This window comes from Populus nigra, chromosome 7 (genome assembly GCF_951802175.1).
Source record: "Populus nigra chromosome 7, ddPopNigr1.1, whole genome shotgun sequence".
NCBI classification, from domain to species: Eukaryota; Viridiplantae; Streptophyta; class Magnoliopsida; order Malpighiales; family Salicaceae; genus Populus; species Populus nigra.
In genome coordinates this window covers 1,347,961-1,408,908 of record NC_084858.1, presented here as the reverse complement: position 1 = coordinate 1,408,908, position 60,948 = coordinate 1,347,961, and the positions used below count along the sequence as shown (strand labels likewise).

General features: G+C 30.5%; 4 protein-coding genes across 6 annotated transcripts; 1 reads left to right on the top strand and 3 right to left on the bottom strand.

Moving 5' to 3' along the window:
• Positions 1-433: 433 nt before the first annotated feature.
• On the top strand, positions 434-7,592 carry LOC133699812 (uncharacterized protein At4g06598-like). Its single transcript, XM_062123287.1, has 5 exons — positions 434-650; positions 1,808-2,537; positions 3,971-4,050; positions 4,170-4,292; positions 6,919-7,592. Exons 2-5 carry the CDS (start codon positions 1,828-1,830, stop codon positions 7,107-7,109), a joined length of 1,104 nt encoding a protein of 367 aa, XP_061979271.1. The 5' UTR covers positions 434-650; positions 1,808-1,827; the 3' UTR covers positions 7,110-7,592.
• A 3,293-nt stretch (positions 7,593-10,885) lies between these two features.
• Positions 10,886-14,013, bottom strand: LOC133698436 (COBRA-like protein 6). Of its 3 annotated transcripts, XM_062121349.1 has the most exons (6): positions 13,950-14,013; positions 13,706-13,785; positions 12,161-12,611; positions 11,915-12,068; positions 11,494-11,759; positions 10,886-11,201 (listed from the first exon to the last, which is right to left on the bottom strand). In XM_062121349.1, exons 1-6 carry the CDS (start codon positions 14,011-14,013, stop codon positions 10,921-10,923), a joined length of 1,296 nt encoding a protein of 431 aa, XP_061977333.1. In that variant the 3' UTR covers positions 10,886-10,920. The 3 variants fall into 3 exon arrangements, with proteins under 3 accessions (XP_061977333.1, XP_061977334.1, XP_061977336.1); XM_062121350.1 differs by lacking the exons at positions 13,706-13,785; positions 13,950-14,013 and having other exon boundaries at positions 11,494-11,777; positions 11,900-12,068; XM_062121352.1 differs by lacking the exons at positions 13,706-13,785; positions 13,950-14,013 and having other exon boundaries at positions 11,494-11,789.
• A 5,508-nt stretch (positions 14,014-19,521) lies between these two features.
• Positions 19,522-26,549, bottom strand: LOC133699825 (ubiquitin-like domain-containing CTD phosphatase). The gene is made up of 7 exons (XM_062123305.1): positions 26,216-26,549; positions 24,016-24,160; positions 22,356-22,470; positions 22,227-22,290; positions 21,592-21,757; positions 21,167-21,465; positions 19,522-19,904 (listed from the first exon to the last, which is right to left on the bottom strand). Exons 1-6 carry the CDS (start codon positions 26,482-26,484, stop codon positions 21,220-21,222), a joined length of 1,005 nt encoding a protein of 334 aa, XP_061979289.1. The 5' UTR covers positions 26,485-26,549; the 3' UTR covers positions 19,522-19,904; positions 21,167-21,219.
• An 11,398-nt stretch (positions 26,550-37,947) lies between these two features.
• On the bottom strand, positions 37,948-38,823 carry LOC133698225 (uncharacterized). Its single transcript, XM_062121078.1, has one exon. The coding sequence runs from the start codon at positions 38,805-38,807 to the stop codon at positions 38,355-38,357; it is 453 nt and encodes a 150-aa protein (XP_061977062.1). The 5' UTR covers positions 38,808-38,823; the 3' UTR covers positions 37,948-38,354.
• Between the last annotated feature and the right edge of the window lie 22,125 nt (positions 38,824-60,948).

Below are 60,948 nucleotides of genomic sequence, written 5' to 3'. Positions count from 1 at the left end.
ACTAAGCTTTGTATTTGGCCTCCATAGATCCAGTTCATAGTCATGGCTTTTTGAATTTAACCCTTAAAACCAATATTTACAAGGTTTTTTTTTCAGACCAATACGAGGAATGCATTCTTAAATCTTAAGATCTTTTAAAATAAAACTTAATCTTAATTAATACTTAAGTTAACTCCGTAAAATCTCCTGTTAAAAATTGATTTAATACCATTAGAAAAAAAATGATCTAATAATTTAACAACTCATCTAGTTTATTGTTATTTAGTAAAAAAAAACCCTTCAATAGAAACAATAATCACTCCAATTATAATGAAGAAAACAATTCTAGACCTTGTAAGAATTTAGAAGAGAATATATATATATATCTTCACACACACATGTGTGTGAAAATGGGATCGTATAATACTCATATCATCAAGTGAAATATAAAGAGAATATTGCTCCACTTGTATAGAATTTCAATCCAGCCCATTTGAACAAGAAGAGAGAGACTAGAGAGAGAGAGAGGTCCCCTTCTCTCCATTAAGTGAAAAAAAAAAATAGAAAGAAAAAAAACCCTAAGACAGAAAGACACAGTCCAGCTGATTTGATTCTAATCTCCTTGTTTTGAATTGCATTTAGAGATCTCAATTTCTTCAATCCACCGAAAGGTACAAACTTTATCTCTTTTTTTAATTTGTGTTTTTGCTTCCAAAGGAATCTGTTTTGGTTTTTGATTTCAAGAAATAAAAGTTTAGATTTTGATTCATTTTTTAGCTCTTTTTTTATCACACATTGCAACAATTTGTTAAAATATGTCAATAATTTGGTTTCTTGTTTTGTTTCAGATATTGCATGCCTCTCATTTTAGAGTTTTTCTTGTTTGATTGCTGAGAAAATGTTGGAATCAAAAGAAATTGCTAATTTTAAATCGTGGGTTTCTTTTCTTTTTGGTCTGGGAGCTGGAAAAACGTAAACTTTACATTTAGATTAACGAAAATCAGAAAGTTTGTTTAATTTAAAGTGAAACACTGAAATTTCTTTTCTTTTCATGGAAACCAAACAGAGGGCTATGATGTTTTTTTTTTTTTCTGTTGAGTGGCTGCAATAAAATGTTATTTATTTTGTTCTTCTTAGTTTGTTTTTGGATTGGTAAACTTGGTTGTTTTTTCTCTGTTACATGTAGTTGTAAATTATGTTTTGCAAGTCTGCATACTGGTCTGGCACCAATTTGACCTAAAAGGGTCACCGAAGTTGAGATTGATCTAATGGGGTCACGTCTTTTCTGGAGTTTTAGTCGAGTAACCATGAGATGAACCGTGGAGCTACCATGAAGTAGATTAAATGGGTGGAAATTTGGAAGAAAGCACATGAGTTGCTTTCAAGGTCTGATTTGGTCTTTCAAACCTAGTTTTATTAAGAGGGCCAGCCTAAATCTTTGATCATCAAAATATAATGGATGGTAACTGGTGATTACTAAAGTTTCATATCATGCCTGAATTTGGGAATCGGATTTTTTTATTTGTTTTCCCTGCTTTTGTTCTGGCATGCTATTATAAATATTTCTGCTTTGAATGTATTGAGAAATGTAGATAACTAATTTTGGTGGATAGATGTTGCCCCCTTTCTTGTTCATTTGTGGTTTCTTATGTTAGAGAATATGGGTCTTTCGAATCTCTTTTGTGAGTTTATCTATCTGCATTGCTCTTTGAGGCCTCTGTGAGGGATGCGTTTGAGAGACTGGAAAACATTCGAAAAAATAATTTTTTGATCCCCCATATTGCCATTAAGTACCCTGATTTGTTTTCTATATAAAACTCTTTGACAGGTACTGCTATTGCTTTGTCTATGGCAAACTCCAAGGGGTCAGCAAACATAAGAAATTTCATGTACTCTGGAAAACATGCATTACTTCCTCCAAAAAGTCCTTTTCCTATTGTTTCTCCATCATATGTTGATTATGTTCCCAGCAGCAGTATTGGATCAAAAACTGTTCAAAAGCCTAGAGAGGGAAACACACACCATCAGCGAACTTCCTCTGAGATGCTCTTCATAGAGGATCAGCCTTCATGGCTTGATGATCTTCTTAATGAGCCAGAGACACCTGTCCGTAGAGGAGGTCATAGGCGTTCATCAAGTGACTCTTTTGCGTACATAGATGCAGCTAATGCTTCTAACATGGATTATGCAGCACAGGATGGGTGCAGATATAAAAATGTGATATCTATACCTTCTTGGGGATCTCAAGACTTTGATTATTACAAAGATGTTAGGCGAACTCCTCTCTATGCTGAAATGAACATGTCGAAACAGAAGAGTAGGGCTTGGGATTCATCTTTAAATGCCCAAACGTACCCAAGCAGTCTTTCCTCTCCCAGGGAGAATGCTGGTCTGCAGAGTTCAGGATCATCATGTGTTCCCCGAGAAGCAGATAGTGTTTCAGAGAGTGAAAAGCAAGATCCACTCGATGGTTCACATGATTCAAAAATCTCATCCGAGAAGGACAGCTCAAATTCCAAGTCTTCTGCATCAGAGACTGATACAAAACGTGCTAAACAGTATGTCCTGTATTATTTTTCTTCATTATCAATACCTCATGCATGCTTTGATAAATTACTTAGACATAGAGCATGGCTCAAGTCGAATCATTAGTGTCATCATTTAATCTATTTAGTGTTCCCTTTTCTTTCTTTGATCGAAGCATGTTTTGTTGATATACTGGATGATCAAGCCCCATTATTGGTATCCTAATGCTTATCATTTTAAGGATGCATAATCAAGGGCTACTAGATTAGCACATGTTTTCTAGGAGTTGCAACATCTTGGAAGTGGAAAATCCAACCACCACACCTAGGGTACTTAGACATACCTTAAGAAAGATTGCATGACGCAACCATAAAGCTTAATTGCTAAAGAACTCATTCATAAACTCTGATTCTTAATATGAAGCATGACAAGTATAGATATTTACAGACTCAACACACTCCTGATTAGGTAGTTAAATCCTACTAAAATGGAAACACCAGATAATCTGTACAGTACTAAGCTCCAAAAAGGACAAGAATTTACAAAATAATAATAGAATAATACAAATGGAACCTCAATGCCCCATTTTCATGGCTGCATTACTCTGATTTCTGTCTTTATTAATATAGTACATAAAGGCAGATGTTGAAAAAACATCCAGACAGGCACTGAGGTGTTTATTTAGCCTTGTTAACATTCCACCAGCCCGAATTTAGTGGATGCAAAATAATGACATGTTTGAACGCCCTAAAAGGAAAGGGGGATGGTCAAGCTGCAAAGGCGGACATTATCAGACACTTTAAAGGTCTTAGGTTGATGTTGAAGTGATTTTTGTGATTTTATTTTGTGTGGAATTAATAGCTTTTATATTTGGAGCCTCCCTCTCCTTGTGATGATAAATGATAATGCTTCTACCATGTGGAAGGAAAGGGGAGAAAAAGAACTGATATGTCAAGATTTTTTCCATCGAAAATGATGGGTATCCTTGTATTTTTTCTTTGTCTTTCCATTCTACTCTTGAGATGAAAGAATCATTTTCAAATAGGAAAGGAGCTAGCAATCCATGTGTAACTCAGGGATGCATGCATACCTCTTTAACATGATTTATCATCTGTTGAGGAGGATGTGTTTCTTCCTTCTGCATTTTCTACTTGGCTTTCTTGATAATCATATCTGTTGACAACATGTGGCTTTATTTATGAGAGTTGAATATCTGAATACATAGTGGCTTATGCTATTTCTACATTTCTGATCTGTTAATAAACAATCTAAAATTTGGTATGATGACTATGACTCATGCTTTTGGCTGCTGTTGTTTGGTAGTTATTTTTGGATACTTGTTTGTAGGAGCTAGAATAGCTACTTATAATATGAAGGATATGCAAAGGTGATAAAACTCAGATACTCTGCAATGAGTTGAAGAGAAATACTTTTGTTAATAAGATTAAAATTATATCCACTGCAGGCAATTTGCTCAGCGCTCCAGAGTCCGAAAACTTCAGTACATAGCTGAGCTGGAAAGAAATGTACAAGCTTTGCAGGCAAGTATCTAAGTTTCTGCAGAAGCTGAAGTGAGGAGTAATTTTCTATTTAATTTTTAAAGGTGTTGAATGAATTGCTAAAATTGTCTGATGTCATAACTATTTTTTGTACTCCACAGGCAGAAGGATCTGAAGTATCAGCTGAGCTTGAATTTGTCAATCAGCAAAATCTTATTCTAAGCATGGAGAACAAAGCTCTTAAGCAACGGTTTGAAAATTTGGCCCATGAGCAGCTTATCAAATGCTGTAAGCTCTAATTCCTGACTTCTTGACAGTTAAGGTGTTTGAAAAGAGTTGAAATTTTTGAACCATTTAGTTTGTCATGATGCTAACATATAAAAATTTAAAGAGTCAATGATTGCTTTCCTCCATTCCATACTGCTGAACTTCCCAAGAAAGCGGGCAAGACACATCACTGAAATGCACAACCTTGTTTATTTGTGCCATTTGAACAGAAAAAAGGATATTGAAGAAAAATGTTATCCAACACTTTTAGGGGACTTGTTTTATGGATTTAGTGTGGAATAAACAAATAGTTGGCTTGGCAGAAGGTTCGTAAAATTCATGAAATATTCATGTTTGGGGATGGAAAGCATCAACATGTCCTTAAAGTTTCTAGATGTTAGTGAATATAATAAAACCACATTCTAAGGCCTTACCTAACAACTTGAGCTTTCTCTTTAGATTGCGTGGTTCTTGACATGGTATAAGATCTCATCGACCAAGTGGTTAAGAGTTCGAATCTTAACAACCTTATTTTTTTTTCTAATTAAAATTAAAATTTCAGCTTTAGGTAGTGTGAGTGAATATAATAAAACCATACGCTAGTGCCCTCACACAACAACCTAAGGAGGTTGAGTGGTTCTTTGAAACTAGAAGAACTAAAGGCAGGGTTGTAGGATTTACTTTTAACAATCAAGTCAGCAACATGGTTTTTCCATGTAACAAAATAATTAGGAATACCTTTTTCGTGAATTTCTTGTATAATGTCTTATAGAGAATTTGATCTTTTGGATAGTGTTGATTCTTTTGTATGGTTTTTACTACGTGAGATGGATATTCTTATAGCTTTGCCTCTTAAAAGCTATTTTTGCTGCTATTACCAGTCAATAATATTGCTGTTAGGTTCCCTCAAGTAGCCAAGGCCAGATGGTGCTAAAGTAGGCCGTAGACTTAAAATTTCATATCTTGCCAAATCAAGGATATGTAGAAATTGGATCCATGTAACTTCAACTAGTTTTGGATTGAGTCATGATGTTTGCTTGAATTTACCTTTACTAACCATGAAAGTTGTGACCAAATAACATTCCCCAGCTTTCCTAAAAGAAAAAAAAAATTATCCAGCTCCACTTCAGCAAACTCTGGCTTTCTCCTCTTGAGCTTGTTGTTTATAACAGAAGATTGTTAACAATCTTAGTTTAACTCCTGTTTCGTTAATTTTTTGTTGGGTTGATTAGCAGCTGTGCCTACCTGCGATGGCTTGAAAGCATAATATTTTCTTTATGCTTCAACTTTTCTTGAGCTTGTTGATGTGTCTTGCTATGGTTGCTTCAGGTCACTGTAATTATAGTGCCTTCAAGGTTACAAAATAATAAGATCGTGTTTATGATGTAATAAGTGTAAATACTAATTAGTTTCTAATTATTCACAAATGTTTTCATTACAACTAAACAGTATTTTTTTCTTCTCTAAGGTGACAATAAACATTTTTTTTATTGAAATTGTACTTAATTGTTTGTAATTATCACCAATCACAAAGCAATTAACTAAATTACAAAATGATAAGATGATTTTTAACACTTCATTTAGTGAATCTATGTAATAGTCCATAATCACTTGTTAAGAAGTGAATAGTATTTATTTTACTTTTGAAAGTAACAATGTGCTATATGAGTCTTAATTGCATATTAGAAACCAGTATTATGATGGGATAATTAGTTAAACTACTAAGTGGTAAGATAAGTTATTATGATACAATTTTTTTTTTTTAATAGTTTGTAACTTGAAGGCATTATAATTGTAGTGCCTTAAAGCAACCAAGCGAGCCCCCTTGTTAATGCTTTTGCACTTATAGAAACTACACAGGTATATCTATATTTGTTTGTATGTGATGTATTTGCAGAAACATGTACATGTATGTATTTCCTTATCTTGCTTGCCACCATGTTCTACACCCTTTAGAAGATTAGTGAGAACGAGTTGGGGTGGGCTGCTCACAAACACCTTTTGCTTCACATGAATTGGCCTTTTGTTGGGTAAAAATCGACTGGAAACTGTCATGTGTGGATCTGTCAAAGATAATTAAGTTGATGGTAGAAAACAGAATACAATATCAACTGTTCCTATCTATTAAAGTGAACATGAGCTTTTAACTGTCTCATGATGGACATGCGGTCGCCATTTGTGGCTTAAGAACATGTCACTGAAATGCATGTTTATGGCTAGGGATTTAGTCACAACAGATTGCATAGTATGCAACTAAAAGATTTTCCAATGAATATGGCAAGAGTTTAGAATGAACAATTTTAGTAGATGCTTTGGTTCTGTTATCTGTTACTTGAGAGAGGGGTTTGAGACTGCAGGGGTGGAGAATGTGCATGGCAGAAGCATGATTTGCTGCTTCTTGAAAGCACAGCTCTCTTTTTGGACAGTCCTTTGATTCTGAAAACTTTAGGGCATAGAAGTGACATAGGAAGGTGACCGAGATAAAAACGATAATGCATTGAGAATGAGATTATTGATCTTCCTCAGTATGAATGGAAATGCTTTTATTTATTTATTAGTTTTCATGCTCTTACTGCTGCTGAACTTTTTGAGGGTGTTTTGATAATGATGCTCTTACTGCTACTGAACTTTTTGAGGGTGTTTTCAGTGGAGCATGAAGTTCTGGAGAGGGAGATTGGAAGGCTACGAGCCTTATATCAGCAGCAGCAACAGCAACCTGCTTCAAATCATCGCCGTAGTAAAAGCAAGGACTTGGATTCCCAATTTGCAAACCTCTCTTTGAAACATAAGGATGCCAATTCTAGCCGAGACCCTGTGACTGGTTCACTCCGCATTTAGACATGTTGTAGCCAAGAGATTTGTTGTGCCACTACTTCGCCCATGTCTGGCTTGCCAGGTCTAGCCGTGACCACTTGACCATAATTGTTGTTGCCATTGAGTGGGATAAAGCTGGGTTCTAGCTTTCATCCCATTCTCCACCTGATTCAAACATTTTGTTTTTCTGTTCTTTCTTTCCCTATCTTAATTTGATAATTAATCTTCATGTGCACCTGGTGGTCATCGAGCAGGCAGATGACTCACCGGTGGTGATAACTAAGAAAGAGGTTTCTATTTTGGCCTCTCCTGCATGTTCAAGTTATCAGAACTCAGGGAATTTGTATCCATTTCTGATCCATTTAGAATGTACACTTTGGAATCTAATGTAGCTGTGAAGGATCCTGAGGCCTTGTTGAATGTGCATTGTCCGAAATTTGTTATTCTTAGGAAACTCTTGTAAAATCTGTTCAATGAAATCCATGCTTGCTTCCTGCACTGTTTAAATGATGAGAATTATTTTGAGCAGGGAACGTTTGGCTGGTTGGAAATAATGCTCTTTTGCCTGCTATAGCTTCAAATTTATAGAATCGCTTTTTCCCAAGTTGGGGAAAGGATTACTTGATGCCTTGCTTAGGATTACTTGATGCCTTGCTTAGGATTACTTGTAACACTATTGAATAAAATTCACAGTACACTTCAGAGGTAAACCCTTCTGAGAAAAGCGGAGCTTAACTTTCAGGAAATGATTAGGACGGGGACGAGGCGTTCATTTGATCGATGGTGATGTTGCTTATGCTTTGAGAACACTTGTTTTCTTATCAAATGATGGAGGTAAATATCAAGGATGAGCAGAATAATCAATAAAATTAAACTAGAAAATCTTATAAAAAAATTTGGCTAGATATCGGTGGGTTTCAGATAAAAGGCTTAACCGAACTAAACCATGAAGTGGGTTTCAGATAATAGAAACTGAAAAAACTAAACCGAATTAAACCATGAAAAAACTTAGTACATAATAAATTGAGGTATAAATACTAACCCTAAATACATGCCCTGCCTCTCTTTCTCATTTTCTTACTAAACGTGTTCACGATATAATTATAAGTTTCAAGATATAATTATAAGTTAACAGTTACAAGACATGAACAAACCTAATAGTTAGAAGTTCATCGTTCGGGTTAGATCCTGGTAATGGAGGGGGGCTTATGGGAAGCATGTGGAGGACTCTCAATGTCATAATGCCCTGGCTGGTCATGAGGGCTACACTTTGTAGGTCTTGGGAATCACTCTAAAGTTGTGTAATCATCTCATCTCTTTCAACTAGCTCTTCACATAGGTTTGGCGAGAAAGGCTCATAAATCCACTAGGATATATTGAGTTGTACGAGGAGGTTGCATAAGATGTGCCCAAAGGATAACTAGCTAGATAGGTCCTCTAAACGAGGTTGCTCGTAAAAAAAATCACTCTTCCAAAAAGGACAATGATCCTAAGAGGGGTTAGAAGAAACCAATAAGGGAACGTTTAAGCTATTCCAAAATGTGTACCTCTCCATTAAACACCACCCTCATCGAAGTCCTTGCAATCATCCAAGGCAATGAGTTTGTTCGATATCCTTCACCCCTGAAGCCTTCTCCCAATACCCTCACATCGAAGACATATTGTCTTTTTCATAAAGACAGAGGATATGACACCAAAGATTGTTATGTCTTGAAAAAAGAAATTGAAATGTTGATAGCTAATGGTTATTTTGGTTAGTTTCTAAAGAAGGATTCTCACCCAAAACAGAATAGAGAAAAGCCTGGTTAATGTGCAATGATTTTTCCTGAGATCAATGTGAATTTAAGGGTAGGCAGGAGGTGACTTTAACAATATAAAGAGAAAGCATGTAAAGCAAGTCCTCACAGCTGCTAAACTGTTGGATCAATGGCACAAGCCAATACTCTTAAAGATAAGGAAGGTCTGACTTTTCCATATAAGAATGCCTTTGGCATGACCACTATTATCTCTAACCACAAAGTACATCAAGTGTTAGTGGATGATGGCAGCATAGTGAACATCCTTTCTATAGAACCATGTCCCAAATTAGAATCCCTTATTTAAAACTGATACAAGTGAAGAGTCCCCTCAACGGGATAAAAGATTTAGGTGTTCCAGTAAAAGGAGTTTTAGAACTACCTGTTATGATTGATATTCCCCCAAGATGTACCTCACTCCAGCAACACTTCATTATGATTGATATGACATTGGCTTATAATGTCATCTTAGGAAGACCCTTACTACACCAAATCAATGTTGTAATCAATACTAGGTACTTGGCGTTAAAGTTCCCAACTCAACATGGAGTTGCCATGTTGCGAGGGGATTAGGTAGCCTCCAAGCAATGTGCCACCACTTATTTAAAAGGTAAGAAAGTGCTGATATTGGACCATCAAGGAATTGAAAGATATTTTTCGAGGGGGGGGATGAACAAGCCATCACAAAAATAGGATACACCTTGACACCAACGCAATAACAATAATTGACAGAGCTCTTACAAGTTCAAAAGTTGAATTTTACAATAGATGCATCAGGCATGCCAGGCATCAGTCCTAAAATAGCTACTCACCAGTTAAAGGAATAACCAGTTGCCCTCCAGTTCGTCAGAATAAAAGAAACTTTGAAAGGGAAAGACTGAAAGCTATAACAAAAACAAAACAAGATAAACTTTAGGCCATTGCTTTCATCAGGGGAGTGTTATACCCTGTCTAGTTGTCAAATATGGTTATAGTCAAGAAGAATAATGAAAAGTGATGAATGTGTGTAGATTTCACTGATTTGAACAAAGTTTGTCTAAAATATAGTTATTCGCTCCCAAAAATGATCGTTTGTAGATGCCACTGTAGGTCTCAAATTCTTGAGCTCCTTGGATACCAACTCAGGTTATCATCAAATCTTCATGCACCTCAAAGACGAGGAGAAAACGAATTTCATAACTATAGAAAGTACTTATTGCTACAGAGCAATGCCATTCATGTTAAAGAATACAGAGGTAACATATCAATAAATGGTTAATCAGATATTCAAAAATCAATTAAGAAAAATTATGAAGGGATATGTTGATGACATGTTACTAAAGAGCATGACTTTTGAACATCTTCTGGACCTTAATGTAAGTAATAGATGTCATTGTTAAATTGCAACATTTACCGATGAACTATGTCATCGCTATACCTCTCGATACATACCGACAGAAATAGTCCATAGATGTACATTGAGAGAATTGCAGTAAGAAAAGAAAGAATAAAATAAATAAATAAATAAATAATATGTCATTTTATAGAAGGTATTACCGACAAAATAATCCTTTAGTAACATGTCATCAAGAATTTATTTATTTCTTTATAACATGTCATATTAGCAACAACTTTATTTCGTCGGTAATACCTTCTATAAAATGACATGTTATTTATTTATTTTTATTTTTTTTTCTTATTGCAATTCTTTCAGTTTACATCAATGGATTTTTTCTGTTAATATGTACCGAAGGGTATAATGATGGCATAGTTCATCGGTAAATATTGCAATTTAACAATGGAGTTATTTTTATAAGTATTTTTATTTATATTTGTTAATTTTCTGGTAATAAATCTAATTTTAACAACCAAAATATAATTTGACATTTGTGCGCTGCAACTCTATATCATGAGTGCGTTTCACCACGTATTTTTTTTTTCCGACGGATTTGTGTATAGCGAACCATAGTAACCTAGTAAAACACAATCAAAATTATTTCTTTTGAACAATGGCAGTGAGCTTATCTAGCAAAAAAACAAATACTAATGTGGAGACAATTTTAAAGCATAAATGCGAGAAACAAAGAGAACAGAATTATGAAAGGTGTGGTAGCAGAGGCACTCTGCCCCTTGTTGGGCAGCGATGGATATTCATCCGGTGGAGGCATGACACATTCATCACCATTAAATTGAATCTTTCGAGGGAAGCCCCAACCTTCTCTGAAAGTAAAAATCCCTGGATCTTTGCGTAGTAAAATTTCAGTCTGTAAATTCCCATCCTTTCCTTCTTGTAGTAAAATGTCATTGTAAAATGGAAGCCCCCAAAACATCCCAGTATCATCTGCATAGTAATTTAATGTCAAGACACAATTAATGATATAATGAAAATTGCTGAATGCAGGTTAAGTTTGCATCTCGTTAGCGTCTTTAAAGAAAGAAGAGTAGAGACAGAAATGAAAAAAACATATTTGATTATAAAAACAGATACGCAGATATAAAAATAAATATGTTTATGGGATAATTTTACAGTTAATTTATATTCTTTCAAAATAAAAAGTATATGGATGTTCTCTTTTCGCTAGATCACTAAACAATAATAATATGATAGAAGCTAGCTTTGTGCAACAACTTACTGATATATCCGTATCGATTGAGGGGTGCGTAGTTGAAGCTGAAAACCTGTGTCAGACTTTGCAGGTTGGGATGTAGCACCACCAAGTTCCATTCTGAATAATTTTTCATGATGTGGAAATTTGTAACTGTCATTTTAGCCCTCCAATATTGTTTGTAACTTTCTTTCAGATGCCAATGCACCCTTATTGGGCACATATGCTCGGAGCACCTTACTACAGGTGTTGGATCTTGATTTTGTTTCAGCAATGGTGGGGTCTCACCATACCTGCCAGTTTTCACAGAGCTTAATTCCCTTCTAAACAAATAATGATCAGTTGATCTGCTAATTCAAGACACTAAAATCTTTTTGAAGTGTGTTACCAAGCAAGCCCTACCCTACACATGATGAAAAAAATGTTAAAAAACGTCGGGGAGATATACTTTACACATTTTGTTCCAGGTTGTCCTTGGCAGCCGCAGCTGCATCTGGGGCACGAAACAATAGTTTGATTGTAGAATGCAGACAAGGAAACACAACATCTTGGTGTAGGTGATGCTAAACTCTGGGAGTACATGCAGGTCACATTCCATGTCGCTTCAAGAAAACAGAACAGGGAAATTTACAAAAAAGATGAAAGGATTAAACTATTGTCATGGAAAAAGTAGTGAAGTTCTGAAAGTGATTACCAAGAGCCTGTGTCCATCGCCGGCCTCCATCTGTTGTGTACCTGCTGGGTTCTACCTTAACTGCACCCCCACAACTATAGCCTGGAACTCCAAGTGTGAAATTATCCGGCATTATAAATTGGGAATTGGTGCCAGAACCTCCGACAGCCATCTGAAAAGTAGCAACATACTTGGAAGGATCTTGCTTCATGGATGACAGTACACCTCCCTTGCAACAATTTTGGGTTTGGGCATTATAATTGGTTCCGGGAAGAAGGTCTACAATGAATGGCTCCTTCTCACAACAATGAGGAAGGGTTGATTCCTTGAATTCAGTGCAGTTTCCTTGCTCAGTAGCCTCAGCTCCCTGCATTGACCATATCACCTCTTTGCCTTTCCATGCCCAATTCAATTTCCAGCCTGGTGGTTCCACATGGCGATATTGTTGGAAGTTGTAAATTGATACCATCACCTTAAAGAGTAGAAAACAAATGTCAAAGACCGATTTGCATATAATTAATAAAAATTTATAGTGATTAATATTGTGCTTGATATATAGTAATAACAAAAGTTACAGTAATCCCAAATTTATAGTTATTATTGTTATGGTTGTAAATTGTAATGGCAGATAAGTGATTATAATAATATAATAGTTGTAAAAATAATTATAAATATTAAATAGAAATACAATGATAATGACAGCTAACCAAGATAATAATGATGATAGTATTATGACAGACATGATCATGATAATGATAATGATAGTTAGAAAATATAATGATCATAATGATATAATGATATTATATTTTTAAATAAAAAAATAAAAATAAAAAATTATCTTTTATTGTTTTTAGAAAATATTAATATTTAAAATTATTTTCTTTTTAAAATTAAACATTTTTCTACTATGATACCAAACAATATATTATATTTTTTATTATTTGAGGCTCCTTGGTGGGATCTTTGATGGGATATGAACACTCCTTTCTCCCAAGACAGAACTGGCCTGTTGAGTGATGTCATGGTGACCAATGGGTGGACAGAATTAAACAACGAAGACTAAGATTTTTGTCGAGCCCACAAGCACCAGACCATGTTAGAAGCAGACAAACTGTACTTGGCTCAGCAGTTCTCTCTCAGGTTTCAGATTATCACACGTACATCATGCACTTTGTTCTTCTTTATTGCTAGTCGAGAAACAAGAAAAATAGTGCTAGGATTTCCTGCTTTTTCTACAAATCAGTTTTTTTCTTACAAGAAAATCGCAAGGATGATGGAACAACAATAGTTTTTCTTGGTGGTTTAAGATTCAATGAACATCACACAAGTAATTGAAAACTTTTGGAAAAAAATTAAAATATATTTTCTCCTTTTCCCTTCTAGGATTCCAAATTATCCAAAAATGAAAAAAAAAATAGAAAAATCTTATACAGTGGAAAACCAGAATGCCTCCAATCCAACACCATCACAAAGGGAATAACATGTTAAGAAAAGGGAACAAAAATAAAATCAAAATATTTGGAAAAAAATATTTTAGAAAATAATGAAAACATATCCACAGCTTACATTATTTGTACCGGAATTCGATAGAAGAAGATCCCATTTGATGGTTATGTTGCCATAAGGATCAAGTGGGTCAAACCCATCTGCACAAATTCCATTGAAATTCACCAAGTCTCAGTTCATTGAAACATTCATGGCTCTTAATTGGCAAAACTCAACAACATCATAAAATTCTATTAAAAAAGAAAGAAAGAAAGAAATAATGAGATTTGAAACTATGTTGGAAAATTTAAAAGAGGGTACTTACAAGAAGGTGATATAGAGCTAATGAGAGAGAAGAAGAAGAAGATCAAAATCAAGACCATGCCCATTAATCCTCACTCAAACAAAAATAAACAAAAGAGGTTTAAAAACCTTCAAGAAAATCAACTCCTCTTTATATATATCTCCTATGAACAAAGAAACAGATCTTTTCTCTCTTTTTTCCACAAGAATACACAGGGAGTGGCTAATTTGTTCACAGTCTGTATGGTTTGAGAGAAATGAACGAAAATGGAGCAGTCTAGTCAGTCTGTTTTGTGTCTCAAAAATAGATTGTTTGGCTTAACTCTCTAAAAGACAAATAAGTAAAGGAAAGAAATAAAATTATAATTAATGCTGAGTGAGAGAAGGACTTGGAAATGGCTAAATTTAGGGAGTGCTGGGCTGTGCATGCACTGTGATTTGTGAAGAGAGATGGATAGATACATTCAAAGTTCACGCGTTATATTCTGGGGCACTTGGCTGCCGCTTGGGTCTCAGGGAAATGCACTTGCTTTTAAGAATTTTGCACTATATATTTTTATTGTTAAAAAATGAAAAAAATAAAAAATAAAAGAAAAGAAAGGAATCTGCAATATTTTGTTATTTCCTCCTTTTTTCCAAAATAATTTAATTGCTTAATTATTTTTTATTATATATATATAGTTTAATAAATTGCAATATTGAAATTTGTAAATATTTTTGGATTTAGTTGTTTAATGAATTTTGATATATATGTTAATAAATTTCAGTACTGATATTTGTAAATATTTATTGTCTTTTACTTCGTAACATTTTAGGATTGTGATAGTTCAAGCAAAGTGCCAATGTAGCAATATTATATACATAAGAGATGATTTAGGAACCCGTTTTATGTTCTTTGGAGTTTCATTAATTTATAATAAAATTATCATTGTCTTAGTTTTTGTGATTTTTTTTTAAAGCTAGAAATTTTATAATAAAATATATAATTGACAAGGATAAAAACACAAATAAAAAGATAATTAGTCAAAAATACAGAATTGAAGTTGAAAAGAGTTATCACATAAAACTCTAATTCATAATTTTATTACCTTGTAATACTCTTCAAGTAGTTTAGTTTGTCTCTTTAAAAGATTTACAAATCCTTAAATAAACTCCAAAACAATCCTAAGCAAACTAGGAAACCTGAAAATAAAGAAAAATAATAAAAGTTTTAAACAAACTAAGAAAAATAAAATTATTAAGTATAATATTTAATTTCCTAAACTAATTAGAAAAAAAATAACTTTTTTTCAAAAATCTCATCCTGCATCAGTTTCTCCAAGTTGAAAAGATCTTATCCTCGAGTTCAAATTATTCTTGTCTCAATCTCTTGGATGATTAAGCAAGAGTTTCCAACCCTTTAAATGCTCGGTCTTTCCGTTACAAATATCATATATATCAATAACATGCATAGCCTCTATAACAATGAAACCACTATCAACGTTAGGAGGAGATTTGAAAATTTGTTTCACAATTTTTATTTAAGTACAATAACATCAACTTTGACCCCATCAAAATTCTTCTAAAGCACAGGTGTGGCATACATTCACAATATACTTAATTAAAAACCAAGAATTTTCTCCTTACAGACATCACAAACCAAGAATTTTGGATCTAAATCTTCTCCTTCAATATCATCGTCAACATTCTCATCAAATTTTGGTGGTTAATTCCAATTCACAAAGAAATTAAAATCATAAAAAACTTTCAGTTTCAACATCATATTCATCTCGATCAAGAAGTTATGTTCTCTACTCATATCTCTGAAACAGATTCTCAAAATTAGTAATGGATTTGTTATTACTCTTCAACATCATCGTCAACATTCTCATTGAATTTTGGTGGTTAATTCCAATCCATAAAGAAATTAAAATCATAAAAAACTTTCAATTTCAACATCATATTCATCTCGATCAAGAAGTTGTTTTCTCTACTCATATCTCTAAAACAGATTCTCAAAATTAGTAATAGATTTGTTATTACTCTTCTCACGATCCCCTCGGCTCCTCACCTCTGTCATCGAATGATTTAATTTTGCAATATATCTCTACATATCTTTTATCACCATATCTTAAACAAATTTTTTTTAATTTTGCAATTTATGTCTACATAGTCTCTATCACCGGTTACTGAACATCTCTTTCTTGATAGGAAACATCACCATCCTTTTATACATAAACACACCATGTTCTACTACCTCTTCCATGTATGGTTATTGCAATACACAAGAACCAAATAACCACTGGATTCGTTGGACTATGATATCAACTGACATGGATGGTAACACAAATAAAAAGACAACAAGTTTGAATAACAGAAATAAAGCTAAATAGGGTTGTCATAGAGAACTCTGATTTATAATTTTATTATTGAATATTTCTCTTTAAATAATATGTCTCACTAAAAAGTTTACAAGTCCTTAAATAAATCCAAAACTAAACTTGAAAATAAAGGAAAAACAATAAAAGTCCTAAACAAATTAGAAAAAATAAAATTATTAAGCATAATATTTAATTTTCTAAACAAAATAGAAAAAAATATTTTTTTTTTCTAAAAACTCCTCTTGTATCATAATTAATATACAAGAGAACTCTCTTAACATAGAAAATGAAACCGGTTTACATCTAAGATTAAATAAGTTAAAAAAAAAAGAACATATAATAAAAATTTTATTTAGAGACTAAAGATCTAGATTTTAGATCTAAAATATAAAAACTATTTTACAAGTGAATGGACAACTAATATACTCTTTTTTTTTTTTTACAATCCATCAATAGCTTTGCTATCTTATCTTCCATTTAATACTCTTTTTTTCTTAACAAGACTAATTTATTAGCAGCGATCTATATAGAACTTTTAGTGTAATAGAAAGACTCATGAAAGGATAGAAGAACACAAGAAACAAAATCAAACAACAAATTAAAATAAGGAAATTACTAGATAAACTGAACAAACACACACAAAAAAAATATCAAAGTAGGAATACTTAGATATAGGATTATTGCAAAAAAAAAAAGAACAAAATAAAATCTACCACCAATTGCAACAACTAAAGAAAAAGATAAAAGACAAACAAAAGTTCTAAAGAAGTAGAAAACATTAAGCATGTTCACATCAACTGATTTAGTTCAATTGTTGGTTAAATAATAAAATTCTCTAAATTAATTATAGCTTGTGTATACAAGTGTAAGGATTAACTAATATACTAAAACAAAGTTGAAGCAACTTTATGATTTATATAAATAATGAAGCTGGTTTATTTTATTTTTTCCTTTCTTTTTCGTTTCTTTGTTTTTCTTTATATACTTTATTTTTCGTATGCAAAAAGTGTTTGGGGATCTTTTTTATTACGAATTAGAGACTGATTTTGCAAATTAAAAATTTGTTGATTTTTTAAAAAAAAAATTAAGGACTAAATTTAACAAGCAAAACAAAACAACTCCATATACTTTTCAATTTATCTATTATTCAGTCCCTGGAATTTCAGCATTTCATATTTTAGTCCAAAACTTCTGTTTTCTTATGTTTGGAAGTTGAGAGAGGAGAAAGAAAATAATAAAAAAATATTGAAGAAAGAAAAAGTTATCGGTTATTGACATTTTAGCCATCAAAATAGATGATCTTAGTGTCAAAGAGCTAGGTTTTCAAGGGGAGTTCGATGAATATGATTTTTCACTTTCATAATGCTAAGAAAGTACATCGAGATATTAATTTTTTTATTTGGTTATTTTAATAGGAATTAGAGGTTGTTTATGGTTGCAAAAGGGGTTATCAAGGCTTATAGGTTTTTTTAGGTGTTTTCATGTGAAAACAAATTGAAAAAATAATTTTAGGGTTTTTAAAATTAAAACCTTGATTTTTCATTCATCTGAGGTGATAAAAAAATGTTGCAGTCAACAACAAGTAGTCTACCATAATAAATGAATATCTTTTGCCACAGTGGATGACTTGTTATCCAGTGTGTATATAAAAACATGAATGACATGTCACCCGTTTTATTAAAAACCAAAAATAAAATAAAAATCAACCCAAGCATACATGGGCTCTTTGGTAGTTGACCAAACATGCGAATCTGGCCTGCCATACCCAACAGTATATGATTTATACTTGAATTTAAAGTGTATTAATATAGTCGAATATTTGTTTAAATAAATAATGATAAGTTGGCTATTAAATCATCAAACTTTACTATTTTACAGTAGTACAATCAAATCAATGGTAAACATTAGAGTAGAAATCAACAAAAGAAAAGATAAGTGGGCCCAAAAAAATTATTTTGTATAATATATTTATTTTATTTTATTTTATTTATTTTTAGTAAAAAAAATAACATAAAGACATAAATTAAAAAAAAATTAAGGGTTAAATATTTACACTCATGATTAGCTTTCTATGTTAATAATTAATTAATATAAATAAAATTTATCAATTCATATATATATTAATTTATTTCATAAGCATAAAAAAACATCTCTGCGTTACTTAAATTAAAAAACCATGATACAATAAAATATATTGGTAATACTGACACATTCTTTTACGGAGCTATAGCGATGAGTTAAAAAGGCTAGTTGATTTCTATATTTCATATATTAAATAATATAAAAGAAAGGTGTGCGTGTGTTTTGATATATTATAATATAGATTTTAGAAACATATTTGGACATTTAATCCAGGGGCTTTCCGGTCCCATGCCGTAGACACACCAGCAAGTATTCGGAAATATATTAGTTATTTTTTAAAATATTTTTATTTTAAAATATAATAAAAAAAATATTTTTTTAAAAAAATATTTTTAATATGAATACATTAAAATATTATAAAAATATCCAAAAGAATATTACTTTGAAGTAAAAAAACAAATAAAAAATTTAAATTTTTTTTATAAAATCGCTTTTAAAACTCAAATACAAGCAAGCTCTTTTTTATTTTTATTTTCTTGACATTTTTCTTATTAAATATACAATAGAAGTGATGATGTTATATTAGCAACTTCATTAATTATGTGAGCAATTATGTCCATGCACTACGCAGGCAAGACTCGAGTGGCAATCACTATCACTTCAATCTTCTTGGTAAAGAGTGCAAGTGTCTGAATTGCGAACCATGTGAAAAAGGATCTTTAAGAATATAATTCAGTACTCAATGCAGCTATTTATGGCAGGAGGTTGGTGCCAATCTTGTGGAAAAGGATCCATCCTGCTCATACCTATCGAGCCATTTAAAGCATAAGGTTGCTGGCAAGCTTACGAAAAAGAGCCTTCCAGCTCATCCAAAATGGACAGCCATCTTGTCTGCATCGATGGTGAAATTCAACTTTTATGCTGCCATTGATGTTCAAAATAAGGTGGGGCTGCATTGGTTCTTCCACTCATGTCTACAGGATCATGTTAGCAGAGCTACTCATGAGATGGCCAACCAGGTTAGGTTTAAGGTTCATAAATGTAGTTACACAGAGGAAGCTCATAGCAATTGTTTAGGCAATTGCAAACTCTGATGCATCTAAGGGTTTCTTTGAATGAAAGGAAAAAAGTTATCAAGGGCGAAAGGAAAACTAAAATCAAATAAAATACATAATTAAAAAAAACAAGAAAATACTGTATCCTCCACACACAAACACATGCACAGTTATCTAAAAATCTTTCCATCACACAAGAACTACTCGATTACTACCTACCATACAAGTTTCACAGGGTAATATCTAGAGCTAACCCAGGCCATTGGCACCCACGTTGAGAAATCACATCATAATAAAGAGGAAGCCTTGGGACTACCTGGAGAGTTTCGATAGAATATGGCAAGGAATTCTAAAACTGTCTCAAACAATTCCAAGCATTCCCCAAGACTGTTCAATTCTTGTCATTTACATAATAAAGAAGGGAACACAAACAGGCTGGCCATAAGCTCTATATCCGCATCGAATCCAACCTTGGAATCCCTGAAATGGAAGATCTCATTAGAAATTACAAGGTATATCAGTACAAACAACTGTGTAACTGAGTGCTCTAAAATTTTTAAATTCCAGTTAGTATTTTTCAGTTTTTATGTACATAAGTTCTTATAATGTTGCCAAAAGACCCCCCCAACAATGCTACCTTGGTAAGGTACCAAAAGGAACAATGACTCCACACTGATCATAACATCAGCCATTCTACAACTACCACTTCAAAGAGAGCTTCATACGAAGGATCCATGTAGCTGTTCTATCATTCTATCATCATTTCTCCCTATCCTTGTCTCCCCTCCAGTGTCTCTGAAAACAACAAATCATGCATGTAGCAACAACTTAATGAATCAAACGTTGTCCATCATCTCCATGATTGAATGGAAGTCACCTTATCGATGTCTCCAGAACTCAATCCACCATCTTTGTTGCCATTATAAAGTAATTACAACCTCCATATACCCCACCATGATGACAACTTAAAATCTCTTAACACCATGCTATAATAACTGAATCATTTATAGCACTAATAACTTTTAAAAAATTCCTTGAGCTCTGACCACAAACAAATATCAATTGGTTATGATTTTAGTTGTTTTAGAAATGACTGGGACTTCACAGAAATGCTTTCTAGTTTGAAACAGGATCATTTTCAAATGGGATTGTAATGATTTTCAAGAAATTTATCTGGCTAGCTAGACACAGAAGTACAGCGGTGCTTTATTCCCAGCTCATGTACAAATCCCCATCACTAGAAGAAGAATTCCAACCATACCAGTTCACATCCTCCCAGGCTCTTCTAATTCAACAGCCTGTTAACATTCAATCTTTTTTCATCTCCATCCTCTTTATATCCATCTACTTGTACTGCACCTTTTTATCTGGTGGCCGCTTGAAAAGCTGTGTAGACATGGCAATGGAAGTTGTTTTCATTGGCAGCTATCAGCTAGTCCGGTGGTTTGAGCAGCTTTTGTTGGTTAAATGCAGTCACTGGTTTTTGAAGTATATTAAAAACATCTAATATCAATTTATGTATGTATATGATCAATAGTTAGCCATAAATTTTCCACTACATTTTGAATTTCCCCTAAAGAAATAAGAAGGAACAGTAAAAATTTGCATTTTAGCAAGTTTCATCATCTTTTTCCCCTTCCTGATTGAGTTTCCATCAATGTTACAGATGATTTTGTGGTGGCAATAACAAGTAAGGTTTGACAGAGAAGAAAAGCAATTACAAAAGAGCATAAACTACTTACCTCAAAAGGAAGGTACAAGCAGCAAACTTTAAAGTTTCAAAATTTGTTATGACTCAGGTACGCCTACGGTTTTTAGCATTGCCCTCAGCAAAGAACTCCCAGTTTTTATGATCCAGGACACTTAAATCATCAAGCTCTGCAATGGCAAGCAAGTATTGTGTGAGCTTCACAAGCTCCTGATCATTATCTCGGTTAGCATGAGCCTTCCTGAATGGCTTGATTACCAAACCATTTCTTGGGTTCATCACGAAATTTCTTCGCAGATCGTCGAACATTATAGTGTTTTTTGAACTGTAAAACTGAAAAGCAAACAAGAAAGCAATATGTCAACTAGCGATAAAATTCAAGATTTTGCAGCATGGGAACGGGATTATTAGGCAACAAATATAAACGGAAAATATAACGCATGCATCTTAAAATTGCACCTCTGGGAATTTAGCCCAAATCAATCCAAGCGGCTTGCAGTCAAAGATCCCACGAGAGTCTGATTGAACTGTAATCATTGCTAAGTGGTCTAAAAGAGCTGTTATTTTGTAGTTAGGATTGTTGAGGACCCCAAGTTGTCCCATCTTCAATTCAACCCACTTCATGCTGCAGAAAAGAGGGATAGGTAGTGACGGGGAATGAAGACAACAATGGACATTAATATTTGATTTTAAAAAAAAAATTATGTTGTATAATTATTCAAAATTTTAGTATGATTTAGGAATATTAATATTCACTATTTAATAGTTAAAAGTTAAAATAAGAATCTAGTTATTTCTTATTCAGTAGGTTTTCATATTTTTATAGGGATGTTTTAATTTCTCTATGAGGATTTATTTTCCCTATTTCTTTTTGGTTTGGTGCCAATAAATATGCCCTACGTAGACAATAAGTAGTGTTACAAATATTGATTAATCAAATAAATTGAGTTCTTCACATGATTGGTTCTCTTGAGAGTTATGTCCATGAGTTCATCAACTAATTCTACATCACTTTAATTCAGGGGGCTGGGGAGTGGAAGATAAGCAGAAAGCCAGCACAGAGAAACTAAAAAAAAGTAAAATGAGGATCTGACCTGGTTGCAGACCATATCATTATGTCATATTCTGCATAAACGGCAGTGAAAAACTCATGAAGATCTGCAGAAGATAAGAACATTAGAAAAGTGATTGTTAAAAAATCTTGCTACAACCTAACTACTCACATGGCCGCATGAGTTCAAGTGGATTCTCTGCTGTGGATCGGTGATCAAACAGTGTATAGTCAATATCCAGAACAAGCAGTTTCTTTCCTGGACGACATGGATTTTTAAGTTCAATCTACAAATCAAAAGGCAATGAACATTGACATTACTCACAAGCTTTGTGCAGAAAAAAAGCATCAAATCTTTGTGATTAGATACATAATAGGCATTACATATAATCATCTGTGAGAAGAAAATTAATGGTGAAAAAACATGGAGTACCCAACAGCTTGGCTACAAAATACACAAAGCACCAGGCACCACTCATGAAGCAGCAAGATGAACATTTCACCTCAACATTAAGGGTACTCCAATTATCAGGCAACATTCTTCCATCAAAATAAAGCCCAAAAATTCACAGAATTTTTGTGAATTTTGTGACAAGTACATATACCAATTTGTGACATTTTGACCCGCCACTCCATAAAAATCCTTATTTTCTTCCTCTTCCAAAACTGGATGTCATGGGAATAATGTACAAAGGCAAAGATAATTTTATTAAATTTTTTACCAGCTGAAACACATGCAATCAAGGTATTAATTAAATCCTTTTGTTTTAAATCAAAAATATTAATATCAAATTTTGCAGTCACTGACTAAAGAGAAAATGGCAGTTCAATGGAAGAGTTTTCATAGAACTTCAACAGGCACTTGAAATCAACTTTTATTACTTAAAAACCAACAGCATATAACCTTGACAAGAAGCATTTAGATATATACGATTCTCAGATATAAGATTACCAGATTAATCATGACAAAAAGGAGGGCTGCAACATATAAAACAATGAAAGTTATCAATTCTGTAACAAAATTGGCAGCAGAAAGACAGGAAGTACTGCTCTAATGTTGGTAACAAAGACGAATTGGCTATTTAGCTGTGGTGGTATATGGCACATTGAAAAGCTAGAAGAAACTCTATATATATTGATTCCATATATATTGATTCCATAAGTAGTCTCGTGCTTTTACCACTTATTTCATCTGAAAAATAGGATCACACATTTGGAGCCCTTCATGTAAAGCTTTTTTCCCCTTGTTTTTTAACAAGGACAGATATTTATCAAAACAACACCTATAAAAGGATAGGAGGACAACCCCCTTGAGAGGCAAAAATATTAAAACAAAAGGCATTCCAATTGTGTTACACATGCAACAGAGAAGCTCCACTGCAAGTCCCTGCAGCTTTACTCCGTAAGGAGGTTCAGAAAAAAAACAAAATCTATCTGTGCACTCAGCACCTTATATCACTAAAATTTCTATTTTAGTGTCCCGCCAGTTCGAAAAGGTTGAGTGGCATCCTTACTGTCAATCTCTACACTGGCACGGGCTAGTTGATCATAGGCATGCATTTGGAGAAAATGAGCACAAAAAAATTATCAAAAAAAAAAAAAGGCATTAGCAGATTCATCAAGCTCTAGGATAAAATGAATAACAAAGGCACCAATATTTTGACACCATGTTTCTTGGACGAATATCATAGGACGGTTTAAATCTCTGATAAAGCATACATTTACGCAAGTGATTGTCCAAAATCAAAACATATATGCAAATAGATATTGCATCCCATCCCTACTGAACTAACAAAATATAATTTATTAACTATGAAATTTTTAAAGCTGACCTTGAATTGATCTATACGCTTCCTCAGTTTCTGCTTATTGACTTCCTTATCTTTAATATCAACAGCTTCATCTTGCCCAAGTTCAAAATCATCAACAATCTCTGGAGAGTCCACTTGATCCACGATAATATCATCTTCAACAGTTCTGTAGTGGAATTTAATATCCATTTCAAATGTGATTAAACTAAAAGAGTAATAATCTTGTATGATTGGCACCTCAATATAATAAATTAAAGTTGATGTTCATGTAGCAGACTGACTCCAAGTCATTGCAAGCTTAAACAAATGTGGTGATGAATTTATCTTTTTTTAAGATAGCAAGTTCTTTATGTCAGGAAAATTCAACCTATAGAACACTGGGAAGAAGGAAATGCCATTCCAATGTACTAATGTACAATTTATATTATGTATTCTGCTTCCACCAATTTTTTAAAACAAGCTGCCAGGGACGAAATGCTGAAGCTATGAAAATGTACTAAAATTCTCTGTAGATTGAATAATCTAAACAGCGTACACTCTACATTCTGATTCATAGAAGTCAACATAGTTACATTCTACACATTCTGCATCACAGATGATAAGCACCCTTATTCTGCCACTGCTTATGTTAACAGTCTAATTTTGGGTTTAAATGACTGCTATGTGTTATGCAGAAAGAAAAAAGAAAAAGTTTTCCTATAATACCATTACTTGTTGCCCTATAAGATATTAGTTCAGTGTGAAAGACCTTAAAATTGAAGAAGGCTCAAGTACTGAGAAGGTAACATAAACAAAACTGAAAAGGAAAAGAGAGAAGGAAAAGCTTTACATGTTCAACTCCAACCTCCAGCAGGCCTAGAGCCTACCAGCAATCATGTTTCATAAACAGTAAATCATATGACAAGGAGTAGAATTAATCAAATTTAGCTATCACTGGTTTCTTGACTCAGATTGGTAAAATAAGTATTCAGAGAAGCTTAGTGTCTCCAAAATATTGTGAGAATCAGACCATTTTATAAAGTACCAAATAAGATTGGTGCTTTATTTTGAAAAGGAACCTGTCATCCTCCAGTGCTTTGTTCGTGACACGATACCATACAACTTCTTTTATTGCAATGCAAAAGGATGCCACTAAGTAATTTGGTTAATCTTGCAACTATTTTAAAATCCTCATGAGTACTTCTTGCGAACCTATCAAATTTTCTTCAATCAAAAAGCCCTATTCATCAATTTCCTCACCAATTTACTATCTATATTCAGCTGATTATAGATTATAAGTTCATAACCCTATCCCATTCACAGATCTACTAATTCTTTCATTCCCGATAGTAAGAGAGATCTTGAACTGAGAAATAAATTTTAGAAGCTAAAAAGATATCTTGAGCAATCTCAATAATCAGGCTCATTGATATTCCTGAGTAGAAATGATGTAGATTATTCAAGAATCGATGTCGATTTGCTTTATAAAAAGAGGATATCAATGAACTTCTATGAAATGGTTTCACAAGACTCAACCAATTGTCTTGATCTTGATTGTGGGATATCATTGAGAAAGAGGAATCCGAGTCTATGTTCTATGGACTTATATGTAACTATTGAGAGTCAAGATATTATACACAACATGACTATTCCACCAAAAAGTTTTTTTTAGTTCAAAATGATTAATATGTGGAATAAGAAAAAGTGATTGCTGAAATTCACTTGGGAACATACACTTTGAATTTTACAGAGAGGGTTCGAAAACATCCTAATTCCAAAATGCTCTGGAGTATAGTTTTCTTGCAAATTCAGCCCTAACCTTCAGGGAAGAATCCAGTAAAAGCTCTTCTGACAAAGGGAGAAAGCACAAAAGAATTTCCACCATTGCGAAAATACGATCAACTTTTTAAAATGTAAGGGAACTGGGACCGGGTCCAGGGGGGTATGCTTGCCCTAACCCTAAGTAATTAGTTCTTGAGCTATGAAACATAAGCCCCACCAAGACAAAAGTTTAGTTCTTTCCATGTACACAGACAAATGCAGACACAAACATGTTGTCTTTTCCATAGGAAATTCCGAATCAACAACTACTCCCTTTTACAAATAACAAAAAAAATAAACCCCTTGATCAAAACAAAATCAGTATCAGCAATAACCCATAAAAAAACACAAACATAGATCACAAAAGAAACTAACTTTTGTTTAGTCTTCGATATGCAGAGAGAGAGAGAGAGAGAGTTACCCGATCATGGTCATCTTGAGAGAGGATTTGATAGGTAATTGAGAGAGCAAAACTGATTCATCGGCGAGTTTGTTACCAATTTTGGGGTAAAGAAGCTTTTGTCTCTTCGGCAAAACGTTGGTGAGTTCGCAGATACTGCGCTTCAACTCGGCTACTGAATCGTTGCCGCAGACTCGGACAGTGTACTCCTTTCCGCTCCATTTGACTGTCAGTGTTATCTCCTCTTCTGTCGCCGACGAGGTTAGTGAAGCAGAAGCAGAAGCAGCCATTTTTTTTTCCTTCTCTTTTTGGGGTCTCTCCTTCTCTCTAATTATCTCCGGTTTCAAGTTTCCCTTTTAATAACAGTTTTTGCCCCTGAAATATTTGATGTCGTGGCACATTAATCTTCCACTGTCAATCTGATATTTTTACCTGTCATGTTTTAGGTAAATAGGCATTGCCATGGGTGATTTCTAAATTCTATTTTTATTTAATTTTGTAATAATCAAAATATTTGTTTTAAGAAATTTCAATGATTTAAACTTAAATATATTTCTATTGTCAAAAATATCTTTTTATTATTTTGATGCAGCAATGATTTTTGTTAATAAAAAAATCATAACAATTAAAATAAATATTTATCAAGGCTCCGTTTTTCTTGCTTGCTAATTTCTTTTTAATTCCAGAGATAACATGAGTTTTTTATGAAAAGATCTGTTGTGGATATATTTTTGGGAGGGGTAGCTATAAATTCCGAACAAGATCAGTCTCATTTTTTAAAAGGTGTGAGGATATATAGGTAAGAATAAAAATAAATAAATGTTAATGCTATCAAATTATAAAGCAACAAGTTAATTTTTTTAGTAAAAAAATAAATGGAAATACAGTTATTTAAAAAACAGTAAATAATAATAAAATGTACAAGGTAGGGAATTCATAGGCATAATTGTAGAGAAGGTTCGGTAACTTACACGCTATTTGGAATTGCATTGTAAGCTATGTTTAATGAAAATTTAAAAAATATATATATTATTTAAAATTAATTTGTTTATGTTTTTAAATTATTTTAATATATTGATATCAAAATAATATTTATAAAATAAAAATAAATATTATTATAATATATTTTCAAATAAAAAATATTTTTAAAATCAACGACTGCCGTTCTCTGCACACCCCTTTATCAAGGAAACAGGATGATGTGAAAATTAGAGTTGAGGTGGTCAAGAAAATTAACGACAATTTATGTGCTTTTCGATGTGCTTTAAGAAACTGCAGTGAATGTCTTGAAAGATGATAGCAATCACTTTGTGGGACCATTGGGGCACGAGGAACGCGCTTTGCAGCTTCGAAGAAATTTCTGCTCCTTCACCGTTCCATGAAACATGAATTTAGAGAAAATTGTAGCTTTTTGCTTCTTTATGTTTTCTTCCTTCCCTTCCACTCTTACAATTGAATTTGTAAGCAAATTTCTTGCCCTCTTCTCGTTCGGCGTAAGTCCTATTTATGTGCTTCTTCTTTTTTCTATTTTATTTTTCTAAGAATCTTCTTCTCCTTTCTTTGTCCTTCTATTCCTTTCTCAAGTCATCCCTTCCTTTCTTTTTATTTTTTTTTATCTTTATATTCTTATCTCTTTTTTGCTTGGAGAGAGGGCCCAAATTCTCATGATTATTTTTTGCTCCTCCTTGTTTGTTTTTTCAATCACTATTTGTTTTTTAATATTTTTTATTTAAAATTTTATTTTTAAAAATTTTATCCCTTCATTTGCTTCTGTAAAAACATCCAACCAAAAATAAAATACATGAAAGTGTAAAAAAAATGAAATGAAATGACATTAATCTCTACAAGTCGGCCACAAGACATTTTTGTTGAAATTGTTTTTTGAAATCTCTCCTTTTTTTTTATTAGTTTAACGTGGGTGTCCGGACCAGCTTGCGCGCACCTCGACTAATCCCACGGGTCCTGAAGTTAACAACTATATAAGCCTCCAATAATCATTATATTAGCAACTACAGGGCTCGAAACTGAGACTATAAAGAAAACAAACTTTTTAATTTTTTTAAAATCTCCCTTGAAATGGCCCGTGGTGGTCACTGGGGAAGTCACTTCAATACCCGTAGAGAAAACCTTGCAAGAGGAAGTGTGGATGAGTAATCGCATACCCTTCCAATAATGAATGTGTTTTCACGGCACAAGATTGGCCTCATTGAATATGCTTATTACCCTCTCATGATTAGTGATAGCTAATTAATCGAGTAAACTTAACTTTGTTTCTAGCCATGTTTAACCAATCGGCTTGGCCGATAGGTTATAGTTAACTAAGCTCAATACGAACGCGGTGTTTTTACGCAGTAGCTTCTGCTTCTAAAGCTCATCGTGTAAACATCAAGTTTGATAACATAAAATTCAACCGGCTTTTCATATGGGACCATATATATTTTTGTTAAAATGTTTCTTTGTGAGAAGCAACTCTTACTTCTCACATCTGCAACCAAGTGAATTTCAGATGTCATTGTTCACGTGAATAATACCAAGTAAGTAACTATTTATATTAAAAAAAATTATTTTTTTAAAATTATTTTTTACTTGAAAAACTAGTGTTTAATATTATTTAATAACACTACATAAATTAAAAGAAGATCGCTTGATGACGTAGCATTTGCAGAATTTGATCGCAAGCCCAATTATGTTCTTGCCGGGTTCAACCCAATTAAAAAAAATTCAGTTTTTATTTTTATTTGTAATTGTATTTTATTCAAAAAATTAGAAGGAGACTGTTTAATGACGTAATAAAAAATTCAGTTTTTGTTGTTGCGCTCTTAAGAAACCATGGAAAATATAGTCCTTGTTAGATAGATTTCGTACATGATGAAATTGCATATAATTTAATGAAATAATAAAAAATATTTGATATCAATATTATTTATTTCATTATGTAATAACAGTAGTTAAATCTACAATATTTAAATTAAAAACCATCAAAATATATATATATATATATATATATATATATATAACCTCAAGTTAAAAAGCATTCTTTTAATCAAATACATTAAACTAATTTTTGTTCAACCACAATTTTAACCAAATATATATTTTTCCGAACCAACCTCAACTAAAAATATTTTTTATAAAATAATTTTTTTCAAACCACAACCATAACAGCTACCACAATATCAATCACACTGAAGTGTTTTTTTTTATAAATATATTAAAATAATATTTTTATATATAGTTTTTATATTAAAATAATCTACAAATATTAAAAATATATTAATTTTAAATTAAAAAAATTAAAATATTTTTAAAATACAAAAATAAACGGGAATATTTCCCCGATAAACTCTTCTTTTTTTTTAATGCAACAGTCATCTGTTCTCACTCTAAATTTAATTTTCAGACTTAGCTTTGATATATTCAACTTGGATATTATTTTTTATTTGCATTGAATAATTCTCAAATAAATTCAAAATTATTGAATGTAAAATATTATTTTGAATATTAAAACATTTATCAAAAAAAGTTCGTAGACATACTCAAATATCTGATGGATACTTCATTAGTAACTACAATCTCAATTATTCTCATTATTAAAAAAAAACATGAATTTCTTAATAGCTTGTGAATATCTTAGAAGAGTAATATATTTACGTGGATAAAAATTGATATATAATGTTAAGAAAAAAATTATCAATGAGTTTAATTTTTTTTTAAATTGTGAGAATTATTCAAATTAATCAGTAGTTCGTTATAATTTAATTCGTTTTGTTTATCTATTATATTTATTATTTATATATTTAAAATAGTAATGAAATGAATAGAATAGGTGTACTTGATGTACCTATGTTATATCGTATAAGTACTAGTTAACTTGCTTGCTTTTCAATGCGAGTTGGATGAAAAAAAATTAACAGAAAAAAAACAAAACTTTCAGCACTATTAATGTATTTTTTTAGCTTGTAGAAAAATTTAATGAGATTTTAGTTGCATGGAAAGTAAATATATGTAGTTTTCTATTGATACATTCATACATGTCATGTTTTTCAATTCATTAAGAAGATAAAAAACCATTGGAGCATTTCAATTCTGTCAGCATATTATAAAAATAACTTTAGTCTTATTTAAATTTGTTGAGTTATTATTTTATTTATTTTTTAATTATTATTATTAGATATTTTAGATATTTTTCTAATATAAATATTTTTTTATAAAGACAGGGTTAGACTATATTTTTACTGAAGAAATTGACATTCTTACTATCTTTTATGATTGAGTGATTCTCATACTAAGTTCTTGATTGAACTTGCAAATTTTTTGAATAATTAACCAACTTCATTACGATTTTATATTACTCATTTACGACTCTTTAAAGGTGAAGGGTAAGGGTGATCATTGTGTGTAGTCATAATTTATCATGTTTTTAAATTATCCTTGTTATGGTTAGGAATATATAAGGAATAATGATCAGTTTATATATACTATGTTGGACTAAATCTTTGGACGTCGGTCTATATACACTGGGGATGATCTTTTATAGAGCTCAGAAGGAATTCAGCGATGGTTCGAGTTCGAGTTCAGAAATGTTTTCAAGACTAGATAGTGTTTATGAGTTCTTGGCTTGTTTGTATTTGTCTTGTATCTTTCAAACTTTCTCCTCGCTTGATATTTTATTATTGACTAAAAAATAATAAATATGTGCATAATAATAAAAGAAATGATAGTAGAATGATGGTGTTACTAACATATTTAGGTGATGATTGGGAGTGTAGTCATTGATGAGTTTTGATTGAACCACAGAAGTTTGTATGAATCAGTGTTTGGTTAAGATTGAACCCTTCAATAATTGAGATAACCTCAGTTTGAAAAAAAAAAAGGCTACATAAACCAGTTACAAGCTTTTCACCTCATTTTTTATATGAATCAGTGTTTTGAGTTTATTATTTGTTGTAATAATTGAATTTGATAACATGTGAATTATGTTTGATTCACCATGACATATTTCTATACATGTTTCTATATCATCTGATTGCATCATGTTAGTGGATCTAACTATTATATATACATTTGAGGATTTACTTTTATTTTTGGGATTCAAAGTTCTTTTCTTTTCTTTTCTTTTCTTTTCAATTTTGTCTACTTAATTGTACGTACCTGCAGCTAAGATTAGTTGGTATATTACTAGGTTGTAATCTATTATAGATTTAGATACTAGTGCATACTTTCTATACCATATATATAGTTCAAGGTCAAACTTTATATTACTAGGTTATTATTTCTAAGTTGTGTTTAGTTTTAGTGTTAATGTTTAAATTACTGTTTAAAAAAATAGTATTAGTTGTTTGCTTTTAAATATGTTATCGAACTAGGAATGAAAAGTTCTAAAACTATAGATAGAGATACTTGAACTAAGAAAATGTTGGACGTCTTTTGTGAACTTTGCATCGAGGCTATTGACATAGGGAATAAGACCACATACTTATTTCAATAAAATTGATTGTAAATTTTTATTGACATTCTTCGAAGAACAAACTAAACATTCATTCACCAAGACACAATTAAAGAACACATAGGATGACTGTGAAAATGATTATAAAATATAGATGAAGCTTATTTTTTAAACAGTGTTGGCTAGAGCGGTGAATTAGAAACTATTTTTATAAGTGATGAGCAATGAAAAGCAAAAATTCAAGTTATTTATCATAATTCTTAATCTTTAATTTGTTTATATTTTATTTTAATAATTCATAAATTATTTAAAGTTGCATTAATTAATTGTATTTGTTTTGTGTAGGAATTAGAGGAGAAAATAAAGTTTAGACATATTAATATCGAATTATTTTAATGTTTGAAGTTTGATAGAATGTTACAACAAAAACTGATCATTCTAGAATTATATACTAAATTAAGCTAATAAGGAAATCCAGGACGTTCCGAAGCTGATCATCCCACATGCCAAATATTTTCAAGGCTATTGAATATAAAATAATATTTTTAATATTTACAGATATATCAAAAATAACTTTTTAGACATGCTCAAATAACTGAAGAATACTTCATTAACAAATATAATTTCGATTATTTTCATTATTAAAAAAAATAAATTTATTAATAGCTTGTGCATATCTTGTAAAATTTATGTGGATAACAATTGATAAATGACGTTAAAGAAAATGATAAGTGTGATTTAAATTTTATTATTATAATTTGTATTTTATTATAATTTAACTCATTTGGTTTATCTTCAATAATCAATACTTATTATTGAAGTAAATCTTTGAAATTATGCAGCTGGGCTTCTCTGAAATCATGCCGCTGGGCTTGCACTTCGGCTTGTAGCCTTAAGCCCGATGAAGTTTGATTTTGTGGGGACACCAAGTGTTTGGACCACATGATGGACTAAGAAAAAATAATCTGGCTAAGCGACAGCAGAAACCAGTCCAATCCATATGCGGTTTCCCATATCTAAGGATCAAAAGCAGTGTTCTTGGACCGTTCTTAAAAATTTTAATTTTTTTTTAAATAATTTCTTTTTATACTTTTAAATTGTTTTAAAGTATTAATGTCAAAAATATTTTTTAAAAAATAAAAAAATTTTATTTTGATTTTTTTTAACCAAAAAGCATTTTGAACCGTTATCGCTGCTATAATCTCAAACAGGCTTTAAGGTTGTATTTAGGAGTGTGGTTGTGATTGTTTTTCAAAGTGTTTTTTATTTGGAAAAGCATTAAAATGATATTTTTTTATTTTTTAAAAATTATTTTTGATATTAGTATATTAAAATGATATGAAAATAAAAAAACATTATTTTGAAGTAAAGAAAAAAATAAAAAAATTAAAATTTTTAAAATATATATATTTTTTAAAAAAACAGAATGATACTTTGAAAACATCTGCTGTCATGTCCTCCACAAAATCGAAAGAAACAGACGACATATATAAACAGAAAAGAATTGATCGAGCAAAAAGTTGAAATGATCGAAAGATTGAAGAAGCCGAGAGCGAAAAGTTGAAACATCTGCTTGTCTTTTGTGTTCATAGAAAGAAAAGAAGAAAAAGCTTGACCAAACCGAACGAAGAAAAAGAAGAAAGCTGCCGAGGACAAGAACGTCTGCAGTGACCAAACCGAAAAAGCTTCATCCAATAAAAAATTCGATGTGATGGGTTGGTGCTCTGTGGGCTATGCTCTCTAATTCATCACTTCACAGATTTGCCGAATATCGCTTTCTGCCTAGCACGAGACCGTGAGACTAAAGCTGGTTCATGGGATAAACCTGTTAAAATCGCACGATGATCCAGCCGCGGGGACGTCGTGATTAATCGCACGAGATGATATATTATTTTTTTATAATCTAAAAGATATTAAAAAAGAAGTTGATGGATTACTCGCACGAAAGATGTGCCTTTTTGATCGGTCGCATGATGAGGATGTTCGCGCGGTGCTGATATGGCTTCTACACACACGTTAAAATGCCTCGAACTCGGAGGTCCACGTGGACGACAATTTGGTGGCTAGATGATTAAATACTATTATTATTAGATCCAATAGATTATTTTGTAGATTAAATACTTTTTTAAGATTTAGGCTTTTAAGTCTCGTTTATAATTATAATAATAGTTGTTTTTTGAAATAATTTTAATAAAAATATATTATAATAATATTTTATTAAAAAATAAAAAAGTTTGTGCTTACGTGAAGATAGTATAATTATATGAGTGTTTGGAACGTGGACCAACCTTTATTTTTAAAAATTTATTAAAAATTAATTTTTTTATATTTTAATTTTTTTTAATACATTGATTTTAAAAATAATTTTAAAAAATAAAAAAATATTACACTTCCTGCGCTAAAGGACAACCTAAGTACTGAAAAAACAGAATCTACAGATTCCACAAACAAAAAAGCATTTGATCGGTCGGTTGTGTCCAGCAAGACAAGACTCGCGCAATAACGAACGCCAAGCCGCCTATCTGACGTGTTATTAGGCTTGCACGTGCCCATCTTGTATTTTGTTCCCATGTACCCCACCATATGGACCCACAAGGGTTCGTCGGCAACTGCTTTAACTATCAATTCGTAGTCAATCATTAAGAAATATTAGTTTTATGATTAAAAATACTTTTTTTTATTCATATTTAAATATTAATATTATTATTTAAAAAAAATTATTAAAATTCGATGATTTAATTATTAATGATGGTATTTGATATGATGGTATGCCAATTTTTGTCTTTGCAATGAGATCCTTACAAACAATAACTAAAAAGTATATATCTTTTTATCACATCTTTACAGCTTTAGAATTAATTAAAACTAAGTCGATTATGTATCTGCTTTGTTTTATGTAATTGTCGCTCAAAATGCTGTTACAACGTCATATTTATTGAAACTTTTGATAATATATACCTTTTTAAAAATAAATAAAAAATCAAACCATTGTTGGCACAGTTAGTTAAAAACTGATTCAAAAGGGATTGGGTCATTTAGTTATCGCATTAACTCGCGAGTCATTGGATCAATCCATAACAATTATTTCTATTAAAACAATTATTGATCCAATTAAATTTGAATAGAGTATAACTGGCCATCCAAAACCTGATCAAGCTAATTAGTTCTTATCGTGCCAATATTTTTTCTAGTTCAACTTAAAATTTAATTTGAATCAAGCACCTACCACAAATTTTTTGAATTAGACCATCAAGTTGAGCCAATTTAAGACCCACTAGATAGGTGGTCCGTATTATGCCGCGAGCCTTTTATTTTTTTCATCGTGGAAAAGATATCAAGACGATGTAAATTTATTTTTTAAAAAAAAATCTAAGATTTTAGTTATCGACTTGAGATAAAAAAAAATATTAAGAAGCAGTAAAAAAAAACTCTTGTTAAGCTAGTAAACCTGCTGAATTTATGACCCCGAGACATGATATCAGGATAATTCTAAAAAAAAAATAAATAAAAAAGATAAAATTAAGAAACAAAATTCCTTGAAGTGTTGCCTTAAATTAAATGCCTACAATTGTTTTTAGTTTCCAAAGATAATGAAACAACTTACTTGTTTGGAAATAAAGTTAAAGCCTAAAAAGCTTATTGACTAAAAATATTACCATACGTCTAGACCTAATACATGTTACTTTGCCGATGATCAAGAGATAAAATCAGTTTTTTACCGTGGATTTGTACGTAAAAGATTAATGCTTTTTAGTATATACTATATATAATGATTCAATCTCAAGATTTTTTTTAAAATAAAGATTTTGATATCAATTGAAAAATCATTTCAGATACTATTCCTTAACTCTGGGTTCTTGGGTACAAGAGATGCTAATCATAAATAATTAATCTGTCTAAGCGATAGCAGAAACGAGTCCAATTCATGCGATTTCGCATGGACAAGAACGTATGCACTGACCAAACCGAAAAAAGGTTCATCCAATAAAAGTTTCTAATTGATCACTTCGCAGATTTGTCGAATATCACTTTCTGCCTAACGCGAGACCGTCGAGACTAAACCTGTTAAAATCGCACGATGATCCAGCCGACGACAGCTCCGATTCACTAAAATAAAAAAATGATATATTATTTTTTAAAATCACCTGTAATAAAAAAAAATGATAATATCGAATCTCCTAAACCGCGGGGACATGGTGATTAATCGCACGAAATGATATATTATTTTTTTATAATCTAAAAGATATTAAAAAAGAAGTTGATGGATTAATCGCGCGAAACATGTGCCTTTTTGATCGGTCACATGATGAGGTTGGAGGAGTTGTCGCGCGGTGCTGATATGGCATGGACACAGAGTCAGAGACGTTAAAATGGCTCGAACTCGAAGGTCCACGTAGACGACAACTTGGTGGCTAGAAGAGGGCCCTCGAAAGGACCTGTCTCCTAAAAGAATCGAACGACTTCTTGTTCTCTTTCATCCTGTGATGCGAAAAGAGTGAGAAAACGTTCGATGATTTCTCAGCCCCACTCGAAGATTTCTTTCGATAGATGGACCGTCCCCTAACACACGTTTCACTCTTTTTTCTTTTTCTTTTTCTTTTTCTTAAAAAAAAAAGAAAAAACAAATAGCACGCCTGGTTGCTCCGGTGAAGCATTGTCTGGGATCTTGTATCGAGTCTTGAACCAGAATTTGATTATTTTTTAAAATTATTCATTTTATTAATCCAATTAAATTTGAAGAATCCTATGCATCAACTCATGATTTGAGTAATTTGATCAAAGTTATAAAAAAAAACATGATCAATTTTATCGTTGTTTTTACTCTTTTTTTTTTAATTTTTAATTATCATATTGTTGATTTAAAAAATTAAAAAAAATTGAATAAATCCAGATCATTGACTAACCGATTTACTCACTCAACTTATAACTCAAATTACAAATCAATGATGAGCCGAGTTGGGTCATTTAACTATTGTTACTACCATAAGATTAATTAGTGCAACTTTAATTCGCACAATCGACAACATAAATAAATAAATAAATAGTACTTTGATTGAATAACGATGCTAAGGCTTAAAAGCATGCACCGTACATCTCTTTTGTATAAAAAATAAAAATAAATAAATAAAGAAGCATCGTGCGATCTTGTAACTTGGATAGTCTTGGACGTCACAGTACAAAGGAGTTTAATAGATTGAAAAACAAATAAAAATAACTTTCTTTATTCTTTTTTTTAAAAAAATAGATTGGAGAAGTAATTTAATAACTTTTTTCAATAGCTTTTTTCAAGGCTATTAATATTAGTTTAATGACTATGATAACATAAACATATATAGTTGTCTTCAATTCGTTTGACTTTGAGCATTTTTAAATATGAAATGTAACTATTTAACAATCCTCTCTCGTGTTGTTGGGTGTTTTTCTAAATAAATATCTATTTAAAGCTAGTTGCGGTTGAATTTATTTTTTATAAAGATTTGAATATTTTTTTCAAGTTAGATTTTTTTAGTGTTTGTTTTTCGATTGTTTTGATATATTGATATTAAAAATAAATTAAAAATAAAAAAATTATTATTTTGATATATTTTCGAGTAAAAAAACCTTAAAAATTAAACAATCATTACCACACTTTTAAATTAACACCACCTAAATTGGATAACTTATGTAAGATAGATCAAATCTACTTTTGTTAAATATTTTCTTTCAAAAATCAAGATAATATAAAACTTGTAGATAAATAATTAAGAAGGAATAAAAATGAAAACATAATTAAGGTAGGCAGTAGATGAATTTAATTCATCATAATATAATATTGGTCATTAAATCAGAAAAATTACCAATAAGAATTTGCTTAAAACTTTTAATCTTACTCGTGTTTAAAGGATCTCACACACACCGTTGATATTTAATCTATAGTATTAGAAAATTTACTTGGAATTATTAATTAATTGCAAGGGGAGTTTGATTTTTTGGCCACATGATAAGTATATGTACTTATCTGATAAGTCATGCGACCATTGCTTTGGAACCATCCACAATTTCAGAACTTTTTCTTAAAGAGAAAAAAAACCTACCATCTTTCGTTGCTAAAAAAGAAAAGGCATAAAAACAAGAATTAGATCTTTCAACAGATTTCTCTGTCAGCTTTGTCACCTGGCAAACAATAAAAGAAAAATATTTTAATTAAAAACAATTTGTTTAATTGACTTAAATCCATGTATGTGATTTATGAGGTGTTTTTCATCATTTGTTGAGATAATCTCATGGAGCCCATGGAAACAAACAACCGAAGGGGAGTGGTAATTAATTTATGGAACTTATGAAGAAAAATAAGATTAATTTGCAATCCAAGAAAAAGTTTGAAACGTTTCGCTTAATTACAGGCCAAAACCATGGGCATGGTGAGCTTCCGAGCGTTCACTCTTTCACTCCCATGATTACAAGATCTAGCCAAGACATATTCAGGATCATAGCTAGTGCCATACAGAAGAGGAAATATGCAGAAATGACTTTGAATACTTGTACAGCTAGGATATTAAACTCCTCTGAGATCCTCGGCCGGCCAAAACCCTCCCCGCCGAGAGAAAAGAGAGAGCAGGAACAAGACTACAGCGTAAGAACACTACCCTCAGAAACACCAGCTGATACTAGAATCAAGATGGAAGATGCACCTATTTTACATGCCTGGATCAGTACGTAGCTTCTTCTTGCTCTTCAAAGAGGATTGCTCCAAATATCTTGACCGAATAACTTGGTCAGTTTTTTCCGTGCTTCAATTCCGAATTGCAGACCCTCAGCTCCATCATTGTGCGCCACAGAAAAGATGACTTCATCGCCTTCCTTGAGACCTCTGTTTTTGACAAACCTAATCCAGCCTGAAGAGAGGACTGGTTTGGGGTGGGGATCTTTACTTCTCGTGGTACACTTGAAACTCCATCGATGACCATCGATGTCGACGGCAACAACTTCTTTCGACTTTTCTCCTTCTGGTATTTGGAAAGCGGAGAGGCTATCCATTGGAATTGCCATTCTATAATCAATGTCAGTCTTTGATAGTGTCTTTTTGAATAGCTTTTTTTGCATTTTGATAGGATCAATGTCAGTCTTTGATGGTGTCTTTTTGAATAGCTTTTTTGGCATATTGATAGGTATGGGAGATCCTAGCATGATCTAAGATAGATTCTCACAACTTGAGAGCTGCTGTTGCTAGGGCAGCACTCCCTCTATTTATAGATAAAAACAAGGGGTTAACTTCATAATAGTCCCCAATCTTTAGGGACATTCAATTAGATCTCTACAGTGTCAATAAATTCTCAATCAGATTTTCATTCTATATATTTCAATTAACAAAACTATTAATTAGTTAATTTCTTTTTATAATGCCTTTTGGTACATGGTATTTTCTAAAATGTTTTTTAATTAAAAATAATGATTTTTAATGATTTTCGAGATGAAAAAATAATTTAAAAAACAGATATTACCATAATATTATATGGATAAATAATTTATTCCATTAGGTGATTAGAGAAATTTTAATAAATTTATGAGTTTTTAAAAAAATATCAAAAATCAAGTGCATTTAATGTGATATTTAATTGAAACTAATAAAAAAAAAATCTAATCAACGATCTATTATTATTAGATGTAATCTAGATTATTTTTATAGGTTGAATACTTTTTTAAGATTTGTCTGGGCATATCGTTAAGATTATGGCAGGGGACTTTACGTATAAAATATATATTAAAACAATATTTTTTAAAAAATAATTAATACCAACACATTTAAATTTTAAACTATCAAAATATTTATCTCCGTTACTGTAATGATAGCAGAGTTATATCTCGAATAAGACAACCTAAATATTAAAAAACAGGAGCGACAGATTCCACATGTAAGAAAGCATTTGATCGGTCGGTTGTGTTCAGCAAGACAAGACTCGCGCAATAACGAACGCCAAGCCGCCTATCTGATGTGTTATTAGGCTTGCACGTGCCCATCTTGTATTTTGTTCGCATGTGGACCCACAAGGGTTCGTGGGCAACTACTTTAACTATCAATTTCGTAATCAATCCTTAAGAAATATTAGTTGGATGATTAAAAATACTTGTTTTATTTAGATTTAAATATTAATATTATTATTTTAAAAAAAATATAATAATAATTAACCGACTAGTAAATCTATTAACATTTAGATTTATTTAGAAAATGTTATGTATTTATTGTCAAATAAAAAAATCAACTAGCTAGTAAATTTGGTATAAAGTTATATATTTATTTAATCGTATCATTATATATTATATATATAGAATGAAAAACATTATTCCAATAATAAAGTACTTAATTGTAATAAAACGGTAGGTGAACATTTTTATTAATAATAATAATTATCAAAGATTGCAGTAATTCTTATTCATAGGATCGGCCAAGATTCTATACCATAGTCCAACCAAAAGTAATATAAACTACTCATTATATAAATATTCTTAAAGTGCTACTTAGATAAATCTTCTAGTGCTTAAAAAAATTCATGGACGTGCCATGTCACTTTTTTATTCTAACTAAAGTTTGATTCATTTAAAACTTTATCTTTTTTTTAATTTCTTAATCATCTAAATTAAAATTTAAACAATGCTAACTTTGCAAATTGAGTAGCTGTAAAGAGTTGGGTTCTTGATAGTATAAGTTGAGCTAGTTGAATTATGCTTGGACTTAAAAACAAAAAATTATTTTGATTAAAAAAAAATTAATATTTTTTATATATCTAGCCCATCTCGAATTAACGGATAATCAAGCTGCTCGACTTGGCTTGGCCAAGCCAGGTCATATAACAAGTGTAGTAGAGCAGTCAAATCTCTTGACAAGCGAATTTCTTTTTGTGTAAATTGCAAGAATATTAGAATATTTTAAAAAAATTAAAATATTAATATCAATTGAAAAATCATTTCAGATGATATTTCTGACTAAGCCATGCTAATCATAAATAATTAATCCGACTAAGCTACAGCAGAAACTAGTCCAATTCATGCGGTTTCGCATGGATTGAATCTCATATCGCAAGAGCTGCACGAATGGGACCCCCTATGTCTAGAATCTTAGACTCCTGGGAAACATATGCTATCATAAATATCCACGACAAAATCAAAAGAAACAAACCATATATATATAAAAAGAAAAGAAAAGAAAAGAATCGATCGAGCGAAAAGTTGAAATGATCGAAAGATTGATGAAGCTGAGACCAAGCTTAGCTACCCCACCAAGATATCCTTAAGAATCCATGTGTAAGGCAAGAAAGTTTAGCTGTTTCTTTTTATGCGATTGGAGATCATGCTTAGTCTTTTGTGTTCATCGAAAGAAAAGAAGAAAAAGCTTGACCAAACCGAACAAATAAAAAGAAGAAAGCTACCGAGGACAAGAACGTATGCCTTGACCAAACCGAAAAAGCTTCATCCAATAAAAATTTCGATGTGATGGGGTGGGCTCGGCTCTCTAATTGATCACTTCACAGATTTGTCGAATATCGCTTTCTGCCTAACGCGAGACCGTGAGACTAAGCCGGTTCATGGCGATAAAATCGCACGATGATCCAGCCGACAGCTCCGAATTCACTAAAATAATTAGTGGGGTCGGATCGCGGATCGAGACATGGAAGATACTGACAACAAGCCATCACACCTAGCTTTACCATCAGCCATTGTCGAGTCATCCACCTAGTTATTGAAATCTAAGCTTGCAGTCCATCAATATCATAATTAATCATCCCCAAGCCTGAACCACACTCGTTTGTTGTCCCCATACCGTTTCAATATCCAAACTATAATTATTAAACCCATACGGGTTAATGGATCGATTAAATAACTTATCAATTCAAGATCTAATTCAAACTAAGTTTTGAATTAAATTAAATGGAAATAGATTTGATCAAAATTGATCAAGATCCGGTTTGAATTTTTTATAAGAAATTTCTTTTTTCATTTTTTTTAAATATAATCTTGAAATAACATGGTTTTGAATTGATAAATTCAAATTAAAGTGTACAATCCAAGACCCGTTCTTTATACCAGGTTATATACAGTTTAATAACTTTCATTCCAAAGATAAGGATATGATCACTCCGCAGAATTGTGAAATATCGCTTGCTGCCTAAATCAATGCTCTTCCGTGAGACATAAAGCGGGTCATGGAGATAAACTATTAAATCGCACGACGATCTAGCCACCAACTTCTAAAATTCACTAAAATAATTAGTGGGGTCAGAGAAAGAATCGAGAAATAGAAGACAACAACCCATCACACTCAGCTTACAATCAGCCGTTGTCGAATCACCTACAAAGTTATTGAAATCTAAGCTTACAGTTCATCAATAATCACCAAAAAATCCATTCAGCCATCCCAAGTTCGAGCCACACTATCATGTTGTCTACATTTGCAGTAATCTCATCGTCCAAACTGTGTTAATGAACTGTAACTAAACTAATATTAATATCAACGATCTTCTTCTTGAAAAGAAGAAGTCTTGAGTCCCAACTTACTTTTTATGTGTGTAAGATCCAAATTGTGAATATCCTTAATTATGTTTATCCAAGCATTATCTGGAAACAAAGATATGAACTAAGAATTCTCTAGTTATATTGACAGGGAAAATTGTATTACCAAACAGCAAATGTACAGCAAAAGCTCATTCCCAAGTTAAGGGAATGATCATCCCAACTTAATTTACAGTGAATTACAAAGTCGAAGCCCTATATACAGTAGTTACTCAGTCTGATCATTAAGCGGTTGCAGATGCTGCCGAAAGGAAAGAAAGAAGAAGAAGAACTCAATTTTGCAATTCGATATCGCACGATAGGGACACTTGGAAAGAGGAAAGAGAATCAAAATAACCGGCCACTGCAGAGCCCCCAGCTAATAAACAGAGGTGGAAGTTGAGTCACAGGTCTAATGCAAGCGTCGCGGATCCTAAGAGATTCTGTTCTCTTAAGATTTGCACCATCTTACTGATGATTAGCTCAAACAAGCCCAGTAGTTTGATGAGACAGGCTAGATATATATAGCACCTGATCACTAGTTTTGATGATGTGTTGAAGCTGATTTCTTAATCTTGATTTTGAAATCTTCTCCTGCCGCTACATCCTTCTCTTTATCAGAGATGATTACTATAACGTCGCCGGTCGTGAGACCCTTTTTACGAACAAATGAAAACCAGTCCCCAGAAAGGGCTGGTTTTGAACTCCTTCCTGGTGACACTCTACAACGAAAGGTCCACACTTGCCCCTCCTCGTCTTTGAACTTCAAATTTGCTTCATGGTCTCTTGGGAAATCTTTTAGACAATTTTCTGGAAGCGTTAGTCTTCTCTGAACATCGGTGCTGTCGAGTTTTTTTGTGAAGTTTTCCATTAATAGCTTCTTCTTTTCTTTTTTTTTTTTGGAGAAGTTGATGTGCAATGGTTGAGAAGTTTCCCCTTCGGCTTTTATAATCCGGCTTGAGTGCGGCCTACAAAACTGTGAAACGTCGTTTTCTAATTGGTGGGTCCACACTAAATTCCAAAATCATGACGGGAAAACATTGGCTGCACATGACGTGCGACGCTTTTAAAATCACACTCGAGATATTGAATCGATCCACGAGCTGTCAGTTTCATTAAAATAGTATCGTTTTGTTTCTTTCATTTTTTTTATTCAGCTAATTTATGTTTGTGCTAGACTTAATTGGATTAACCTTGTTATTAAAAATCTAATTAGACTAATTAAATTAACTGAGATTCATATGATCAATACCTTTTTTATTTTGACCCTGTTTGTTTAATGGGAGGTGATTTTTTACAAATTACTTAGTAAATTTTAATGTGTTTGTTTATCATTATAAAAGATTGGTCAAAATAAAAAACTTTTCAATCAAAGAAAATTTTGGCTTGGTTTTCAGTAAAGTGTTTTTTTTTATTTTGAGCGAAAAATACTTTTTAAAAGTTGTAAAAAATTTAAAAATATTATATTATTTACTGTTTATATCAAATTTGGTCCTCAAACTTTTAATTGCTATATTTTTTTTGAATATTTTTTTTCAATTTCATCCCTTAAAATTTAATTTTTATATTAAATTTGGTCCTCATTTTTTATAATTTTTATTTGCTTTTTCCTTATTATTTTTCAATTGAAATTTTTTATTTATCAAAGTTGATCCTCAATCTTTTGATTGTTACTTATTTTATTTAAAATAATTTATGAAATAGTAATTATTATTATTTTAATTTCTTCAACTTTTAATTTTTTTATTTGTTAGATTTGATCTCTATTATTTTGATTATTATTTATTTTATTTGAGATAATTTATGAATTATTATTTTTTTCAATTTCATTCTCATTCAATTTTTTAATTTGTAAGATTTGTTTCTTATTATTTTAATAAACTTGAAAAAAGTAAAACATTAACAAATTATTTTCCAGCTTATTTTTCATGACATAACCAAATACTGAAAAGTGTTTTTCAACTTATTTTTTATTACACTACCAGATATCGAAAAATAATTCACTTTTCCGGAATTTACTTTCTTGCAATTCACTTTAAAAAAAACTACTTTTCAGTAAACAAACATAATCTTAATTTAAAATCTAACTTAAATGAAGTTTTGATTCATTGAATTGAGCCATGGGTTTTAAAATTATATAAGTTGGGATATATATATATATATATATATATATATATATATAACTACAAATAAGACTCTTATTTATGCAATGAATCACGAATTAGTCCTCATTTTCTAAAAAATCTCAGTGCTATCTATGAATCATTTAAGTAAATAGTTGTCTTGTTAATTAGTATAAAAGGTGTTCTTATTACACAAACATGGAAGATTTAGTGTTTTACACACTTAAAATGTTTGGTCAAATTCAGTGTAATTTGCTAGCAAATTCAGTGTAATATATTTTTTTATTATTTAAAAATATATTAAAATAATATATTTTTATTTTTAAAATTAGTTAATTAAAATGATCTAAAAATATAAAAAAATTATCTTACATAAAAAAACTTATTTTTTAACAAAACGGTGGTGCACGGTGCTCTAATATCAAATATTAACTTAATTTTTTAAACTACTAGATCATCGTGTTTTAATAATAATTATTCAACTTTATGCAAGACATTTAAGACAAGCTCAATGATTTTCCAATTGTTAAATTTCATTAATATACCTAGAGTATTTTTTTTAATTATAAAACAAATAAAACATTAATATCAATTAAAATATAATTTAATATCAAATATATATTTTTAGAAAGAAAAAAAAAACCCATCAATTCAGTTAGTTATATCCAGCTAGCTAACAGAGGTGGGGTCAATTTCTGTGGGCCCAGCACAAGAAAAGAATAAAAAAAATACAGAACAAAAAGGTCGCTTCAGTGTATAATTTTAATAAATCAGCTTTAGACGATGTAGACCGCCGGCCCCACACATAAGAATTTTAAGAGCATGATTGTTTCGTATCAGCTATGTCGTCATGTTGTCGGGCGTTAGGCATCGCGCGATGTTGCTCCCCTTGCTGACGAGTCCTTGGATATACGCTTATATAAATATCAAATCCCAATCATTTAACTTGCATTTAATTGTAGAGATTAAAATCTTTTTCTTAAAAAAAATTATTTGAACTTCAAAAAACCTCAAATATTACATAAAGACGAGCTAATTCAGTATGTTATTATAATTTGATTTTTTTAACTTTCTAATTAATTATTATATCTTATCTAAAACTTATCTTGGTCAGTTTTTATTAGTAGATTAATTTGAATTAATTATTTTTATTAAAATAATAATATTTTATATTTTATTTATCTCTACACAATTTCGTTCGGATAAAAATTTACAATATCAACTAAATTATTCAAAAAATCAGCTAATATAACAGGTTTGTTTGACTGGTTTAATATTATATTTGATTTATCTAAAGACCTAGCTAGATTTAACAACGCGACCCCTCGGCCCTCGCTATCTAACTATCAAAATTATTATATCGAAAAGATCATAATTACTTTATAATTTTTTTCAATCGCGCGAAAGCCGTAGATTCTCTGCTGGTCGTAGTGACGTAGGGACAGCCCTCGCCTTCAACGTCAGCACCTCTACCTAACGCCTAATTGTGAGCGTGCCTAAAAAAAGATTATAAAGAAAATCGAAGCATGATAAGCTGCTGACATGGTGAAAATAAAGTGAAAGCAATAGAAAAAATCAAGGTAAAGTTTGGAGGGATTAAAGCTTTATTATATTATATTATAAAATATCAGATAATAATTGTTATTATTTCGTTGATATGGAATTAAGATTTGAAGAACCTGGAGCGTGTTTGACACTGCGTCAAAAGTATTTTTAAAAAGTTTTAAATTTTTTTTGTTTTGAATTAATATATTTTTAATGTTTTCAAATTATTTTGATGTGTTAATCTCAAAAATAATTTTTTAAAAATAAAAAAAATATTAGCATGCTTTTCTAAGTGAAAACTATTTTAAAAAACAATCGCAACCACACACCAAGACAAGATCACTCATCTTTTATTTTCAAAGTTCCATTAAGAAAAATACTAAGAAATAATACAAGTATTGTTAATAGTATAGGGGTTACTATATTGGTGGCCTGTATTTTAATTTTTTTAACAAAATTATTCAAACAAAAAATATTATTTTAAAAACTTGAGTTATTTGATTTGAATAAGTTAAATAAACTTGAATGATTTAATAATATAATTATAAAATAATAGTGGTTACCCATTAACATGGTAAATTAAGAAAGTGAATTCCGATGAAAAAAATAAACACTATATATTTATATTCAATTTTTAGTTAATTCTTTATCTGATTGTTTTTAATAATCTATTTGTATGATCAAATTTGATTTTTCTAATTTAATATTTGTCCGTGAGTCAGTTTGATAGGTGCTGACTCATCCGTTACATAAAAACAAGTGAAAATAATAAATTATTTGAAAGACACGTGCACACCAATCATTAGTTTTGAGAGATAATGCCGCACAGAAACTTGTTATTTTAGTGCAAGAATCTCAGCAATTCACGTGACATGAGATAACATTAGAGCACGCAAGTGGACCTTCGACAAGACAGTCCTCTCCCTTGCTTCGCGCGACGACGTTGGATGTATTTTTTTCAACCCAGCAGAGAGCTTGATTTCTTTCTACAATTCGAAAGCAAAGCGGACGATTACTTGCGAGAGAGGTTCCTTATCAGCTAAGTAATTTTTTGAGTTTTTTTTTAATAAATTAATATTAATATTAATACATTAAAATAATACAAAAACATAAAAAAAATAAATTTTAAATAATTATTTATAAAAATATTTTGATTAAATATCGTTTGAAACGCATTAACCCTCGTGCTTGCTTCATCATCATCATTATCATCCTTTCTTTCTATATTTTCTTTCTGTGTTGGGACAACTAGGTAATATATGCATCTTTATAAAACTAGGTAATATTTTTTTTTATATATATATATATATATAAATTATACATCAAATTTTTTATTTGTTTTATGTGATTTATTTTTTAATAATCTTAACATTTATATATCAAAATTATCCAAGAACATATAAAAAGAAAAATTACTTAAAAATCATTTTCAAACAGAATCCAAAAAAGCAAAATAAATGTACTGGACTGCAACCCGTGGTAGTGCATAACATTGAACACAGTCAAACTAAGGTATACAGTTAAAATAAATAAGAAATTTAAGGGTAATTATCGAATCGGTATTGTCACCATCAAATATATAATTACAATTTAGCGTCTTGTTATATACACAAGTTATATGAGTTAGCTTGTTTTTTAAAATATCTTTTAAAAAAATATTAAATAATTTTTTTTATTTTTTTAAGATTAGTTTTTGTACGAGAATATTAAAATAATTTGAAAAAACAAAAAAAATCAATTTAAAATATAAAATATAACTTTTTTAAAAATACTTTAAAAAAAAAAACATGCGATCGCGCATCAATTACACCATCTGAACATGTTTGACTGTGACATAAATAAATAAACAAATAAGTTGTACGGTCATTGATTTTAAGAACATACGCTAAAATTCATGGTATAATCTAGAAGCGTAATGCATTTCTTGCTAGAATTTATTAATTCATGGTATAATAAGAAATGGGTATGTCTCTTGTGAAATAAGGGGATTCAGATTTTTTATTGGGGTGTGTTACTGACAGATTTAGCGACAGATAATTGAATATTAATATTTTTTAATTATTCCTTCAGTACTTCCATCATAAACATTTAATTGAAAATTTTAATTTCGTAAAAAGTTTTCATAAACCGCCAAAAAATTACCGACGATTTTTCAATCTATCGGTGATTCCATCTGTAATATTTAAATGAAAATTTTAAATTAATTGAATTTTTTCATAAAACCGCCAAATAAAACCGATGACTTTTCAATTCGTCGGTGATTCTGTCTGTAAAGAACAACAATTAACAGTGCAATTGAAAAGTGAATAGTTCTGGAGCTCTCTGAAAAATACCGACGAAAATTTTCGTCGGTGATTCTCTTTGTAATTGACATGATGAACAGTGTTCACAATTTACCAACAAAATTTACCGACAGAATTACCGAGTGAATTTATTCCGCCGCTAATTCTATCAGTAATTTTGTTAGTAAAAATGGCACGCCATTATTTTTTTGTTTTGTTTTAATTTTTTTTCTCACGGTAATTCCCTCGGTAGGAATATTTCCGTCGGTAAAATCCCTCAAAATTTTACCGACGGAAATATCCTCTCGGTATTTCTGTTTATATTTATCAATTTTCTGGTAATGAATTTAGTAAGTTAACGTATAATTTAGCTGACTTGATCCAATACAAACTAGGTTAATATTAATATTTTTTTTAATAAAAAAATATTGCTTTAATAAAAAAATTATTAATCTGATTTTATATAGCTAGAGACTAAGATGAGTCTAGCTAGCAACAATAATTACTAGCTGTGGTAGTTCGTGGTTTCCATTTACTATATAAAATAAATAAATAAATAAGAATATAAACAGCCGGTTAGAAAACACCAAGGCATTATTAATGTTATAAACAACATTGTCAGATAAGAATTCTTATCTGATAAGGCAATTTTCTTTGCCACTAAATAAATAGTGCCGGTTTTTTTTCCCTTGTAATTACTGAAAACATCACATAGTCTAGAGAAAAAAATTCGTCAACATCAAACTGGTGATCCATTACACACACGCGTCACTCAAGCATGGAAAGGTCATTAAGGAGATTTCCTCACCACCCTAGAAAGCCCGCGTTTGGCCATTGGGCTACATTGTACACGCCCACGTCTGTGTATATATATATATATATATATATATATATATATATATATATATATATATATATATGATAAAAAATATAAAATAGTCCCTAAAAATAAGTTCAAAAAATTTTGCTTTTAAAATAATTTAGTTATTTTATTTTTTTGAAAAATTTAACTACCAAAAAGTCTTTATTTATCAGATTAATTTTTTTATTTCAAGAGTAATTAAATTATTTTAATTTGAGAAAAGATAAAAGAATATTTTTACCCCCAATCTTCTGTTATCATGATGGGAAAAAACATAATTTTACCCCTATATATATATTATGTGAAATATTTTTATTGTTTCACTTTTTAGTTATTCATCTTTAATTTTATCTAATTGGATCGTTGATTTATTTATTTTTCCCAACGAGGTACTTACTGTTAAGCCAATCAATTAAATGTTCACATGTTCATTACCATTAACATGGTAAATAATTTATATTCAATTTTTAATTAAAATAAATATTTATATTTAATTTTTTTATTTAATTGCTTTTAATATATTTGAATTATAAAATTTTGTTTTTCTAATTTAATATTTTTTGGTTCGTTAGTTTGATAGGTGCTACCTTGTCCGTTATAAAAAATAATAAATAATTTGAAAAGATACATATGCACACCAAATAATTTTGAGCTTCTTATTTTAGCGAGCAAGAATCTCAGCAATTCACATAAACAAGTGGGGAGACAAAGCTAGCCTTTTTATTTCTCCACATAAATAAATGTGGACGGCACGTGACATGAGATAGCATCAGCACGCAAGTGGACCTTCGACAAGACAACCCTCCCTCCCTTGCATCGCGCGACAACGCTGGATGTTTTTTTCAACCCAGCAGAAAGCTTGATTTCTTTCTAGAACTCGAAAGCAAAGCACATGATTTAATCACTTAATGTTGTTCACTATTGTGCCACCGAGATTGTGAAAATATATGCAATTTCTTGAATGGTAGCTAATTTCCTCTTGAAGCTGCTTTCCATGCATATATATTCTGTTTAGGTTAAAAAATTTTATTTTTTTTGTAAGAAGATAATTTTTTTTATGTTTTGGATCGTTTTGACTTGCTGATTTCAAAAATAATTTTTTAAAAATAAAAAATATTATTTTGATATATTTCAGTACTACAAGTTATTTAAAAAATAACCGCAACCGCAACCACACTCCCAAATACATACATAGTATGCCACTTGCCTTTTGTTTTTTTTTTCCGGCTCGAATGAAGTTTTTTTTATTAACATGGATGTTTGGATAAATTTATATATATCTTAATTAATTTTACAGATTTTAAAATTAATAATCACGTAAAATTTCAATAATTTTAAATTTTGATATTTAAAAAACAAACTTAAAACATAAAAATTAAAAAAAAATCTACAATCTGATCGAGAAATTTTCTTTTATTTTGAAAGGGCCCTCTACCTCTATCTGTAGAGGAGAACTGAGTGTTGGGATCGGTGCATGGATGGGATTTTTTAACAGCGAAGATTTCCCTACTGCCTTCATGTCCGATCTAGCCGTTGGGATTCGTGCATCGTCTTTCCAAGAACCTAACCTTTCTAATTATCATTAATAAAAATTGTATCATTTTCGTATAAAAAAAATCATGTGGAAGAATAGTTCGGTTTAACTTTTAAACACATTTTTTTTAATAAAAAGCTTCGAACTTGCTTATTTTATAATGAAACAAATTTAATTAAAATTAATAAAGATATAGCTTAATCACTTAAATATTAAAAATATAATAAAAACAATCACAACCCAAATAATTTAACAGTTGAATGCAGTGGAGTCACTTGAATAATTTTATATTAACTCCTTAGCATATTAATATTAAAAAAATACTGGATTAATAATTATAGTTTATAGATAAAATATTCTATGAAGATTTTATTTTTTGAAAATGTTTATGAAAAAAAATTAAATTGTTTTTGAAATTTTGGCAAAGAATATAAGAAAAATAAAAAAAGAATGTATTAAGTGATTAGATTTTGAAATCTTGTTCACAATCTCAGTGCACAATAGTGAACGTCAAGTGATTAGATTTCTTTACTGCTCAAAAATTTTATTTTTTTCAGCTTGATAGGCGCTAACCTATCCCCCCAAAAAAAAATTGTGAATTTTTTTAAAAAAGAATTGAAAATAATAAATTATTTGTAAAGAGACATAAACTTGTTATTTTAGGGCAAGAATCTCAGCAATTCACATAAACAAGTGGTGAGACGAAGCTAGCTTTTTATTTCTCCACATAAATAAATGTGGACGGCACATAACATGAGACGAGCATTAGCACGCAAGGGGACCTCCGACAAGGGCTCAGAAAATTATTCAATCCTCTCTCCCTTGCATCGCAACGTTGGATGGTGTTTTTCAACCCTGCAGAAAGCTTGATTTCTTTCTTCGGATTCATGGACCCACCACTACAATTAGATAGCAGAGTTTGAGACCATGGGAGTTACTTTAAAAAAAAAACATTATTTAAAAATATATAAAATATAATTTTTATATTAATATATCAGAATAATCTGATAACATAATTTTTTTTTTGAAACTCTGTTTAAATCACAATTCCAATTAACTCTTGAAGCCCTCTTGCTTGCAGCATTTTCCTTTTTTTTTTTTTCTTTTTCTATCTTTTTTTCTGTGATGGTATAACTAGGTCATATATACATCTTTAGAAAAGAGCATTTGTACTATATATATATCAAATTTTTTATTTGTCTTATGTGAATGTTTTTAATAATCTTAATATCTATATATATCAAAATTATCCAATAACATATGAAAACAAAAACATATTTAAAAATCATTTTCCAATAGTATCCAACAAAGCAAACTAAATATATGTATTGGATTGCAATTGCTGGTAGTGTATGACATTTAGTTACTGTTTGTTTACACGACAATCTTTTTTTTTAAAGCAAACCGCATATGTTGAATGTTTGGTAATACTAAAACATAATTGACTATTCATGTGAGACCATACAAAATTTATTTAAACTACAAGTTTGTGAAAAGCAACTGAAAGTTGCTTCACCGCATCCTGCTGACAGTGGAGAGTGAATTATAATTCACTCTTCACTGTTCTCTTAAGTGAAGAGTGGAGAGTGAAACTCCACTGTTCATATAACAGTGGAGTCACTCTCCACTGTTCCGACCGGATCAAGTTCGATCCAGTTAAAAAAATTCATTTTTAATTTTTAATTGTGTTTTATTCGAAAAAATAGAAGGAGATTACTTGATGACGTAGAATTTACAGAATTTGATCGCAGTTTCAATTTTGTTTTTAATGATATTTTACCTGATATAATTGCTCGCTTAAGAAATCAAGGAAACTGTAGTCCTTGTTGGATGGATTTCGTACGTGATGAAATTATAGATAATTTAATGGAACAATAAAAAATATTTAATATAAGTATTATTTACTTCTTAATGTAATAGCAGTAGTTAAATCTACAATATTTAAATTAAAAACCCTCAATTTGAAAAATATTTTTTTAACAAAACACATTAAACTACTTTTTGTTCAACCTTAATTTCAACCACAGTTTTAACCAAACAAATATAAATATCAAACTAACCTCAACTAAAAGTACTTTTTGTAAAATAATTTTTTTCAAACAACAACTATAAAAGCTACCACAATACCAAATACACACTTAACTCGGTCAAACCGGGATATAAAGTTAAAATGAATAAGAAACCAAAGGATCGTTGATGAATCTGTGTTGTTACCATCAAATATATAATTATAATTTAGCATCTTGCTTATATACACTGATATTAAAGGTTTGATTGGAGTGATAACAGTTTTTTTAAAAGTTTTTTTTGGTTTTGAAATGTATCAAGAAGAGAAACAAAACATCTCTGGAAAAATCTAAAACATTTCTCTTATAGTTACCTAGTCCTGTATGATTTTTAGGAATCTAATGTAATGAGACTTCGAGAATTAGACTACAATACCATTCTCTTGCTAGCTAATCAAGACTTTCATTAAGAAAAAGAAGCAATATATGCATAACAAGAGAGAATAAAGAGGTAGAATGACGGTACCACTAGCACACTTGCAGGAAATTCGAACTGATTAATTCTAGAAGTAAACTAATATAGGAATGTAGGACGTTTCGAAGCTGATAATTTCATTTGTGCCTGGACTAGATGCTTCTTCTTCTTCAAACAGTATCCCAACAATCTTTACCCAATAACCTGATCAGTTTTTTCTGTGCTTGAACTCCCAATCGCAGACCCTCCTCTCCATCTTTCTGCACCAAAAAGAAGCTGACTTGATCGCCTTCTCTGAGATCCTTTTCTCTGATGTACTCAATCCAGCCTGATGAGAGGACTGGTTTGGGGTAGAAATCCTTCTTCCTTGTGGAACATCGGAAGCTCCAGGAGTGACCAGTTTTGATCATGTCAATAACATCAAATTGCTTGGAGTGTTCTCCCTGAGGGATTTGGAAAACATCGAAGCTTCCCATTGGAATGGCCATCCTGTGTTCAACATCTGTTCGTGAGAGTATCTTTGTGAAGATCAGCCTTTGATGCATTTGGAAGATTCTAAATATTCTACCAATAACCGAGAGATTGGAAACTATAGCTGTGGAGACTAGTGGATCGCCCCTTACTTATACTAGCTCGGACTGGTGGGTCATTTGCATGCCTAACTGGTTAGTGATCTCCTGATCATTAATGTATTGATTATTTATTTTCTTAATATTTATTATAAATTATCAAGACAAAATTAAGTGTTTCTTGTATTTAATTAAAATCTTTTATTTCATGAAATATTTATTTATATTTCCAGGATTAACAATCAAGCCCATATTCAAACCTACAATCACAAAGCGCGAAAGCCGCAGATTCTCTGCTTGGTCGTAGTGACATAGGGACAGCACTCGCCTACAACGTCAGCACCTCTGCCTACCCAAAGTTGAATATTTTTGTTGAGTGTGCCTCAAAAGGATTAAAAAAAAATCGAAGGATGTTGGCTGCTGACATGGTGAAGAAAGTGAAAGAAATAAAAAAACCAAAGTCAAATTTGGAGGGATTAAAGCTTTATTATATTATAAAATAAAATATCAGATAATAATTGTTATTATTTCGTTGAAATGGAATTAAGTTTGAAGGACCTAAACAAGATTACCCATCTTTTATTTCCCAAGTTCCATTCAGAAAAATACAAAGAGATAAAATAAGTGTTCTTCATAGTACAGTGGGTTATGGCTGGCCCGCACTAAATAAGGGGCCGGGTTAATTTTTTTAATATAGAAAATATTCAAACAATAATATTATTTTTTAAAAAATAAAAATAAAATTGAAATACAAGTTATTTGATTTAAATAGGTTAAATAAACTTGAATTATTTAATAATATAATTATATAAAAAATAGTGGTTACCGTTAACATGGTAAATTAAGAAAGTGAATTCCAATAAAAAAATTAAAAACTACGTATTTATATTCAAGTTTTAGTTAATTTTTTATTCAATTACTTTTAATAATCTATTTGTATTATCAAATTTTATTTTTTTAATTTAATATTTATCGGTTAGTCAGTTTGATAGGTGGTGGCTTATCCCTTATATGTTATGAACAAAAAAAGAATGTGAATTTTTTTAAAAAAATTGAAAATAATAAATTATTAGAAAAGATACGGCGCACAGAAACTTGTTAGTTTAGTGAGAGAAAAGGTATAATAAATAAATATGAAAATAACAATCTTTAAAAGCTAGCCTTTTTATTTCTCTACATAAATAAATGTGGACGGGCAGATAACATGAGATCAGCATTAGCACGCAAGTGGACCTTAAAAAGTATCTTAATTAATGCAATGGTAGGGCCCATCTCTTCTCGCATTTTTCAACATCCCCCGAATGAGATGGTCATGCTTGATTGTAATCAATCTGATCAATCGAAGAAAAGAAATCAACTTATTAACAGAACTAATGGATGGAAGGATTTAATTATGTAGGCCAAAGCTAGAAGTGCATGGATTTATTCTGTCCAATTTATTATAGAACGATTAATTCAGCTAAAATCATGTAGTTGATGTGTATATCTGGTGGTTTTAAACCATAATTTAGATTAAATGATATACTATAATTTAGATTAAATAAAAAATCTTAACTTTTTTACAAACAACAGAAATAAATATACTCTCAGTCATCAAGATCACATCAATTATTAACGCCACCATCTGGCAAGTTTGACTGTGACATGAATAAACAAACAAATAAGTTGTGCTTTCATTGAGTATAATCTAGAAGCGTAATGCAGTTCTTGCAAGAATTTATTTATTTTTAATAATATGGAAGGGCCCATGTGGTACATCTTTCAACATCTCACGAATAAGACGATCCATGCACGATAGCAAATTTTGTTGATTTAGCAAGTTCTCGTGATGATGACGATGATACGTGTGATTCTTCTACAAAATCTGAAGATTTCATGGTGGTTAAACTTTATTCCAAATTTAATTTGATGCAAATTCAAGCCGAATAAAAAAATTAAGTTTTTAAATATCGGTTGAGTAAACCAAACTCTATTAAAAATTGACTATGAACTTTAATAATTATTTTTAAAAAATAAAATAATATTATTTAAAAAAATAATAATAATACTAGCGAATCTAAAAATCAATAAATTAACTCAATAACCTCCTAGCTCATGCTTACTACCAGTAATGGCTAGGATGGTGAGCCACTATCGCGTAATTTTTTTTATTTTCAAGTTGAATATTTGACTGAATAGATCAATTTTAATATTAATAAATTAAAATAATTTAAAAATATATAAAAAAATTAAAATTTAAGCAAAATAATGATGGGTGGCACCACCGTGCTAAACGGGAACTTAATCTTTTAAACTACTAGAACACCTTGTTTTAATAATAGTTATTCAACTTTACAAGAGACATTTAAGACAAGTGTAATAATTTTTCTATTGTTAACTTTTTTTTAATATATCTATGTTGAATTTAAAGGAAATTTAGTTTTGAGAATTTATTTTTTATTTTTAAATTAATTATTATTTTAATTAGTAGAATTATCTTTGTAGATTTTATTAAATTAATATAGAGAGTTTAAAATGAAAGAAAAAAAATAAAAAACTAGAAAGATAATATATTAGTGGGCCCAGTACAAGAAAAAATGAAAAAGACAAAACAACAAGGTCGTTTTAATGTATATTTTTAATAAATCAGCTTTAGACGATGTAGACCAACGGCCCCACGTGTGAGATTTTAAGAGCATGATTGCTTCGTATCAGCTGTGCCGCCATCTTGTCGGGAGTTGGGCATCGCGCGATGGTGCCCACGAATCCTTAGATATACGCTTATATAAATATTAAATCCCAATCATTTAACTTGCTTTTATAGGCCTAATGATAATGATTTTTTTTTATAAAGGTATAGATTAAAATATTTTTATTAAAAAAACTATTTGAACTTCAAAAAACCTCAATTATTACATATTTACCAGCTAATTCAATATGTTATTATAATTTTATTTTTTAAACCTTTTAATTGACTATCATAATTATTATATTTGATTTAAAACGGACCTGTATTATTTGATATTTTTTATTAGTAGATTAATTTAAATTAATTATTTTTATGAAAACAATAATGTATATATTTTTTATGTTGACACAATTTGATTTGGATCAAAATTTATAAAATGAACTAAATTATAGAAAAACTAAGCTCATAGAAAAGATTTGACTGGTTTAATATTATATTTGATTTACCTAAAAATCTAGCTAGATTTCACAACGCTACACCTCACTATCTAATCACAAATTAATTATTATTTTTAAAAAATAAAAAAAATAAAACTTGAGTTATTTGATTTGAATAATTTAATAATATGATTATAAAATAATAGTGATTATCGTTAACATTTGTAAATTAAGAAAGTGAATTTCAATGAAAGAAATAAAAACTACATGTTTATATTCAATTTTTAGTTAATTTTTTATCTGATTGCTTTGAATAATCTATTTGTATGATAAAATTTTATTTTTTTAATTTAATATTTGTCGGTTAGTCAGTTTGATAGGTGTTGACTTATCCGTTATATAAAAAAAGTGAAAATAATAAATTATTTGAAAAGACACGTGCACACCAATCATTAGTTGTGAGAGATAATGCCGCACGTAAACTTGTTATTTTAGTGCAAGAATCTCAGCAGTTCACATGACATGAGATAACATTAGAGCATGCAAGTGGACGTTCGACAAGACAGTCCTCTCTCCCTTGCTTCGCGCGACAACGTTGGATGGGTTTTTTTAATCGCGCGAAAGCCGTAGATTCTCTGCTTGGTCGTCGTGACGTAGGGACAGCCCTCGCCTCCAACGTCAGCGCCCCTGCCTAACGCCTAAAGTTGAATACTTTTTTTTGTGAGTGTGCCTAAAAAAAGATTAAAAACAAAATCGAAGTATGTAAAGCTGCTGACATGGTGAAAAGAAAGTGAGAGCAATAGAAAAAACAAGATAAAGTTTGGAGGGATTAAAGCTTTATTATATTATATAATAAAATAAAATATCAGATAATAGTAATTATTTCCTTGATATATATATGGAATTAATATTTGAAGAACCTAGACATGATCACCCATCTTTTATTTCTCAAGTTCCATTCAGAAAAATACTAAGAGATAAGATAAGTATTGTTAATAGTACAGTGGGTTACTAGATTGGTGACCTGTATTAAATTATTGATCGGGTTAATTTTTTTAATGTAAAAAATATTCAGACAATAATATTATTTTTAAAAAAATAAAAAAAAATTTAAATTTAAATTATTTGATTTGAATAAGTTAAATAAACTTAAAAATGAGTTAATAATATATCTATAAAATAATAGTGATTACCCGTTAACATGGTAAATTAAAAAAGTGAATTCCAATGAAAAACATAAAAACTAAATATTTATATTCAATTTTTAATTAATTTTTTATTTGACTGCTTTTAATAATATTTTTGTACTATCAAATTTTATTTTTTTAATTTGATATTTGTCGATTAGTTAACTTGATAGGTGCTGACTTATAGTTATGAAAAAAAAAAGAATGTGAATTTTTTAAAAAAGAATTGAAAATAATAAATTATTTGAAAAGATACATATGCACACCAAACATTAATTTTGAGAGATACATGCCGCACATGAACTTGTTATTTTAGCATGCAAGCGGACCTTCGACAAGACAATCCTCTCTCCCTTGCATCGCGCGACAACGTTGGATGGGTTTTTTCAACCCAGCAGAAAGCTTGATTTCTTTCTTCGGATTCATGGACCCACCCCTACAATTAGATATCAAAGCGCATGATTACTCGACAGAGGATTATATCTCTTTGTTTTTTAATTCTAAAAATAATTTTAAAAAATAATTTTTTTAAATAAAAAATATTATTTTAATACATATCCAAATAAAAAAACACTTTAAAAAGTAATCATAATCACATTCTTAAACACTCTTTACTCGCTAAGTCTATTGTGTAAGATTTTAATTATTTTTTTAAAAAATATATATCAAAATAATTTAAAATTATTCTATAAAATCAATTTTAAATAATTATTTTTTAAAATATTTTTATAAAACACGATTTGAACAATTCCAAACACTCTTTTTATTATTAATTTTTTTTTCTATCTTCTTTTCTGTGTCGGTACAACCAGGCAATATATATATATATATATATATATATATATATATATATATATATATATATATAGAAAAGTGCATTTGTACTTAAAAAAAATATATATCAAATGAATAAGAAACCAAAGTGTTACTGCCGAATCTGAGTTGTTACCATCAAATATATAATTACAATTTACCATCAATGATAAACGCCACCAACTCCATAAGTTTGACTGTGACACAAATGAATAAAGAAATGAATTGGACGCTCGTTGATGTTAAGAACATACCCAAAGACTCATATGGTATATAATTAATCTAGAAGCGTGATGCAGTTCTTGCAAGAATTTATTAATTTATACATGTTTTTTTTAATAATATAGAGAAGGGCCCATTTGACAAATCTGAAAGCTTAAAACAAATTGTGTTTAATTTGTTTTAAAATCTGAAAGCATAAAACAAATTGTGTTTAATTTAAATTAAAAAAATATATTAATATGACAAATCCAATTAATTTAGTGAGTTGACATATGATGTAGTTGATTTGATAAATATGACGGGTGAATACTAAAAAAAAATTAAAAAAATAATTTTAATAAAAAATAGTTACTAACCTGATTTTTTTATATATAGTCAGAGACTCGGCTGAGTATAGCAACTATAATTAGTACTAGTGGTGGTAGTTTGTGGTTTTCATTTACTAAAATAAATATATATATAAAATAAAAATATAAACAGCCGGTTAAAAAACACCAAGGGTTTTTTTTTTCTCTTATAATTATTGAAAACATCACGTAGTCTAGATTAAAGAAGAAAAGAAATCTAAATCCAGTTTTTCTAACAGATTTACCTGTCAGTCTTTTATTTCATGATATATTTATATTTCCAGGAATAACGTGAAAAGCTTAATTTTTTTTCTCACGAACTCATCAATAAATAAATATAAAATTTGATTGAAGAATGACGCGCCGTCCATCTCACGGTATATAAAATAAAAATAAAGAAGCCTCACGCAATCTTGCAACTTGGATTGTCGTCGGCATTTTTCTCTTTGGCCACAAACCTTAAAAATTGGAAGTATCAACTTGGATAATATGGTAGGGCCATCTCTTCTCGCATTTTTCAACATCTCACGAATGAGATGGTCCATGCTTGATTTTTCAATGGCTATGATGACATGAACATACATATCTTTAATTCGTTTGAATTTGAACATCGTTATCATATGTTCATGGAAAGCAAAATAATAAAAATAAAAATTAATAATTTATTTTCCATACAAGTCAATATATATATTGCAAAATTTCATGATTAAGTACTCAATGAATCATAACCTAATTTTTTTAATATTGAGTATAAATAACAATCTCTATTTTACAATTTAGAATAACTCAAAATTTTAAGTTATTAAATAAAATTTTTAAATAACTTTGTATTGTTTTTTTAATGTATCTCTTCAATTATATGTATATTTTTTTTTCAATGGTTCAATGACTTGTGCTTAACTATTTAATTTTAATTTGAAGAATAAAGAAATATGAGTTTTGAATTTATGATGGTTTAATCATCAAAATTCTAATATTATATTAAAGAATCATTTTAATCTATAAATTTTAGTTATCAAGTGAGATATGTGCAAACTGATCTGAACATCCATGTTAATAAAAAATAAATATATAAAAGTAAATTGATAATCTACTTAATTTAACTCAATAACCTACTAACTTACGCTTCTTATAAACCTAGTCTGACAAGTATGCTTATTACTAGCAGTGGTAGGCTGGTGAGCCACTAATACATACTTTCTTCATTTTCAAGTTGAACATTTGACTAAATAGATGAATCTTGGCTTGTTCTAAAATAAGTTAAACGTTAGTAGAATATTAGTGGACACGACAATCATAGCTCGGACATACATGTGGGGCATGTATGTTGTCCAAATGCAGCCCCAGTTAGCTAATATTCTCAACTCAAATCCAACACGATTTGGATACCAATAATTGTGTTTTTTATACCATAATTTTCTTAAAAAAAACTAGAGTATATCATTAACAACAAATCTCGTCTTTAAAATTGACAGGAGAAGAAATACTCTTTTTATTTCAAAGAAATTATCATGTTTGATTAAGAGAATTATTAGTTTAATATCGTTTTTAGTTGTTCACACTATATTAAAAATCTAGCTCGATTTGATGGGTAAACTCAAATCCGATTGATCTAGAACTGAAATTGAAATAAGATAAAGTTTAAGAAAAAATAAGATTAACACCTCTCTTTGTGTATAAAAATCACCCAGAAAACAATTGAAGATAAAGGTTC

Coding starts and splice junctions, on each gene's coding strand:
- LOC133698436 (XM_062121349.1), bottom strand. CDS start 14,013: ATGGGCATGGTCTTGATTTTGATCTTCTTCTTCTTCTCTCTCATTAGC. Junction 11,760..11,914: donor CCTGGAACAAAATGTGTAAA/GTATATCTCCCC, acceptor GAAAACTGGCAG/GTATGGTGAGACCCCACCAT. Junction 11,202..11,493: donor CAATCGATACGGATATATCA/GTAAGTTGTTGC, acceptor ATTACTATGCAG/ATGATACTGGGATGTTTTGG.
- LOC133698225 (XM_062121078.1), bottom strand. CDS start 38,807: ATGCTAGGATCTCCCATACCTATCAATATGCCAAAAAAGCTATTCAAA.
- LOC133699812 (XM_062123287.1), top strand. CDS start 1,828: ATGGCAAACTCCAAGGGGTCAGCAAACATAAGAAATTTCATGTACTCT. Junction 2,538..3,970: donor GATACAAAACGTGCTAAACA/GTATGTCCTGTA, acceptor TATCCACTGCAG/GCAATTTGCTCAGCGCTCCA. Junction 4,051..4,169: donor TGTACAAGCTTTGCAGGCAA/GTATCTAAGTTT, acceptor CTCCACAGGCAG/AAGGATCTGAAGTATCAGCT.
- LOC133699825 (XM_062123305.1), bottom strand. CDS start 26,484: ATGGCTGCTTCTGCTTCTGCTTCACTAACCTCGTCGGCGACAGAAGAG. Junction 22,291..22,355: donor ACTTGAACTCATGCGGCCAT/GTGAGTAGTTAG, acceptor TATCTTCTGCAG/ATCTTCATGAGTTTTTCACT. Junction 21,758..22,226: donor ATGATATGGTCTGCAACCAG/GTCAGATCCTCA, acceptor TCTTTTCTGCAG/CATGAAGTGGGTTGAATTGA.